This window comes from Pezoporus occidentalis, unplaced genomic scaffold (genome assembly GCF_034315485.1).
Source record: "Pezoporus occidentalis ecotype Australia unplaced genomic scaffold, CSIRO_AGI_Poc_V1 ctg240, whole genome shotgun sequence".
Taxonomy (NCBI): domain Eukaryota; kingdom Metazoa; phylum Chordata; class Aves; order Psittaciformes; family Psittacidae; genus Pezoporus; species Pezoporus occidentalis.
Genome location: NW_026914286.1, coordinates 787103 through 859191, shown reverse-complemented (window position 1 = coordinate 859191; position 72089 = coordinate 787103). Strand labels below are relative to the sequence as shown.

General features: G+C 38.0%; 1 protein-coding gene across 4 annotated transcripts; it reads right to left on the bottom strand.

Annotated features, from left to right (window-relative positions):
* Positions 1–32370: 32370 nt before the first annotated feature.
* On the bottom strand, positions 32371–60719 carry RASSF9 (Ras association domain family member 9). 4 transcript variants are annotated; one of them, XM_062622347.1, is made up of 2 exons: positions 60419–60719; positions 32371–35961 (listed from the first exon to the last, which is right to left on the bottom strand). In XM_062622347.1, exon 2 carries the CDS (start codon positions 35943–35945, stop codon positions 34686–34688), a length of 1260 nt encoding a protein of 419 aa, XP_062478331.1. In that variant the 5' UTR covers positions 35946–35961; positions 60419–60719; the 3' UTR covers positions 32371–34685. The 4 variants fall into 4 exon arrangements, with proteins under 4 accessions (XP_062478331.1, XP_062478330.1, XP_062478333.1 ...); XM_062622346.1 differs by having other exon boundaries at positions 60432–60717; XM_062622349.1 differs by lacking the exon at positions 60419–60719 and adding an exon at positions 55084–55107.
* Between the last annotated feature and the right edge of the window lie 11370 nt (positions 60720–72089).

Below are 72089 nucleotides of genomic sequence, written 5' to 3'. Positions count from 1 at the left end.
GAGGGAAGTCAAGCAGTGACATAATTGTCACTGTGTGGGAGCATTGCTCGGCTGGAGCTGAGCTATCAGCGAATAAAGCTTGGAGAGCTGCCAGTTAAAAGATCCTTCTCCTGCTGACTGCAGATCACACTGGCAGGGACAAGCAGGGCAGGATGACTGCAAGAGCAGGGAGCTGAATTACACAGCTTTATTCCTAAAATATAGCCTTTTTCCTTTCCAGAAAATCTGTCAGCTGGTGGTGAAGCAGGAATCATCGCTACAAGATGCCCAACAGACCTCCTGTTGGGTCAAAGAGTTAAGGATTTAGTAAAAGCTGTGGCCAGGGAGAAGCACTGGAAGATAGCCTGTCAAGTATTTTATCATCAAACTCAGAAAATTATGTTGAAACAGCAGTCCTAATGTTTAGCTTTTTCTGCCAAGACTCACATATTACAACAGGGTATGAGCACACGATTACATGATATTAGCAGCTATTCACTCAATATTAACAGGTATTTTCCTGGCAAAACCATGGATTCAGCTAGACATTGTGTTAACACAATGGGTAGGCTGGCTGGTTTGTAGTTTTCATGCAGATGGACTTCATCTTAAACTCAGGTTTCCTCAGGTCTTGGTTTGCCTGGAAGTGGCATGCAACCTCCTGACCCTGCTGGTGAGAGATTTTTCAAGGAGCAAAATACTGTTTTTTCTCCTAGTGTAGTTGTTTGAATAGTACTCAGCACAATGTTACAGATACTTGTCAGTGCCACAACCTTGGGGACCTAGCACATATTCCTTAGCAGTTTTGGCTCTCTTGTCTGACTGCATAACACTGGATGAATTTAAGTGATTTGTTATGAAATTTTTTTTCATATGGTATGCTTCACCAACCGTAGTAAAATCATCTATTATTTTTTCTCCTATGTACAATGCCACAGGAATGCTCTCCTGCCTAGCTAAATGTTGCATTTGCATAACTGCAGTTTGTAAATGAGGCCTCTTGAGGTTTTAACAAGGATATGAACTGAAAGTAGATATCATCACATTTTATCAGTAAAAACATATTTTGGGTAATAATTTCAGATGGATTAATTTCTTATAATAATTGGTACTTAGGTTAGAATCTTCATTTTTATACTTTTTTTACTTTCTTAGAAATCAACATGCTTATAAATAACACTGCAGCCCTATTGCATCTTCTGTGAAAAGTATGCTGTCTGAATTATTTCACTGATCTAAGACGATCTTCTGCTCTTTGTAAATTAAACACAAATTTGAAATAATTTTTATCACATCCCAGAGAGGAATTTGAACTGCTATTAAACTAATTGACTAAGCCTGAAAATCAGGCTTTTATGCAAAAGCTTTCTTTATTTTCACTGAAACTGATAAAAAAAAATAATTAAGAATTTAATAATTCTTTAAGACTTTTATATCATCTTTGCTTTAGGGATAATGTACTGACAATTAAAACCACGTTATATTAGATTATAAAATATAATGAAAATTAATGAGTCAAGAAAAAAGTAAATAGCATAATCTTTTAAATGTTTGTAAAGAAGTACTCTTTTCTGGTGGATTTTTTTTGCTAGAACTTGGGTACTTTCACAATGCTTTATTTTAAAGGGTAAAATGAAAGTTTCCATTCTCCTCACTGAAATAAAGAACCTAAGTGATTTTCAGGGTGCACATTGACAATTGCATTTATCTATGCAGGAGCCCTACATTAGCTAGTCACTTCCCCTAGCACTATTACAGAGTTGTATTTGTCCGTTAGCAGAGACATGCAAGTCCACTGTGGTCTGCAAGGCTTCATGGATTTGACACTTATATCTTAAAATATTTGACACCTCACTAAGCAAATGTTTCTAAAAGCTGACGCACAAAGGCATAGAGAGGTGGCAGGTCTGTTCTTCCCAGACTCAAAAATGGTTTTGGATGATTGCTGTTAATATCTCAAGCACTCCCATCTGCATATGTAGAGGAAAAGCTTGGATCTCCTAGAGACTTGCCCTATGAGTCTGATTTGTATATGGAATAGATGTGCTGATTGATTAAAGGCTAATCTCTGTGAAAACCTAAGAGTGAAAGGAACATGAGCAGGCAGAAGAACCACAGAAATGTCACCCCGAAAAAATGTCACCCTGAAAAAATGTCACCCCGAAAAAATGTCACCCCTGCAAAATTTACAGCAGAGGGTTGCATAAAATCAGTTTGAAAAAAAAGAACCGTTTTGTAACTGTTCAGCAAAAGCATACTTTAACATAATAATCAACGCAGTTTCTGTGACACAACCAATCTCCCTCATGCCTCAGTGGATGAAACTAAACCACAATCTTTAAGCATCTGACAGGCTCCAAGTTGCATTAATGATCATAAGACACTGCTGACGTGTGCTTTTCACATGCAAAGGAAAACTATTTATATGTTTTGAAACAAAATGAGGTGTATTAACCTGACTTACCATGCCCTACATAGCTAAATACAGTAATTTTGCACAGGCTGGTATCAATAAACTGCTGACTGCAAGCCTTGTGTGTCTGATCACAAACTGCTGTAACAAAAGCAGATGTCTCAGGGAGAGGAGAGTTATAAATACTTTTTTTTTTTTCTTAACAGAAAGCTTTGCAGAAAATCAGTTACAATAAAAACAACTACAAATATCGTTAGTCTTTGTTTCTACATTATTTCAGTCAAAGCAAGTCCTGAAGTACTAATCTACTTGCAGTGTTAAGGAAATTTTTTGTCTTCCAGGATACGAAGAAGATGCACCAAGTACTGTGAAAAGGTGGTTAGACTAGGACTAAAGGAAGATGAGTCACGTCAAAAGAGGATGTCTTCTGTGTTTACATTCTTGCCTCACAGTGACTTGGCTGAGGAACAAGGCCAAATCAGGCTGAGAAAGGGAAATGTAACATGTTCAGCTGTGCATACATGTCTTTCAATGGTAGCAACCACTGGGAGCTACCTTTACTGAAGAACCTTCTGAGAGACCAAACCGCCCTGTTCTGGGAATGGCCCTTCCTGCCAGGAAAGAGTGGTGGCCAGAACATGGTGGTTCTGGACCAGTGGAAATCACACTGAAGGTCCATCTGGAAAGAAGTGTATCTAGCAACTCTTTTGCTGCCTCTACAGATTCTGTGAGTGATTAGGGATGGAGTTCCCAATTCAAGATTGTTCTTTATGACTTGAAAACAGAAAGTGAGAATGTTGTGTTAGTGTAAATACATGTCTAGCTGTCCATTTGAGTTTGGTGTGCAAATAGGTTTGAGGTACAGCCAATACACACAGCAAACTTGTAAGAACAAGATCTGGCAGCATTCCCTTTCAACGTTCTTGGGCTCAGAGATGACACTGTAACCCCTATGTCCTCACAGTCAGTATGCTAAATGAAGGGACTGGAGTTTGAAAAAACAAAGTAATTTTTTAAATATTATTAGAGAATTCTGGTTAAAAATCTCATTTTTCTAGGAGTTCCCAAATTAGACTATCTCTAAAGTCAAGGCTAGCTAAGTCTTCTGTTTCCCTTTCACATTGAGAAAGTTCCTTGTTTTTATTGTGGAGGTGACAAATGGGCCTTTCTAACCTTTCACTTGAAGCAGGAATTTTAGACAAAGCTACGCCTCCTTCCACAAGGATTAAAAGTAAAGTTTTTGTCTTAAAATCAGTGATGTGAGGTTGAAAATCTAGTAAGGCTTGCAAACAAATGGCAAGTCCTAGGGGTTTCAAACTGTATAGAAGAAACATATGCTAATCAAGATATGCCACACATAGTTGAAACAGCATGATTCACAAGGGGACTTCATTAGCCCCAGAGCTGAGTAGTATTACAGCTCATGGGAGATCCAATAAATTAGGTGATTTAAAAAAATAAAATAAATTTGCATTTTCCTAGTTAATCCCCATGGGCTTCTAATAATTTTTTTTTTGTTCTTTTTTTCCCATAGCCACTTTGCTGTCACATGGACCATAGTTTGCCATCTAGGAAAAGAACAGTAGTACTTTCCATTCTGTCTAGAACAGACAGGAAGATCATTAATGCTGTGCAACAGCAGACTGAATATTTCCAGTAAAACAAACAGGCAAGTAGCTCATTATCCAAAGGGAAATAGACAGGTAGGGTCATAAAATGCATCTAAATGCAGCAGATTTACTGGAATAAACTTAGTTGTCAGTGTCTAGGTAATTTTCAATATCGTGCATTGATAAAATAAGGCATGACATCTCTGAACAATGATTAATGTAAAATATTAATATAAATTTTGTTCAGACTCCATTTTTAAAAGATAAATGATTGATAATTGAACTGCGATAGCTATTGTATTCCTGTTGACACATGATGACAGCTATGACTGACACTTTAAAATACAATTTTTGTTTTTTTTTTCTATATAAAAGGGTATTTTTAGAAAATGAAATTGCAATAGAAAGGAATAACAGCCAGAAAAATATTAGCATTGTGCCAGACTATGTACAACCTGTGAGTTTGGTCTTGAACAGAGAAGCCAAGGAGCAAAGGGGCTGCTGTCAATTTACAGGCTTTATTTAAATCCTAAATCAACCTCTATGACAGGAACAAATTCTGAGATACCAGAGCAAATTCACTCCTGGCAAAGTTTCAGAGAACAGCCTCGGGGCACCAGTGGTGATTCATTCCTGCACCTGAACTGTGAGTAAGGACACATGAAAGCTGATGAAGAATGGTTGGAAGTAGGGCAAAGCTGCTGTAGCTTCACTGTCAGTTCTGAAGTTGACTGACTGACTGCCCATAATCCATTTACCTCCCAGAGCTCATTAAGACCAAGATGGAGAATATTTTCAATTCCTAGCTTTCTCAAGAGCACCCATGCGCTGAGGCAGAGAGGATTTGATCTGAAGGCTCTTGGTGGTGTGAGAGGTTGGCTGGGCTTTGGGCCAGAATCACTCAGCACAGGAATGCTACATCTGAAGCCAGTCTGGCTTCTGGCAGTAAGAAATTATCATGTGTCCATGGACCATTAGTTTCATTAATCCAATCCTCCTTAGCACTAACTGAAGAATTCCTCTGTTTTGAGGCATTAAAGTAGCTTTTCTGTGTGTCTATTAGGGAATTAGCAAGGCCTTTCCATTTAACATAATTAGAAAGACCTACTGGAAATATTAGAAGTTTCCACATGGCTGTTTCTTCAAATGTATGTTAAAATAATTGTAAAACAGGACAGAAATCACCAACTTTGTTGATTTCTTTTTTGTTAAACTATTTTTTTTTTCCCCTAGCTGTATTATTTTCTTTATTATTGTTGTGTGATTGAAGATTTGTTTGGAAGATTTTGGATTACAATACTCTTGAAAAGTTGGCCCCATTAGCTGCAGATAACAGCAACTGCTGCCATGTTTACATGTACATTGAAATAAAGGATGGGGTTTCCTGTTTTAGATTATGTATCCAGCCTTTGTTAAACAAAGGAAGCTCCTTTCCCTGATATCTTACTTGAGATCTGATCAAAATATTTCAGGCAGTCTCTAAGATTGGACACAGCCTTACTGACAGTCATTTTTGGCAGATTTCTTCAGGGGCTCCTGGAAATGTTAGTCTTCAAGTAGTAACTGCAAAGGCTGCAGTGCTAAGGGCTCATGAGGATCCTTTCAGCTTTTTGCCTTTGTGCAGCTTCTCTGACCCCCATCAGCTTACAGCTCACATGGCCAGAAAGGAAAGCCAGAGCACACCAGGGTGTCTGCACCTAGGTAACTCTGTCCTGTAAAAATGGCCATGTATGCCAACTCTTCATTAATATTTATATATATATATATACGTGCTATATTTATACTACTTTTTCTAGAAGATGAAGTGTTGACTGTTTTTCTCCATATTAAAATCATAGAATCATAGAATAGTTAGGGTTGGAAAGGACCTTAAGATAATCTAGTTCCAACCCCCCCTGCCATGGGCAGGGACACCTCCCACTGAACCATGTCATCCAAGACTGTCCAACCTGGCCTTGAACACTGCCAAGGATGGAGCATTCACAACTTTGTTGGGCAATCCATTCCAGCGCCTCACCACCCTCACAGTAAACAGCTTCCTCCTTGTATCCAATCCAAAATTCCCCTGTTTAAGTTTTAACCCATTATCCTTTGTCCTACCACTATAGTCCCTAATGAAGAGTCCCTCCCCAGCATCCTTATAGGCCCCCGATTATCACAGTATCACAGTATGCTAGAGATTGGAAGGGACCTCGAAAGATCATCTAGTCCAATCCCCCTGCCGGAGCAGGAACACCTAGATAATGTTACACAGGAATGTGTCCAGGCGGGTTTTGAATGTCTCCAGGGAAGGAGACTCCACAACCTCCCTGGGCAGCCTGTTCCAGTGTTCCGTCACCCTCACCGAGAAGAAGTTTCTTCTCAAGTTTAAGTGGAACCTCTTGTGTTCCAGTTTGTACCCATTACCCCTTGTCCTATCATTGTTTGCCACTGAGTAGAGCCTGGCTCCATCCTCGTGACACTCACCCTTTATATATTTATAGACACTTATAAGGTCACCCCTCAGTCTCCTCTTCTCCAAACTATAGAGACCCAGCTCCCTCAGTCTTTCCTCATAAGGGAGATGCTCCACTCCCTTAATCATCTTTGTTGCCCTGCGCTGGACTCTCTCCAGCAGCTCCCTGTCCTTCTTGAACTGAGGGGCCCAGAACTGGACACAATATTCCAGATGGGGTCTCACCAGGGCAGAGTAGAGGGGAAGGAGGACCTCTCTCGACCTACTAACCACCCCCCTTCTAATACACCCCAGGATGCCATTGGCCTTCTTGGCCACAAGGGCACAGCGTTGGCTCATGGTCATCCTGTCGTCCACTAGGACCCCCAGGTCCCTCTCCCCTACACTGCTCTCTAACAGGTCGTTCCCCAACCTATACTGGAACCTGGGGTTGTTCCTGCCCAGATGCAGGACTCTACACTTTCCCTTGTTATATTTCATCAAGTTACTCCCTGCCCAACTCTCCAGCCTGTCCAGGTCTCGCTGGATGCCAGCACAGCCTTCTGGCGTGTCAGCCACTCCTCCCAGCTTAGTGCCATCAGCAAACTTGCTGATAGTACACTCAATTCCCTCATCTAAATCGTTGATGGATATATTAAATAATACCGGTCCCCGTACTGACCCTTGAGGCACTCCACTAGTTACAGGCCTCCAACTAGACTCAGCCCCATAGACTACAACTCTCTGGCTTCTCTCCTTCAGCCAGTTCGCAGTCCACCTCACTACCTAATCATCCAGTCCACACTTCCTCAATTTAGCTGTGAGGATGCTGTGGGAGACTGTGTCAAATGCTTTGCTGAAGTCAAGGTAGACCACATCCACCGCTCTGCCATCATCCATCTACCGTGTTATTTCCTCATAAAAGGCTATGAGATTGGTCAAACATGATTTCCCCCTGGTGAAGCCATGTTGACTGCCCCTCATAACCCTCTTATCCTTGATATGCCTTAAGATGGCACCAAGGATAAGGTGTTCCATCACTTTCCCAGGGATGGAGGTGAGGCTGACCGATCTATAGTTACCCGGGTCCTCCTTCTTGCCCTTTTTGAAGACTGGAGTGACATTTGCTTTCCTCCAGTCCTCAGGCACCTCTCCCATTTCCCAAGACTTGGTAAAGATGATGGCGAGTGGTCTAGCGATGACTTCCGCCAGTTCCCTCAGCACCCGCGGGTGCATCCCATCTGGACCCGTGGATTTATGGATGTCCAGATTGCTCAACTGATCTCTAACCCATTCCTCATCGACTAAGGCAAGTCGCTCCGTCGACCTGACTTCATCTAAGGTCTCAGGGGTACAGGGCTCTTCAGGACTGCCTGCAGCAGAGTAGACAGAGACAAAGAAGGCATTCAGTAACTCTGCCATCTCTGTATCTTCTGTCACCAGGGCACCCATCCCAGTCATCAGTGGGCCTACATTGCCTCTGGTGTTAGTTTTGTCTGCCATGTATTTGAAAAAGCTCTTTTTGCTGTCCTTGACCCTTCTCGCCAGGTTTAATTCTAAGGAGGCCTTAGTCCTCCTAGCTGTCTTCCTACATCCTCTAGCAGCAGCCTTATATTCCTCCCAAGTGGCCAGCCCCTCCTTCCATGACCTGTAAACAGACAGTACAGACAATAAGCAGATTGTACAGATTGTACAGACAATAAGCAGCTTGCAACCTAGCATTAGGAAAATGCATGTGCTACTTTCACTTTTTTATACAAGAATGTCAGAAGAAGGGCAAAACATAACTAGAGTGCTTTGAATATAATCTACTGACTTTCCAGGAATTTTTCCAGCTAACACAGCTCAAAACACTATTCTTAAAAAGGATTTTCTTTTTTCTTTCTGTTTTTATTACTGCTATCAGAACTTGATACTGCATATTTTAGGGTACTACAAAACTTCTACAACTCTCAAATAAGAAATACTGTGTACAAACGGCATAATTATTTATACCAAACCTCCCTGTTAAACAATTATACTTAACATCATTTTAACCCCACTGTTAAATAATGACATGTAAGGGGAATTTTAAAATACATATCAAGAAAAATAAGTGTTAGACTGTAGATGCATTTGGTCAATGATTGAAACAGCTATTGACCAATTTAAATCCATACTGCTATTTTCAGTTTTATTTGAAATAGTTAGAATTCACTTCATCTGGAAGTTCATTTTCATCCTGTCCATTTTCAATCCTGATTTCTATATCAGATTTTTCTTTGAGGTTTTCTTTTTTTTTACAGTTCTTTCTTTTCTGTTAGTATATTTACATTCACGACATTTTAATTTCATATATTCCATTCCTTTTCAACTCTTTCAGCTTCAGACATTGCACTGTAACAGCAGAATATGACACTAGCAAAATACTATGTATTTTGACATGCAACAAATAACTTGATTCAAACTAGCAGAGCTTTATTGTAAGCATTGTTTTTAAATGAAACAAGATAATCAGCAGTTTTTTGAGGGCTTTTTTGGTTTTGTGTGTTTGTTTGTTTGTTTGTTTGTTTTTTAATCTGACTTAGAATCATAGAATGGTTAGGGTTGGAAACAACCTTAAGATCATCTAGTTCCAACCCCTCTGCCATAGGCAGGGACACCTCACACTAAACCGTGTCGCACAAGGCTCTGTCCAACTTGGACTTGAACACTGCCAGGGATGGAGCATTTACCACTTCTTTGAGCATCCTGTTCCAGGCCTACCAGGTAAATGAGCTGCTACAGACAGCAATACAAGAACTCCACAGATAGAAAAGATCTCAGTCCCTAAGAACACATCTGTAAACTCTGCAACTTTTCTTAGTGAGAAATTTTAAATTTGCTTCTTCCTTGCCTTTGATTTACTGCCTATGGTATAATTTCAGCTCTTGTTTCTAGTTCGGTTGTTATGTATTTTTCAGTTTCTGTTACTCACATAACTGAAGGAAAAAGTTTTGGGGTTGTCTGAGTCTTTCTTTTTTCTTTTTTGTTTTTCCTGTGGTGTCTTTTTTCGCACCAGAAAGCACCTCCAGTAAGGAAAATGCTCAAACACATATTAAGATCTAAATGTGTACCAACTTCCCATAAAGAAAAATTATGCAGATATTTCTGTTCTATTAGAATAACAGTTATTTTAATGTTTTCAGCACTCATCTTTACATATGCCAGTACTATCTTATTAAAACTGGGAGCTCCCAGGCCATGATTTCTCTCAGCCTGCTTTTCACAGGTCTGCTTCTCTGACAAGTCTGCATGTGCCTTATTGTATATGGATGGCTATCAATCATAAAAATACTTGGAAATGTAGGAGATCTGTCCTATAGGCTTAACCTCCCAGAGGTGCTTGTACATATATTGAAAGTGAAGTCAGTTGGGTATGTAATCGTGAGTAGTTAACATGAACAGTATTTCAGGATCTAACTTCCATCGTTTTAAGGCCTTCAATATCTTTCAGGATCTGGGCTATGAATACTTGCAAATTTCTTGTTTCACTGCTGTCTTAAAAAGTCTCAGTTGCATGACTTTACTGTGAGATCAAGTTACCTGTCTTGCAAGCAATAAATACTCTGTTTTTAATAAGCTTTATTGAGCATAGTAATTTACTAGAGAATTTATAAGAGTTTTTCCCTTTTAAAAATTCTAACATTAAGTATGGTCTATGAGCTATCTCTATGTGTCATCCTGGACTTTTTTTTGCTTCTGGAGAAGTAAATTTCAGAACCCTGCTAATCTTCATTATATGCTAGAGCAGTCCTATAGGAACGTTTCAGGCCAAAGGGAAGATGTCTTTTCAATATCTATGACAGAATGTCTATTCTCTGCTTAATGGCATCATAATAAATGTCCTGTATTCTCTGCTTAATTGCACTTTAATAAATGTCCTGCAAATTAACAAGACACCAGCATGTGAGATACATTCCTATATATTTGCATATATTTGTGTTGCCGTGTTTTGAAATTAGTGATATTTCCTCATTGTTGTATAAATACATAACATTGTATAATATGCTATAATTAAGGATGTCCCATTTACAGTTGCCATGAGAATTAATTGTTTAGCTTTATCTGTTACTTGGACAGGCTTTTCATAGAAGGCACAATGTTTCCCCTATATGCTATACTACCATGAAGAGCACTATCTCTTTCCACTATGAATCACCTAATCAGAAGGCAGTGTTAGTCCTGCAACATCAAAGCATAAGAAAGGCAGGCCTCTTCCTATGGAGGAAAAGATACATGAAGAATCACGGCAATTCGAGAAGATCACAGTGGCTGGGAAAAAGCTTCAGGGCAAAAGAAATGAGTGGAAAGAGGACAGAAGATAAGCTTATAGAAATGAACTGGCATGGTTTGAGGGTTTGTGTTTTTTTTTTTAGCCATTCCATTTAATTCTATTACAGAAGCAAATGATGACTGAAAAATCTTCCCCAAGCTACTGTTGTCTAAACAGTGGTGGCACTGTTGGGAACAATATTGAAAGTGAGCACTTTTGAATTTCAATAAGGCCTTTACAAAGAGCAGAATAACAGCCCTGTACATTGTGCAACTTTGGACCAGACACCATATGAGGGGAGCTACTACACAGCTAGGAAAAGAAACAGAAGCCTATTACAGAACAAGAGAGCAACTGTTTGTGGGAATATGAAAGTACTGGCAATGAAAAACAGAAGAGAAAACAGTCCTTTAGAGAAGCAAAAAAGGAAATTTACATATATTAAAAAAATATGTGCAAATGTCAGAAATTAGCTGGTCAGTTTATAGAAGGTAAGTAATAATTTGATTTGTACCCTGATACCTGAGAAACTGGAACAAGAAAATGAATTAACAATTTGTCTAATATAATTAGGTCAAGTTAACCTGGAAACAATTTCATTTGGCAGAAAGAAGTAAACCAATATTGTATTGAGGAGAGGTTTAGAGAGGCTTGTGTTTTGATTAATGAGAAACTGAGACATTACAACAAAAAGCAAAAGCTTTGGACTCAGTTCTGGTTTTAATTACATCAATACGAAAAAGACTAACCTTGCTAATGGGTTTTCCAGTGTAAAAGTCAGATCACAAACAAGTCATTCAAATGTCAAGGCCTACCTGGCAGTCAGAAGTGAGTAGTAGAGCAAATTACTTATAATTTAGGCTACTCAGGAGAGACACTAATGTGGAACAGAAACTGAATTTCCTATCAGGAAAAAAAAAAAAAAAGAAGTTAGATATATTTATACTGTTTTCATGCCCACATAATTTATTTCTCATGGTGACCTTGATTATGGCATGTTAGCCTGCATATATCAAAAAATTATATCTAGGGTGTGATAGCAGCAAAAATTAAGAGCTTTCTGGTTTGTTTGGGTTTTCTTTAATTGGAAAGTTCTAAAACAGCCCAAAGTGATGTTGCTCACAGAATTATCTTCTAGGTAATACAGCACAAACTCTGTAGATAGTACAGCTGGAGATCACTGCATTAAAAAGGGGAAATTTTGACTGCTAGTGTCTGTGGCCTCTGAGTTACAGTTTAGGAAATAGGAGGTGTACAGAGGATTGTAGGGTTGAGGGATTGCTCCTCAGAAGAAGACTCTGCATATACATAATCCATGAGACCTACACAGGTCTGCCTGTGTTTTGAAGTATGAAGAGTCCATGTGTCACAACCTTACAACACTGCCACTGCCCTTTTTTTTTCTTTTTCCATATCATCAATTATTTTCTTTAAATTTGTTTTTTCTGTGAGGCCTTGCACCCTGGACATACTGCCAAAGGCTACAAGACTCTAACCTACTCTGTATGAGAATTTCAAAAGCATTGTAATCCATAGGAAAAACATGAAAGAATCTTTCATGTTATTTGGAATAACAAATGAAAACAAAGGCAAAAGATCACATTCCTCTCTCCCATGCTACTTTGAACACATGCTCAAAATACTTACAAACTGAAATGCTGCTACCCAATACAGCCACAACAAAGAACAGTACATTTTAAAGTGTAGTGGAAAGGCATTTAGAGTGTTATATGCAGAAACATCAGTATACAAGTTTTCTTCATTTTCCATGAGTTTGGAAGTACAGCATATGTAACTACATTATTCAGTGAGAAATTTCAAAGAGAAATTTCACACATTTCATTGGATATTTTCATAAAACGGAAGTGAAAGTAGTAAATGCAAATAATACATTCATATGTATAGTAACTAAAGGTACTTTCTCATTTTTAATTGCTTATGTTCCACAAAAGCACTTTAAGCAGGTACTTACTTGCTTTACTGTATTACACAGTTTTAACATTAATGGCTCCATTGGGACTTTTACCTTTGACTTCAAAGGGAGCCAGATTAGGATTTATACAGATTTGGCTAGTAGCACTGCTTATTATTAAAAACTTGCTTTTATGTTGTATAAAACTTTGCCAGACTTTAACCATTTAGGCTGGAATTCCATATGCTTCATGTCTGCCTTAGGCTGAATTCTTCTGGAAAACTCCAAACAATACAATTCAGGTCTTTTCAAGAGCTAGGACTGACTGAGCAAGAAGACTGGAACAGGGAAACGAATGTGAGTCGAGTTGAGAATGTCTGGAAGAGGAAACTTGAACTGCAGGAGGCAAAAGTAACCTAGGACTACAAGGAAAAGTTAAAAGACAGAATCAAGAAATATACATTAAAAAATACAAGCCTGAGGAGCTGGGAATAAAATATTATGGATAGAGCAATGTGACTGGCATAAGAAAACATGAGCAGGAAAGATGCAGAACTGGGAAACAGGTATTAGGTTAGAAAAGATGGAACATGAGAATGGGCTATAATGCTGAAGCAACTTGTGCTGTTGCAGCACCACCTTCTCTGGAGCTTGGAGCAGAGCCCTGAGCTCTGTAATCTCATTGTTCATTCTTTCTGTGGGCAAATAACCATAAAAGCCACTAGTGAAACTGCTCATTCTCCTCCAAGGCTTGTCCATGCAGAGGATAAAAATTTGTTAATTATTCCTTTGACTTCATTAGCTTTGATAAGCTTAAATCCTACCTTTTATTTCATTGGCTTAAATGAGGCATAGAAATATTACAACTCCAATCACCCATACAGGTGTCGATTCAAAACCACAACACAGAACTTCATTTTTCCCCTTTTCTTCTTCAAAAATATTTTACCTGTCTTCTGACTTACCTAATAAAACAGCATTATTTCACCTGTGAAATATCAGATTTAGAGACAGAGCTAGGAAATTGTCTGCTTGTGACCAAACAATTCATGCTGCTAACTAAACTTTTTCTGGTGAGGAATAGGAATGATACATTAAAGAGAGACCAACAACAAAACAAGAAAAAGACTGTTTTCAAACCAAATAGGAAACCTCAGGAAAATAATAGAGAGCTGAATTTTTTGGATCATAACCCAGATTATTTCTTGAAGTTCCTACCTGACACTGAAGAAAAATGTGTGTCTGATTCATTTGCTTCCAACTTGCATGTTATCTTCCCTATCACAGTGTTAGAGGGTCAGGTCAACTCCTCAGGAAGAAAAGAGGATGCTCCTTAGATCATGGACAAGGAAAAAGTTTCCCAGAGACGACAGAGAAGAGGAGACTAGAAAAAAAGGGAGCAACAGCAAGAAACTGGGAGCATGAACCACTATGAAGATCAAGGAACAGATATACATGCTTTTAAGACAATGGAAAGAGAAAATACCTAAGGATCAGCAGGGACTGTGTCAAGCCAGGACCCTTCTTCAGCGACACAGTGGATAAAGCAAATGTGGCTTTCTTATTTCTATTCTATTTCTATTTCTTTTTTCCTTTTCTTATTTTTTTTTTTAATATACATTGTAGCATCTAATCCTAAAGTAGCTAAAGATTTGATGGGGTTGCATTGAATTTTTTTCATTTGGTTAGGTTTGTGTTTTTTTTTTTCTTTAGAAACCCTGGGAGCCCACCATATGCAAAAGAACTAAGCAGTTGGTTGACAGATCAGATTCTGACATGATGATGAAACAAGCGTTTCAAGGGCAGCTACTGATTTTGCATTCCTTGACTCCTAAACAGACATAGATTCCATAGGAAGATTGATAGGCCTTGTTGACAAACAGTACCATCCCATGTTATCCCTGATCCCTGTGCTATTCATCACATGTGGTTGTAGTGCTGCAGCTGCATTTTCTCCTGCTCAAGCTGGAACACTCTTTCTAATAAGATTCCAATGTCTAATTAAGGGGCATCCTGAAGACTCATTGAAATCTAAATGAAATCAATAGAAGCTAGGACTGAACTCATACTTGTCATCAAGGCTGTACTTTAATGCCATGAGTCAAGTGCTAAAGAATTCTTGTTAAATATGTAATACTCATGGAAATGTTTAACCTTACGCTCCTTCTGCTTCAGCTTCCCCTCTTCTGAGAAATTTGTAAGTCTTTGTGAATTTTTTGTGTCTTTGAGTCCATGGATGCCTCCCACAATGAAATCCAGACAGGAATTAATGTTTTCTTGATGTCAGAATAGTGTTCAATGCATGGAGCAGAAGAACACGAAGGGAACAAAAGATAATAACACTTGAAACAGCAGTCCATTATGTGATAAGAACTTTTTCTGCACTGCATAAAGGATGGCTTCCTGAAAAACAGCATATGTTAATGTGATTGGTACCTGCATATTATAATACATGAAGTCAAAAGAAGTGAATTCTTCTTGTGAAAGAAAACTTGTGCTGACGTTTGACTGCTTAAAATCACAGTTAAATTATACAATTCTAAAGTATTCTTGGATAGTATATTTTAAAATTAAAGCTATGCCTCTGCAATCTCCATGAAGAAAAAACAAAAAATATGAAAAAAAAATAGGAAGCTATTTCAGTACCCCAAATGTTAATAATTGAAGAATTAATTCCATTATATGAGGGGCAATGTCACTTTAAAAGTTACAAATCTTTTTCTGTATACAGTAGTTGCATATCAACAAAGGCAAAAGGCAACTCCATATTTATTTTTGTTTTGATATAAATACCATAAATTGCTAAAAATATGCAAAATCATTTTAATTAAAAACAAAACAAAACAAAACAAAACAAAACAAAACAACACCCAAAAAATTTTCATATTTGAAATCCTGAAATCCTGGGTTTCCTTGCAGACAACTCTTTATTATTTTTCATAATCCCAGAAATAAAAAAAAAAAAAAAAAGAAGAGCTATTATTCTGTTTGCCATTAACCATGTTTCTGGATTAGAAGACAAAATTCTTCCAGAAAGAAGGCAGAGTTAAAACCTCTAGTCCCAGCAATAACTGTTACTGTGAATATTTTCATTCACTCACCTAAATGGGAACTGTTAGACAATAATGGACAGAGCATTATTCTAGGACTCAGTGATCTCATTAAAAAAATTGACTCTACCACTGGCTGGCTAAGTGATCTTAGCCAATTTCGTTTTCTTCTTCTGCTGTTTTACCTTGGAAATAATAATAGTAAAATATTTCATAAGATGTTGTAAGATCCCAGGATTAAAATTATTAGAAGAGCTTTTCTAAAAGGTGTTACTGAAATGGTCAGATGTAATTAAATTGCTGATGCATGTTATGTTAAAACTCAGTCATTCTCCTTTTACCTTTTTTCTTTTTTCTCATTCGTCCTCCCTAATGTACACCTACACATAATTTTTGCATGTCTGCAAACATGTTTATGAATACATCCCACACTTCTGAGAGTCAAATGGTTCCCTAGTACATATCTACAAAAGGAAGCTCTTGCTCTTAGCAGGCACTTGAACAATGTTTTTTTTCTGTTCAGCTAATATATGAGAGAAAGTTTTCAGAACATGTCCCCTGGAGTCACTGCTTAATAGACTCAGTCATGGTCACAGGTGGCAATGACTCTAACACTAGTAACTTTGTCTCTTGCTTTTGCTTTGAAAATGTTTCTAGATGTGATTCTATGGTGATAACAAAAGCCATGAGATTCTTTTATATTTGGAAGCAGTGACAGACCAAATGTCGTTTGTTGCCACAGCAGGAAACTCCTAACCGTGCCCCAGATGATGCATCATAAGACAGACAACTCTAAGTGAATCCTACATGCTATTCCTAACTCATACATGCAGCACATCATTTGCAGTGTGAAACTAAGCAGTTCTACAAATATCATAAAAAGGCTGTTGCACAACTTCTGCACATTTCGTAAAAACCCTGTCGCTTTTGCAAAATGACCATAAAAACTGAAAATTTTTGTGCAATGGCACCTTTGGCATGAGGAAGCTATGATATGCTCTAAAGCTAAGAGTTGGTCTATACTGTACTTAAACAGTAGTTAATGCACAGACTTCCTGAGGCCCGTGATCAGTTGTGGTGCAGGTATTAGACTCCATGCATACAGAAATGCCAGCTTGAGCTACAGAAAGAAACTAGAGTGATTCTTCCTCTGAACCAGAGGCACTGCCAGCCACATTACACAGAAGTCTCACAGTTTCTCAGGCTCTTGTGAGCTGAGGGAGTCTATTTTTAAAGAAATAAACCTATGTGCAAATTATTTATTCTCCCTTCAAAATCTATGTGCAACTTATTTATTCTCCCTTCATTTCCAGTATTCTAGCAGGAGAGTATGGTGGGGATTTCACTAATTTCACTATTGGCATCTTCCCTCACCTCTCCTTGTCATTTTTTCTTTGTGGTTCAAAATCCATTCCCAACAGAGGCATGCTCTGCTGAATGTCTGGGTTATAACTGATGCAGACTTTGTTAAAGAAACCTTTGCAAAGTTCCTTGTTATTAAACAATTTCCTTCTATGAGATGAGTATGTCTAAAAGGTGTAGCAACAGAAGAGGTTAGACAGACTTGAAAGAGTATTTTTTGGTATCTTGCCATTTTTACTTCTTTCACTTGTGAAAGTTTTTTTTCTTACAACTCTACATTGCCATAATTAGTTTTGAATTGTTTTTTAGGGACCACTTTTCTCTCTAGCACCTCCTCCCTTTAATTTATTTATAAAATACCTTATGCTCCTTAATTCTTTTGCCTGACAGCAATGGTTTACTATGTATGACTTCTCTGTCAATGTTTCTGCAAAATTTTACACTTCTAAGCCACACACAAATTTTCTGACATGTATAAAAAAAAAGTCTATGCAAATAAAAAGCACTCATTATTGAAGAAAAATAAAGGGAAAAAATTTACCAGAGTTTTCCATTTGTAGTAAAAAAATCCATACGATAGGTCTGCAAATGACACAAATTTTTAGATGTGAACGGCCACTCTCATTCTAAACTGGAAGAGCTTTGTTTTGCATCCTGCACAAACGTGTGATGCTTTCACACAGAATAACAGAGAAATTGCTTCTTGATGCTAGCAGCATCATATAGCATTCATCATGACTGCATTTGCTGTATCAGCCTTGAAATGGCTTTAAGATGCAGCATAATGTTTGCTGAAGATTCAGCCCTGCCTATTTGAGAACTAAGTGTAACAAGTTCCCTGCCAGCTATGTGACATCAGATCACTAATTCCATCTTGACAACCCTTGAGCAATTCTTCCTTTTTTTCAATGCCTCCTGACTTTCACAGGCCTCATGGTATGTTTTCCAAGTACATCTAGGCTTTGAGAGACTATCAAAGCAGCGATTCCAGTTCTTCTTGTCTGATCCCAAGAATATTGTATCATTTGCCAAGTTAGGTGAGGAAAGGTGTGTTTAACTTACTAGAGAGGAAAGTCATGCAATTCCATGTAAAATAGCTATTTATTTAAGGAAAAAATTGAGCCTGAATTGCAGATGTTCTTATGCTTTCACATGTAATTTGCTTCTCAGCATGGGTGTGTATATTCAGAGATCCACACATTTCTGTGGGAAAGCAGTCTGTTTTCAAATAACTTTAATACAAAGGTATCTGAAAAATTACTTTCTGGAGGCCACTATCAAAAAAGCATATTTGCACCAATAGTTATCAGCTTTGTTATGCAGTAAATTATCCAATTTCCATTACAACATATGGAGTGCAGCAATTAGATGATGTCTCATATAGGACCATATGAATTTTATTAGCTGATGCCTTTTCTGAAACTAAAGCTGAAGAACGCACAGGAGCATTTCTACTTAGTGTGATCTCACACCTTAAATGAGATCCTTCATCTTACTTTTGTCAATCAGGGTAAAATGCAATTTTACTGAATATCTCTTCTACTGAGCGGGCATTGCATTGAATTTTTTGTGTGCTAGAAACTGAACAATACATGAAGAGCTGTGGTTCAGTACACTGGCATAAACAGAAATTGCACACCAGGGGTTACTAAAACCTGCTGTCTCAATGAAGTTCTGAAAATAAAGATAGGTAGACTCTGCTAACACCTGCTTCTTGATTTCAAGGAAGTGATACTTTGATAGAAAAGCTTTTACTTTGCTTTGCTTCACTTTGCCTCTTTTAACTACAGGCTTTTTGCTTTCAGTGCACATATTAGAAATATCAGTAGAGAAGACCAAGAAAGTGAGATCAGATACTGACGCTAAATGAGTTCCAGTTAAATCACTACTAGTAAAATAATTTTCATAAAATGCTTTTCAAGCCATAAATGAGGAACACCATGTAAGACAGAATATTTTTGTTTAAAACATTGAGTGATTGATCCTTCTCAAGCCTAACTTGTATTACCCATAGTCCCATCAGTTATCTCAAAGCACAATTTTTGGGGGTGTTCAAATTTCACGTTTTTGTGAATGGAGGTTATCAAACATCCCAGATTTCTCTCATTATAACTTTTTAAAGTTTTTAACCATTTTTCTGCCATTTTTCTTAGTAGAGGTCAGTTTTCAGTTACTGTTCTTCTGAAATACACCTTAGATGCCTTTCCAGCCATGACAAGCTTGTGATGTCGAGATAGCTGGAAGGAAAGGGAGAAGGGATGGAAGAATGTTTTTCCTACAGTTTTCTGGGGTGGGGTCATCTGAAGGGCCCATTGCGTATAAACTTCTGGAAATATTATGAAAAAGATGGGAAAACCTCTTTTTCCCTTGCTGGCACAAAGTTTCTTTTTTCTATGTGAGCTTAAGTGAGCACATCAATAGTTTGTGATTTAAAAGGGTATATGTCAATACCAAGATCATGCCAATGCCAAGATCTGTGACACTGTGTTCTCATGTTTCTGACATTTTTTCCAAGTACATGTAATGTACCTCTTATTCCTTAATCTTGCAAACAGGTTCTGAAAATTTACGAAACTATGTAACTAGCAGTCCAAATCTAACATAATTACAGCATTTCTGTTTGCGTGCTTCATGATTTACAATGAATATATAAAGAAAAAAATGCAGAAGTCATCTTTGCAGCTATAGTTTTATAGGAATGGGTTAAAGAGTTTTGACTCAATTATGATAGAAAGTAGCCTAAACCAGCTAAGATTTTAACCCTGAGAAAAAAATCAAGAACAATTTTTAGAATTTTACCTCATATGTGCACATGCAGCAGAACTGTCCAAGCCTAAACTGAATTAATCAATGGAAAATTAAGAATTAAAGTTGAATTAATTTGGAAATTTAAAATTCATCCTAAAAGGAATGTGGCATATAACTAAAAGCTAAAGCAGAAAATAGAATTAATGCCTTTGGGCTATGGTATTTCCCTTCTCCATGTTTTGCACTGATCAGAAATTGCTTTCTCTCTTTATTTATGTCAGATTAGCCTCCCTTTGCATGCATCCATTCTCCCCATCTTTTCTTCTGTTGTCAGGTGTTGCACACAGAGTACTCCCACTCTTTGAGCACTGCGTAGTATCACAGTTTCTGAAAGAAGAAGTAGGAAGGGTTTACTATGTGACGGTTCTTTGTCAGTGTAGTTCCTTAGAGCGTTTCTGTTTCTTTTCTTTTTCAGTAAAGTGCATGATGAGACTGGGTGGTAGAAAATAGATAGAAAGGAAAGTTCCAGCATTAGTAGCATGATAGACCCATGCCTAATTCTGTTTATTCCCTGGCTCTGACAGAAACTTCACAACTTTGAGTGACTCAGTCATTCTGAGCCTTGTTTCTCACATGTAAGAACACACTATATCTTTGTTAGCTTAAACAATTACTGCACAGGCAGGTAAACCTCTACATGGCTTGACATAAGAGATGTACACTGTGAAGGTGTAGGCAGCACTTCTTTAAACTGTCAGAAGAGAAACCATTACTCAAAGTTTATTTTTTTCTGTGTATGAAATGTTCAGTTAGGCTGTGATTACAAACAAGTCTGGGAACAAAATAATTCCAGAACAAGATTTGCCCATTTTGGTAACACTGGTGCTCATTATGAGAAGAATATTTTAGATTAGTGTTTCAGCTCTTCTCTTTCCCTTCACCATTTTCTGAGAAGGTTATGTTTATGAGCAACTGTAAATTTTAAGGGTAGATTTTAAGACATAAGGATGATCTGATTTGATCTTTGCCTAACACAGTCCATAAAATTTCACCAAAAATTCTTGTAGTGGAACATACCATCTTCCTCCAAAATGTAAGTGAATTCTGTCAAGCCCAATAACTTGTGGTTTACCAGAGCATAAAAACATCCTGTATCAATTTAAGGAATCCTTGAGATGATGAATTTCCTTCTTCCTTGGCAAAGGATGATAACCATCACTGCAGAACAGTTGTTTCTTATTTTCATTTTGAACCAGAAACAAATACAGGGCTGCCATATGATACAGGTCAGTATGGCCCGAGATTTTGTCACACCCACAAGGGGCAAAATATTTTACTTTATATCTGTGCACATGTCCTTGACTCTGATAGACTTTTATAACTGTGTTTTAAGGGGTTTAGATTATGGTTGACTCCAGTTCAATCCTTACTTTACTTTTATCCTATTTCATGCTACATCACGCTTAAATTCATTCCTCTCTCAGGCCTCACAAAAGTTGTCCCAGGACACAAAAAAGAAAGACATGAATTATCTGGTATGTCATAGGATGTAACAGACTGTGGATTACATGATGATGGTGCTTTTTACCCATATAAAATTATGTGTTAGGAGAAAAACTATGGTAGCACAATTCAGTTGCGACACTCAGAATTATCTGCCTTGTGATCCAAGCATCTGCCAAGCATAAACTTACTGACTTCTGCATAAATCATGCTGGGATCTCAAGTACCAAATGCAACTGGTCATATCTAAGCCTGCCTGACTGCATCAGGCACATGAGATTGTGGAGTATGAGAGTGTCAGCATGGTGAATACCAGAAATATTAGTGTTTCAACAGGGAAACTTGAAATTGGAGGAAGATACATATAAATGCACAAGTCATAGCAAGTCCATTCCCAGCATATTTCCATACTCTTTTGATTAAAAAAAAACCACAAAAACCCCACAAAAAAAAACAAAACCAAAAACTAAAAAAAAAGGAACAAACCCTCAACCTTTCCCACAATGAAATCCTACAGTTTCCTTATGCTCTTTGTTGGTGATTTTCCATTGTCAGTATCAACTTATACTGTAATTAGCAAAATCATGTATTTGCTTTATAAATACATTTTTCTAAGTATTGATACAAAGCCTATCTCAATAATGTAGTAACTGCACTAACAGACACATCTAAAGTTTTGTGCACTGATTATGGGTCTAAAAGCTATTTTGTGAGAGTCATAGACTAAAAAGAAGGAAAAGTAAATGTTAATTAAAAAAGTACAGATACAAACTCTAAGATTATTGCTTAGTAACATAAAAGATTAGTTATATATTAGTGTATAAAAAATGCAGTATGTTTAAAAAAGAAGAAGGAAGTCATATATACTATATATGACTAGAATACTATAAACCAGTGAAAAACTAACTTTGAATCACATCAAACTGATTGCTGTTTTGTGGAAATACAAGGATATTAATCTACTTTTAGAAAACAGGTAAGAGTATTTTTTCCTTGGTTTATTCCACTGAATTTACTTATAGCATAAATTTGAGCTACTGTATCAGTCATTCAATATAAGCAGTGTAACATATTCTTAAGGAAAATTTAATGGAGTTTGTTTACAATATAGAGGAGATTCCAGTGATGGAGTCAAAGTAATTTCCCACATGCCAGAACGCTATTTTGATGGATGCTTCTCTTGCATACTTTTCTTAGATGCTAATCTGAGGTTCTGTTGTTATACAGTAAATTCAGGTGTGAACAATTTTTTTGAGGAAAATCTGATCTAAATCTACAGTTTTACCATCCCAAGAATTAAAAGACATTATCAAGACCTCCTGACCATAAATTTAGCTTACAGATCATAAATATCTGTTGGTTTTGAACTAGCTTCTTGTGTTTAAGCAAAAATTACATGTCAGTGACTTTTCAGGCAGTCTTCTGCAAAGCTAGAACAGGAAGTTTATCCCCTTCACTTCTCCTAGTGAAAGCAGAGTTCCACATAATCACAAGATTTGAGAAATCAGCTTACGAAATTACAGTTTATAAAGCATTCTCTTGCCATCTTCACCAAGATGCAATTGCAGAATACTTGTGTTACAGCAGAGACTGTGAGATGGCTCTGCTTCTACCCTGTAGTCACATATAAATAATTTCTCTTTCCTGAATCTCATGGTATTTTACAGCAATGAAACAGTTACACAAGCACAGGATGTGGCCTTTCTTTAAATGCCTGTTGCATAGCTCAAATATTGACTTAACTACAAACACTCTCATCCTGTAATTTTAGAAATCCAAATCAAATATATGAAATATGTCTTGGAAAAGAACAATGAAAGCAGCAAGAGTACGCAAGTGGGCAATCTGTACAGAAAGGAATAATACAATTTTAGTCTTTGTTCAACACGAGCTAAAATTTGCTTATAACATCCCACTTTTGCAAAAAAAAAGAAATGAAAAATGGCTAAATATCTGCTTAATACAATGTCCTTCCCAAAGAAAGGGAGGGTTCAAATTTACAGAACAAAAGTGTTTGCATAATAAAATAGCCATCCAGATGGCAAAAATATGCAATCCTGAAAATGGTAAATGTTAAGAGGAAGACTATGCCTCTTGGGGTCATCATCAGTAACAGTTTAAAAACAACTGTTCCAAGCTCTCAGCGTTAAACACATCAAAACAGTTTAGTGAACAGTAGCTAATCCATGTATTGCTAATCTATTATTCAAAAATGTGACTGTGCAGTATAGTCTTGGGTTTATGATTGAACTGGCCCTGTTTGACATGAAAATACCAGAAAAGAAATACCAGTTCAGATTTTATTTTTTTTAATAACTCCTCTCTTGTTAGAATTCAGTGCAAATCTAAATAATGTAGGAAATATTTTAATCAAGACAATCCTATTACATAAAAGCATCTTCTGATCCACTTAAACTTTTTCTTACATAAAGAAGAGCAAAAATGACGGCAATTTACTATACGCAAATTCTTAAGAGGATATTAAACTTGGTGAACTGGGATTTTAGCAGTAACCTCCTACCCCATGAAAGTATGCATATCTGTTTTATAGATATTTAAGCAAAGTAAAATATAAGTGGCACCTACAAAATCTGCAGTTTTAAACAAGTACATGTACTCAGAAATAAGAACTTCAAATACAGCTGATCTGAGCAAAAAGGAATGAACTTTAAAGAGTGTAATATTTGATGCTGAAAAAAAATAAATAAAATCTGAACTAACCAGTGAATAACGCAAAGAAGTGCAGATAGGAATATAATGGTAGTTGCATGGAGTTGCAAATACAGAAGGTAAATTATGGAGCTGAGTTAAATCAGAAGGGGAAAGAATAGTCAAATAAGTTTTACATTCACACAATTTGTGGCAACCTGCAGAAGAATTAAAATTAACATGAACACTGTTTATTTTTCTGTTACTGTGATCTAATACAAAAGGAGTCCACACTACTTCTAGGTCAAGAACAACAAAACTCTCTATATCAAAAGGTACTTCTCTATGCCTAGCAAAAACTATGAATACAGATAGTCAGGAGTTAACAGCTACTTCCTCATTAAAATAATTCTCTTTCTCCCTATAATCTGTAACAGATTTTCCAATGTAGTGTTCTCAGGAATGCACTTGCAAAGTGCTCAGATACTTTTCTGTCTTGTATAGTCCTCTAATGCTTTGCATTGTGGTTCCACATACATTTTTTTATGATAGCAAATAACTGCATGACTTTCTCCAAAATTAATATTATATGATCTATCCAGCCTTGATACTTTGTACAGTTAAATTGAACTTCTAGCTGACAGTGAACTTTTTGTACCATCTGGGCTTTTTACTTTATCTTAACTGGGCCCTAGCAAGATGATCTCTGCGTTATTCTTTACAAAATTATTCTTCTTTCCCAGAAATATTTATTATTTCCTGAAAAATGGATGTCAGTGAATGGATTAAATATAACAAGTTAAGTTTTCAAATATTCAGGTGAATTAAAATCTCAACCAACAGGCTAGTCAAGCCAAATCTGCCTATAGTCATTGCATAAGCAAAACCTTGCATTTGCATGCACAAAGATGACATTTTCATACCCGTATATGGGATTTCACTGACAAAGGTAGCATGGTCAAAAATTCTTAATGCAAATATTTTTTTAAATGGAACGATCATTCAGGTTTTAAATGAATCTTTGATGGAAAACCCCTCAAATTTCACATGAATAAGACACAAAATGGATATAAATTCTAGTCATATTTGATTTTTGAGATCTTTTTGATTTGTTTTTTTTTACACACAAAAAATTAATGTTGCATGAAATGTAAGCACTTACTTAATAACTCAGGAAAAGTGCCAAAACAGTAACTATATGTTCTGATTTGGGAATGTTTCCTGAATTAAACCTGAATTTTTGTAAAACATTATTAACAGCTTCCATTGAAATTAGTGACTGGACTCCAGTTAGACCTGATCTGTCGGAGATGCAAGGCAGCTACAAATCTGATTCCAGAAAATCAGTCTGTGGTCATCTGTCTGAAAAGCAATGTTTGATGTAAGGCATATTAACTAAATATTACAGTCTGTTAAGTATTAGAAATAAAAACCTGATGACTGTATTTCATATACCATCAGTCTGCTCTTTGGAAGACAATATGGACAATATGGACAGTGCAGTCATGGACAGTTTTGTTTAAGAAAGGATTATGAGATTTTGACATAATATAATATATTCTGAGTTGCTTGCTAAATTAAAAACAAAACAAAACAAAAAAACAACCAAAATCCAAAAAACTTCAGAATGAGAGTATTGTGTTTCACAAAATACTATATCAAAAAGACAATATAATACTAAAAATAACTATACTATTTGAAATATGTTTCAGGAAGAAAATAACAGTTTTAATACATAGAAAAATTATTGTATTATGGACACTAAAAATGTAGTTTGTTTCTTTTTAAGTGAGTTTCTGTTGTCAGATGGAGCCCTGAGAAAGACAGCAAACATGTTTATTTTCGGAAATTACAATATCCCAAATAACCTTGTTGTCTTTTAAATGATGTAGTAAAATACCCAGAAGGATAAACACCATGGCTTTATGAAAAGAAAAATATTATATGTGTAATCACTATGAGCATGATACTGTTGGAAGAGTCCTTTATATTCAGTTCAAGCTAACTAAACTGGTGAGACAGGAAGAGAATGTCTAAGGCAGGTTTAGAAAAATGCCCTTTGTATTAGCGCCTTCTGTTCTTAAGTGCATATTCCACCTGCGTTGTTAATGAAAATATTTATTATTACCAAAGAAATATTTTTCAAAACCAGTGCTTCATGAGATAAAAATGGAAAATAATGAACGATTGTTGTTTTAGGTTTGGTTTTTTTGTTTTTTTTAACAGAATGAACAGTCACCAGAATTTATCAAGGAATGCTCACATATTACTAAATATAATATGCATCATGTAGCAGTTTGACCATGCCTGGACACCAGGTGCCCACCAAAGCTGCTCTATCACTGCCCTCCTCAGCTGCATGGGGAGAGAACATATGAAAGGTACTGGGTTGGCACAAGGACATGGACAGAGATCACTCATCCATTACCATTATGGGCAAAACAGACTCGACTCAGGGAAATTAATGTAATGCATTACCAATCAAACCAATGTAGGGTAATAAGAAATAAAACAAAACCTTAAAACACCCTTTCCACACCTCTCTCTTCTTCCTAAGCTCAACCTCACTCCCTATTTCTCTACCTCTTTTGTGCAAGTGATACAGCATGATGGGGAATAGGGTCTATGTTCAGTTCATCACACATTGTCTCTGCCATTCCTTCCTCCTCAGGGGAGAACTTTCACACTCTTCCCCTGCTCCAGCATGGAGGGTCCCTCTCACAGGGGACAGTTCTCCACAAATTTCTCCAACTTGAGTCCTTCCGATGGGCTGAAGCTCTTCTTGTGGTCCCTTCCACAAGGTCACGAGTCCTGCCAGTAAACCTGCTCCAGCATGGGCTCCTCTCTCCATGGGGCCACAGGTCCTGTGAAAAGCCTGCTCCAGCACAGGCTGCCCACAGGGTCACAGCCTCCTTCAGGCATCCTCCTGCTCCAACATGAGGTCCTCCACAGGCTGCAAGTGGAGAACTGCTCCACCACAGACCAACATGTGCTGCAGGCGCACAGCCTGCCTTCACCATGGGCTGCACCACAGGCTGCGGGGGAATCTCTGCTCCAGCATCTGGAGCACCTTCTCCTTGTTCTTCACTGACCTTGGTAACTGCAGAGCTCTTACATCTCACTCTTCTCTCTGGGTTCAATTGCTCCCATGCAGCAACTTTTCCCCCTTCTTAACTATGTAATCTCCAAGGCTCTACCACTGTCACTGATGGGCTCAGCATTGGCCAGCAGTGGGTCTCCTCTTGCAGCGAGCTGGCATTGGCTCTATTGGACATGGGGGAAGCTTCCATCAGCTTCTCACAGAAGCCACCCCTGTAGCCCCCTCATCACCGACACCTAGCCACGCAAACCCAATACAATCACACAAAGGGTCATTCAAATTACTATTTGCTGGAAGTCAGAGACATCAGTACTTTGCTGAATTAGATGCATGGATCTAAATCTTTGACAAAAGGTTAACAACATTAGGCAATTAGAAATACAAATTATAATGATTTTGTACTAATAATTTTTTACATATATTTATGGCTTTACACAGTTGTAGATAAAAGAAACTAACAAATGATGATACTGGCAATGTAGAGAAAAGTAAAGCCTATCAATCTTAGCAGTCTAAAGCTGCAAGTTGAAGCTCTCTGTGTATTTCTGTTAGTATGATATAATCAAATAGCCTGCGTTAGCAATATGAATATACATACATATGGAGCACAAGTCATCTGGTGCAGCAATCCCTGAATGCACAATCTGAAGACAACTATACAATCCATAAGTCTGAAGTGATAAAAGTTCCTGGGGATTGCTAAATTTTGAAGGAAAAAAAAAAAAGAAAAACATTCTGTAATTACATTGTAATTTTTAAGGATATAAATGGATGTTAAATACTGTAAATCTATATGTAACCAAATAATAATTATGGTTTATATTTGAAAGAGTCATCAAGGAACTGAAGCAGGTAATTAAACTGACTCATCTGCTTTCATCAAATTTGTAAAAGTATATAATAAAGTCAGGCAGAAACATGAGATTGGGGTATACACTGTCTTCCCTGGAAATTGTTAGTTATATTGTTTATAAATATATATATGTGAGACTATATAACTATGAGGGATCCAAAGAACTTTGTATTAGGCAAGTCTATTCATTTCAGCACTGTAAGCCTGGGTGACAGTCACTGATGATGTCTGCCTAGATTCGTATTAGGGACTAACCTATCCCACCCAAGACTGTCATTATACAAGCTGACTTTGCCCCTACTTGCCATGATATTCCTTTCATAGAATCATAGAACAGTTGGGGTTGGAAAGAACCTTAAGAACATCAAGTACCAACCCCCCTGCCGTGGGCAGGGACACCTCACACTAAATCATCTCACCCAAGGCTCTGTCCAGCCTGGCCTTGAACACTGCCAGGGATGGAGCATTCACAACTTCCCTGGGCAACCTATTCCAGTGCCTCACCACCCTAACAGTAAAGAACTTCCTCCTTATATCCAATTCGAGCTTCCCCCATTTAAGTTTGAGCCCGTTAACCCTTGTCCTATCACTACAGTCCCTAATGAAGAATCCCTCCCCAGAATCCTTGTAAAGCTCCTTCAGATACTGGAAGGCTGCTATGAGGTCTCCATGCAGCCTTCTCTTCTCCAGGCTGAACAGCCCCAACTTCCTCAGCCTGTCTTCATACGGGAGGTGCTCCAGTCCCCTGATCATCCTCTGGACCTGCTCCAACAGTTCCATGTCCTTTTTATGTTGAAGACACCAGAACTGCACACAATACTGCGAGGTCTCATGAGAGCAGAGGAGCAGGATCACCTCCTTTGACCTCCTGGTCATGCTCTTCTTGATGCAGCCCAGGATACGGTTGGCTTTCTGGGCTGCAAGCGCACACTGCCGGCTCATGTTCTTTTTCTCATGGACCAACATTCCCAAGTCCTTCTCCACAGGGCTGCTCTGAATCTCTTCTCTGCCCAGCCTGTAGCTGTGCCTGGCATTGCTTTGACCCAGGTGTACGACCTTGCACTTGGCATGGTTAAACTTCATAAGGTTGTCATCAGCCCACCTCACAAGCATGTCAGGGTCCCTCTGGATGGCATTCCTTCCCTCCAGCCTATCAACCAAACCACACAGCTTGGTGTCATCAGGAAACTTGCTGAGGGCGCACTCAATCCCACTGTCCATGTCACCAACAAAGATGTTGAACAAGATCAGTCCCAACACCAGTCCCTGAGGGACACCACTCATTGCTGGTCTCCAGCTGGACATTGAGCCATTGACCACAACTCTTGTGTGCAGCCATCCAGTCAGTTCTTTATCCACTGAGTGGTCCATCCATCAAATTGATATCTCTCCAGTGTAGAGACAAGGAAGGATATCATGTGGAACAGTGTCAAACACTTTGCACAAGTCCAGGCAGAAGATGTCAACTGCTCTACCCCTGTCCATCAGTTCTGTAGCTCCACCATAGAATGCTACCAAACTGGTCAGTCAGGATTTCCCCTTAGTGAAGCCATGCTGGCTGTCACCAGCCACCTTGCTGTTTTTCATGTGCCTTAGCATGCCTTCCAGGAGAATCTGCTCCAAACTTTTGCAGGGCACAGAGGTGAGACTGACTGGTCTGTAATTCCCTGTGTCATCCATTTTCCCCTTCTTGAAAATGGGGGTTATATTACCCTTTTTCCTGTCATCAGGAACTTTCACTGTGGTGAACAAAGCAGGAACACTGCCACCAGAGTGGGCAAACCCGGCTTGATGCATCAGCCACAGCTGGTGCAGCAGTTCATGTGGCACCTCTTTGCAGGAGGGATACTCCACTGGCTGAGTGGAGAGTCCATGTAACCCAGTAACCAGACACCATTCTGTGACCGTCTGCACAGGTCAAAGCCGCTCACCACACCTGACCCTCAAGACAGAACTGTAGGCGCTTGTCTGAGAGCAAAGGCTGCAGCTCCAGCTGGCGGTCTGCAGGATCTACAGCAGCAATGGCCGATGCCTCCACCCAGAAGAAGATGCTGAAGGGAGAGGCTGCAGCGCAGACCTCAGGGTGAAGGAAGTGCCCAGACCTTTCTCCTGGGGCAGGGACAGGCAACAGACCTGCTGTGGACTTACTATCTTAACTGGGTCCTCCCTGTGGAGGACCTCCCTCATGTGGAGGACCTCCTGAAGCAAGCAGGCTGAGCTGCAGCAGGTGGTGAGAAGGCCGAGTTAACATCAGGGAACCTGAGTTAGACACACGTTTCCAAGCGGAGTCTGCAGTGGACCCACAGCACATAGCCAAACAGTCAAAAACTTCCCCAGCAGCAAACACAGAAGGGATGGGAGGCAGTAATGCAGAAGAATTGAAGCTTTCAACAGCAAGGACCTGTAGTTTAAGAGACTTCCCCCAAAGCTTGAGGTGCCCTTGCAGAATCTCTTTGCCAATCTACAGACTGAAGAGGAAAGATCCACCATATCAGGAGGTACGCTGGAGCTGAGTAAGGCAACCTGATCTGCTCTCCATGTAACAACCAACACAACTAAGAAAAGGCAATTGGCAGTAGTAGTAGGTTACTCTCTTCTGAGAGGTACAAAGGTGCCCATTTGCCAACCTGACATGCTTCTTTGAGAGGTGTGCTGCTCATCAGGGGCTTGCATCAGGGATGTCACCAAGAGATTACCAAGCCTTGTACAGTTGGCTATTATTTGCTGCTGCTGTTTCATGTGGGCACCAGTGACACAGCCAGGAGCAGTCTGAGGAGTATCAACAAGGATTACAGAGCCCTGGGAGCAGCCATAATGGACACTGGAGTGCAGGTGTTTTTTTTCACCAATCCTTCCAGTCAAAGAGAAGCGGTTTGAAAGGGACAGCTGGATCTGGCAATTCAACAAATGGTTACAGGACTGGTGCCACAGCCATAGGTTCATCTACTTAGACCATGGGATTCACGCTGAGAAACCTGGTCTACTTTTCTACCAGGAGGCCTGTGTGGAATGAGCTCCTGGACAACCTCCAGCATAAAACTGAAACCTACAGAAGACGGAAGCAAGGACATGGAGAAATAGGGAGAAATTTTCTGAGCATTCAGGGATCAGGTTAGGAAAGCAGGTTGAGAAGGTGATTCTCCCTCTATACTCAGTGTGAGACCCCACCTGGAATACTGCATTCAGCTCTGAGGCCTTCCACATATGAAGGACAAGGACCTGCTGGAGTCCAGAGGAGGGCCATGAAGATGATCAGAGGACTGGAGCACCTCTCCTATGAAGACAGGCTTAGAACGTTGGGGTTGTTTAGCCTGGGGAAGAGAAGGTGGTGAGTGGACATTATAGCAGCTTCCAGTACCTAAAGGGGGTACAAGAAATATGTAGAGGGACTTGTTATAAGGAGATGTAGTGACAGGAGAAGGGGTAATGGCTTTAAGCTGAAAGAAGGTAGATTTCAATTAGATATAAGGAAGAAGTGAGTCACTATACTAGAATAGAGTCACTATAAGTGAACTATTCTGTGATTATATGAAATGTGTCTTTCTACAAAAAAAAAAAAACAACACCTAAACCCAAAACTTCTACAGACGAGTGTAATGGATTGAATTTCCTTTCATTTTACTTTGACATTTCACATTTCCTTTCCCCGAGTTGAATTTTTGTCTGCTCTTACAAAGGACTTTTCTGATCTTCCTCTTTGTCAGTAGAATCCATAGAAAAATACATAAAATAAGACAAAAATGTGAAGATGGAAAGGGACTGGCTTAAGGGAATGACAGGAAATAAGGCAAAGTGTGCATTTTCACAGAGAAAAAGAGAAACCCAAAACCAAACAAAACACAGATATTTAAGGCAAAAGAAGAATGGTTAAATAAGGAGCATAAATCATGAATCATAGAATCGTTAGGGTTGGAAAGGACCTTAAGATCATCTAGTTCCAACCCCCCTGCCGTGGGCAGGGACACCTTACGCTAAATCATACCACCCAAGGCCTCGTCCAACCTGGCCTTGAACACTGCCAGGGATGGAGCATTCACAACCTCCCTGGGCAACCTATTCCAGTGCCTCACCACCCTAACAGGAAAGAATTTCCTTCTTATATCCAACCTAAACTTCCCTTGTTTAAGTTTTAACCCCTTACCCCTTGTCCTATCACTACAGTCTCTAATGAAGAGTCCCTCTCCAGCACCCCTATAGGCCCCCTTCAGATACTGGAAGGCTGTTATGAGGTCTCCACGCAGCCCTCTCTTCTCCAGGCATAAATGTTCGTAAAGTACGCTTTTAGCATCCTAAAAGCAGGTCAAACATGTATATGAAAAGTGTAGAGGCAGATAAACAACAAAGAGTGCATAGTCTTCAATCATCTTGCACATTCCTCTAAATTCTAAAAAAAAAAAAAAAAAATCAAGTTCATTGAGATATTGAAGTATAAGCTTCAAACATACACTCCAAAACTCTGGATTTTTAATATTATTTTATTTTTTAAGACATACTCTCTTTTTAAGAAATACTCTCTAGTTTTCCTATTTTCTTCTTAAAACACAGGAATACTCTTAAGATCTACATGTTGCAGGGGATGTACAATCAGCCACATAGTGTGGATAAAGATCAGTTATGAGAACCAGTACAAGTTCCTATGAGTGAAATAAATTTGATAGAGTATGCGTAAAGTTTCCCCATGTGTCTTGTACTAGCCTGTAAAGCTGTGAATATTATTGTTTGAATTCTTTATCCTCTAAGTATTTATACAAAAAAAATGAGTCATTAGAAGTAACTGTTAACTAAATTCAAAAGAACTCAGAATACATTAGTCTACTCTCAACATACAGAGCTCTGTGCTTACCACTTGTCAGAGTGATACCACAAAGTTCAAGAGATGCTGAGCTGTGTTAATAAATTATTACAAAGGTAAGGTAATATATTTGATACATGTGTCTCCATAAGGAGCTGATAAGTCTAAATATGACATATTATTATTGAAGTATTCAAATAGCATTGTATGACAAAAACAAACCACAAAATATATTAAGGCAATTAACACATTTTCCTGGAACAAAAACTATTTATAATAAACAGGATTTAAAAAAAAAAACCACAAAAATTGCCTTTTTAGAAAAGGCCTTCTTTTTTCCTTTGCATCAAATATGTGTTAATCAGCAGTCCTAGAACTTTGATCATTTTAGAAAACAAATTATTGACAGACATTTAAGAGAAAAGTAAGACAGAAAGGGAAAGCAGTGTATTTTACATGTATACTTTCTAGGTATTGTCCATTTATTTACTTTGTAGGCTTTTAATTACAGATTCTGTTTGAATTTTAATAAAGCTAAACCTTATTTAGAAACATTGTAAATATTCCTCCATTCAATTCATTATAAAAAGTACTAAACAGATTGATCTGCAAAATATAAACATGGCCACTCAGAAATTGCTTGTACTCTTAGCATAGTCTCTAGCTCAGAGTTAGAAATCCTGTTCACTAACTGAGAACACCTGTTAATACACCTTAAATTTGGATTAACAGCAACATGCTGGAGAAAGATTTGAGATCAACTACTACATCCTAAGTGAACTACAAAGTTGTAAAATTCTCATGTTTTGCATTCCTTCCTTATTCTCCTGGGTGGGGAAGGGTGGGAAGGGGACGACACACCAATATTTAATTAGCTATATAAAGTGGATCAGCTTTAGCTGCATCCTGAAGTCCTCACCAAGGAAGTAGGATTTACAGGTCCATATTCCTGTTTCAAAAAGCAGGACTTGACCTGTAAGCAGGATCTGACAACCTACCTGTTATGTGAAAATGGTGACTACCTGGCTATTGGGAAACAGTGTCTAGCCAGAGCCAAAAATGTCTGGTTGCTGCCTGTCCCTTCTGTTATGCTTTATTTGGTAGTCATGATCTGGGGAGACCTAAGACACTGAATCCAACTGGTGAGATAGGCAAGAGAAAGCCTTACTGAAAATGCCCCTGGGGTTAGGTGTGAGGTTGGGTTTTGAGCGTCTTGCACAAGCAGGATGTAGGCAGTTCTGACATGCCCGCTGGCAGGAACTATGTGGACTTAAGCATCACTGGGGCAACTACAGGGTAACAGCAGATAAGTAGGAGTTTTAAGTATCTTAGGAGCAGTTAAATGCTGCTGAAAGAGAATGGAAATTAAAAACTTGTGTATAATTTTTTAAAATGGGACTTAAATGTTATTGAAAATATCATCCTGGTAACTCAAAACTGAATTTAAATATACAGCATAAATGCATTATTTTTGTCCTACAATATCCTAATAATTATTTTTTAACAGATTACATGTTCAATTATGTATTCCTTTACAGCAGCTTCATAGCAGGAAACTCCAGCTGAATAAAGCTAATGGAACAGAGCAGAAAATCAAGCTCTTTATCTGGTTTGATCTAATCTCTAATTCACATTCCTAAAAAGTTAGAGAGATGCAGAAGTGGACACAAAGATTACGGATATGTCCAGACTTTTGTTCCAATCCAGTCAGAATGCTGCTGTTTCACTGAGTATTGACATTACAAGGGCTGAACAGTCTGGCCTGATTTAGCAAAGCCAACAGTCTTGCACCTATTAGCAGTCAACCCAAGAGACTGCCCATGCATTTTAGCACAAGTATACTATTAAGGCACATAAATAGGCACGTATACTTTGCTAAAGCAGTGCATTAACATTTTGAAGGAGAGAACTTTCAAGACAAGGTTTATTAATTCTTATAAATATTGTCCAAAATATGACTTTTCATAAATGTGTGACTGTTTTCAACTATGTTGACAACAGTACCATGTCCCCTGAAGTTATTTCAGAGTCCTGACTGTGTGTAGAGCTGATTCCGGTGTCAGAGTCTGTATCATTTATGTCCAGATTAGTCACTCTATGAACAACGTCAGGAACAGCAATTCTGTTACTGGACATGACACTACCCTTGGATGGTTCTTCATTTGATGGAACCCTAGTTTCAATGTTGTCTTTAACATGTAGTAAATTAAATTCTTCTGTAAGAAGTTCATATTCTTTTTCCTTCTTTTGAAGTAGCGAGTCCCTGTATGTAAGTTCTTTCTGAATGCAGCTCAGGTATGAGTTGATTCTTAGACCATCTCTCATACTTTTTTCCAGCTCACATTTTACACTTTCCAAATTTGTGTTTTCCAGTTCACCATTAGCAGCTCCTCCTGTGCGAACATCATCTCCATTTTTTTCTGTGCATATACCGTGTACCTCTCTTTCAATTTCAGCACACAGCTTCTCTATTAATTGTTTGTGATGTTTCAGTCTCTCTTCAACCTGTAAAATACCCTCACTTTTGCTCAAGTAGTCATGCATCTCTTTTTGATCATCTGGGCTACTCCCTTGGTGCTCAGCCTCACCTGGACTGATCATTAAATAGGAGTCCTGCACGTAATTTTCTCCATCATTGGCTACACGATCTAGATGGAATTTTGCTTCACATTTTTCAATTTCCATATCTAGTTCCTTCATTCTAAGGACTTGTTGATGAATAGTATGGTCTTGGGAAATGATCAGATGAATCAGTGTCTCCATATTATCTCTCTCTTGCTGAACACTGTCCTGTTTAAGCTTGGCCAGTTTCCGGAAGGTCTTCCTCACAATTTTCTTTTGCTTGTCTATTGGCAACATCTTCATGTAATTTGCTGGACTGAGCTCCCACTGTTTTTCTACATTTTGTACTACCTTAGCTTCAGCTGTCTTCCACAATGGAAATGAAAGGAAAGCATCTGACTTCACCAACACAAAATGCAAATTAGACTGCTCTTCCCCCCAGGCCTTCCAAAGTCTCAGGATCTTTGTCAAGGGAGGAAGTACTCGCTCTGAGCCTCTCCATTTTTCGACAATACAGTAATCACTCGGTTTTCCAAAAAGGACCTTTTTCTCTCCAAATGTTGCCTGATGTTCCTCAAGCAGTGCTTGAATCACTTCTGCGCAAGTTGTGCGCTTTGTAAGGCCACATACGATCTTCTCTTCCTGGCAAACCCAAACCACAATTTCTCTTTCATTTGAAGCCATGTCCCTGTTGGGAGACCTGGAAAACAAGAAAAGACCAAATATAAATTATATGTCAACAGTTCAGACTGTGCAAATAATAACTGTAATTCTGATGTGACTACCACATTGAAAAATTCCAGTATTACTGTACAAGACAATATACTTGTTTAAATTACATGAAGAAGTATTTCTGGATTAACTAACACTTCAGCTACTGCTTTATTATTATTATTAGTCCAGCTGAATGGGAACCTCACACAAAATGTCTTTTATCAAGTTTAGGTTTTGCATGCTTCTTATAAGTGTGTATTAACAGCAAGTGATAAAATTTGGCAATCTGGATTACTTTCTAGACTGTTCCTTGAATAACATAACTTTCAGATCTGCATATCTGTTTTCATCACACAGACATTGTGCAAACATTTGCAGGCTCTTAATATCACTGACGCTTCTGAAAGGAAGAATCATGCCTTTAAATATGCACTGAACATAGATGGACTAAGAGAAGATGATTGAACACCACCTAAGATAAACAAACTTAATGACAGGATAAATCTAAAGCTCTTTTGACACACATGCACCCACACAAGCATAAACACCATTGTTTTCCACTGTGATTTTTCACTAATAAGTCTGAAAAAATTTGTTGCTTTTCCTGAAGAACCAAAAAGCCTGAACTGCAGTGAGCTGTGAGGGAATACCAGCTGTTAAAAAATACATATATAGGTACATACTTTATAAGCTTTGTAATGATACAGAAATTCCACAAAATGTTAAAAAATAAATATCCAGTTAAAGTGCTATTAACCTGACATTAGCAGCAGCTGGTACTTCTTTATACATTCAGATATCTAACTTCTGGTGTCTAAGACCCTATTATGACTAATGTAGCTGTCTAATTAACACAAGCAGTGGAGCCTAAAGTGCAATTCAGCTGACCAAATGTCAGTTAACTCTTAAGTTTGTCCACTGGACTGCCATGGGCGTACAATGGCAGAGTGGCCTTGTGGAACCTGTCCAAGATATTCCTGTCCTCTAGCCTCCACATGCATAGTTTACTGCTTGCCCAAACCTGCTGATTTACCTCTTTCCTAAAATGACAAAATAGTAAATTCCTTGAGGAAAAATGCATTTTTCTCCTGAATTTCTGGTGTCACTTCCAATTCATTTGAATGAATAAGATTTAACTCAGCCTGACAGAGAAAGCTAGAGAATGAAAATAAGAATTCAGAAAAATATTCAAAGGGCTCAATACTATTTGCTTCTAGGACTACTTGTTTTCAGTACCTTTCTAGTCTTCTGAGAAGCAGTAAGAATTTTTACTTTACTTAATTAGGGTTATGCCCTATGATTATTAAAGCAATCCAACTTGTTTCTTTTCCTTAATTATTACACAACATGACAGACACACTGCAAACCAGTAAATTGAACTATGATTGACTCAGCTCTAGGTGCCACTCTGACAAGGAGTCAATAATAGTCAGGAGACAGGAGACTGCAAATGAATACTAATAAAATCTACAGAAGTGAGTTTATTAGTATCATCACACAGTAGAGCTCTGTCCAGCTACATTGCTCCGGGTCTTGGAACATTCCTCTGTAAAATCTGTGATTTGTTAGATTACTTTAAGTAATGACATCATTTTTCCACTTCAATGGCTCCTTCTTACAGTCCAGCATTTTACAATTTTTTTTTTAACTTATGTTCATAAGGTTGATAATGTTTTCATAGACTACTTCTCAAAATAGTAAAGCTTAAGCCACAGATATAGAAAATGGCACAATGGCACAAAGATGATGTCAGATTAAATAACATTCCAGTATCTGAAGGGGGCCTACAAGGATGCTGGAGAGGGACTCTTCACTAGGGACTGTAGTGGTAGGACAAAGGGTAATGGGTTAAAACTTAAACAAGGGAAGTTTAAATTGGATATAAGGAAGAAGTTCTTTACTGTTAGGGTGGTGAGGCACTAGAATGGGTTGCCCAGGGAGGTTGTGAATGCTCCATCCCTGGCAGTGTTCAAGACCAGGTTGGACAGAGCCTTGTGTGGCATGGTTTAGTGTGAGGTGCCCCTGCCCATGGCAGGGGGGTTGGAACTAGATGATCTTAAGGTCCTTTCCAACCCAAACTATTCTATGATTCTATGAGTCTAAGATTACTATTAAGTATGTCACATGCTAAAAGGTCAGTATCTGTAACTGGTTTTATGTTTACAGAATACAGGATGCTATAGAAATATTTTTTTCTGTTGATAGATTGGTAGTTAAATGAAACTTACATAGACAACTGCAGCACAAGTCAGCTATAACTGTAAAATAAATCAGTATTTTACAGCACAGAGATAAAAAGCAAAGCCAGATAAGCTACAGACTTGGGTTCCATGTTAAGCATAATAAAATTAACCGGTAATAAAATTATTTACAAATAAATTTGCATAATAAAATTTGCATAATAAAGTATGCAAAACAAATTATCAAAAGTACAGTGTCTCAAACCATGTTCAGTAGTGAACCATAAGTAACTGACCTAGAAACAAAAATTTATTACCAGTCACTGAATTTCAAGTTATAAAAGTACAGACAAAAAAAAAACAAAAAAAGAAAAGGCATAAAAACATAGTAAATAGTGGATCAGGACTTTGAAGCAGTAAATTCAGAGTGTGTCTTTCCTGAGGGTTTTTTTTTTTTTTTTGTAATCAATAAATATGCTTCAGGGAATGAATGTTATCTCAGTATTTTAGCATTCTTCCAAGAGTCTTACGCAATTTGGTTGCACACTGAAACCCTTCCAATTTTTTTCTCATTCCTGTTTCTGCTTGATTGTCATATTTTCTCCCAGTCAATACTTTCAGTGAGTAACATTATGTGGGTTAAGAAGAACCTTACTGGCTCTTTCCCTCTTGGCTCCTGCAAAGCTTTCTTATGAAGCCAGTTTCTCCCTTTAAATCTTCAGATAAATCTGAAAACCTCTAGATACTCCGTAGTATTAGTGTACTGATAAATACTTTTGCTATACCCATCTTTTTACATGGAATTCCCATAGACTTCAGCAGGAATTAAGCAAGCCTCTGATGGAAATACACTGTTTATCGTAAAAGAATCTCCACAGGATTTCCACAAACAACATGGATATAAAATAACATTTTAGAATTACTGTTTCAATATTCTGTCATGGTTTGTCACTCCCCGCTATTTCTTCAGTTACAATGCACCTGCCTACCCATACTTTACATTGAGCTTTTTGGGGAAGGATTCTTCTTTACTTTGTCTACAGTGAATGTGACATACTGAAATCTATAACTAGTAGTGCACTAACATGTGCACATGCAGGTACGCAAAGAAATTAAGTAGCTTATGCATGAAAGTATATAATATATTTATAAATACATATATATGAATAGCTTATGTAACATACAATTTGTACTTATACTGTCACCTTTTACTGAAAAGGAGAAAAAACCCCAAGGAATTATGAACATCACTGTAATTCTTGGATCAAAGCGGAACTGTAAAGTGCAAAATCTCTCATTATTTTTTTATGTGTTTGCTGCAACACGTATTGATTTTTATTCACTAGCCTCATTAAATTTTTGATCTTTCTTTTTAATAAAAAAGCATTAGCAGGTCATTTATAAACTTACAATGCCATGGAATTCTAATGCCTTCAAAAAAAGAAAATCTAAAGTGTCCTTTATCATCTTCCACTAAAAAATGGTAAACTGATGTGGCCTGCCACAGACCTCTTTCTTAAGTAAAATTCATTGTATTATTCTTTAATCATAGTTAATTCAGATAGTAACAAACAAAAATAAATCTTCAGCGTCTCAGTCACAGCATAACAACTATTAGAGATTTGCTTTCAAGATACAAGAAGATGTTAATACTAGGAAATGTATTTCATTACGCTGTGCTTTCCTCATAGAAGTGGAGAGCAGATTCTGCATGTACAAAGTGGAATTCCTTTCACTTAGGCACCTTAAAGTTACAATTTCAGTACATATTCATCATCAGTTTCTCTTTAGAGGTGAGTGGACCTCCAAGAACAAAGTCACCACAGCCTAAACCATCTATTATCATTGGGATGAATCCTCAAATGAATCTGTTTATTTATTTCATTAACTACAAGGTACCTATGTGGCCACTTTCCACTAAGTAGCTCATTTTCATGTAGCTAAATACAGGTGACACTAATCCAATCAGATTCTTATTTATTGTCAGAGAGAAATGTGATGAAAATGGTTCAGACAGAATAAGATCTCCTAAAGATAGCTAAATGTGGGACCTACACATTCTTTCTTCACAGTTTAGTTTCGATAGCGACTATTCCATTTGCTGTTCAATTTACTACTACCATTTATATGGAAATCCATTAAGTAATTTCAGTACTAAGGAAGATGTGATGCGATGCAGTATGTAACTCCTCGTTTTGAATAAATGCTGGTCAGTGATAGCAATTCTTTTCCTTTTTTTTTTTTTTTTTGAGATGCAATACTGGAAATTACTATATTCAGCATTGAGATTTGCTTTTTGGATGGTTATTTTAACAAAGAGGCAGGCTTCTCATCTTTCTCATTCCTTGGCCTTCACATCCTACAGTTTTATAAAGGAAGCAAAAGAACTATCATATTTAAATAACCTATCAATTAATGAGTCTGTAATAGCTAAAGTTTGTTTCCAGCTTAAATGTCTGGCTTTCATGTAAAATAGTTTCAGCAGCAACTTCTTCAAAAACTAGCTACGTAACTTCTTAATTTTTTTTTTTTTTTTCTGTTGCTGTAAGCAGGCTTTAAAGCTTCCAATTCTGGCTTACATTCTTCTTTTTGAATCAATCACTGAAATGTTCTACTTTTCCACCTATGATTTTAAAGCCTTGCAAAAAGATACAATTTTATCAAGTGCCACTTGTTGCTCAGGAACAGATGGGAATTTAAGCTTAAGAGAATCAAAGGTACATTTCCAGTCTTGTTTGTTTGTTTGCTTATTTTGATTGTTGGCTTCATGCCTTCTACTCTTTGCTTCTCTTAATGATAACCCAAAAAAACATTCTAATCATGTTAGAGACCTCACACAAAGTCTTCATTAAGGCAGCACAAACTGATTGTTGCATGTCAGATACACACTTTGTTAATTTATTATTCAGGCCTAGGGGAAGAAAGGTAATACATTCCAGCAACACACAGACAAAACAAAAACATGTACTTATGCTGCACAAATTCAAAATATGAGCTACCTTAGATGCTGGAAGTGGTACTTTTGATTTTCATTAACTTTAAGGGATGTCCAGCACAAAACCACACATCATAAATGTAAATCTTTGACTTTCTGGAAAACTTTATTTCTGAAAACGCTATATATAGTTTTACAATAAATAATGCCAATCAAATACAAGAATCCCCCTACTTCATGTCTAGAAGATGCTCATTTTTTGCTTACTAATTTCAGCAAACATTCTGTTGGGACTAGATTATGTACACACCATACATTTAGCAACTTAATACAGAGTTTCTAAAATATCGTTGACACTAAAAGAATATTTTTTCTTTGCTGAGAAAAAAAAAAAAAAGGCTAAAACTCTTCTCTCCCTTTACTGTAACAAAGTCTTTGTAGACTTTCACAGAAATGTAATTCCTCTCTCAACATTATCACATTTCTTGATCACTCTCCTCCCTTGATCACACTCCTACTACCCCCAAGAAAAAAATGAAACCGAGCATTCAACTGAAAGATTTTGTGTTAGGAAAGGGATTCAAAACTTGAGATTTCATTGAAATTATAGGGAATAAGGAAACTGTAGGAGAAAAAAAAATGGCACACAAATCAATACATGAATCCTTTGCTTGAAAATGTATACAACGGCTAACAATTTATAAATTTGCCATCAAAGAGTTCATGCTAGAAAGCCATTTGTGTGAAATACCTTAGTCATTTTTTCCACCAATTTACTGGGGAAATAATGTTTTAGAATCTTAATTTTCAGAGATGGAAAAGATTGTACTTATTATGCACAAATTACTGTTAATCAGATACCATAATGCTGTATCTGTTACCATAGATGCTTGTGGATTGGAATATTCTCGTACTTCTTAGTATAATAATGTCACCATTTTTCCTTTCATCATTGCATATGCAAGTAGCACATAACCATAGAATCATAGAATAGTTAGGGTTTGAAAGGACCTTAAGATCACTAAGTTCCAGCCACCCTGTCGTGGGCAGGGACACCTCACACTAAATTATGCCACCCAAGGCTCTATCCAACCTGGCCTTGAACATGGCCAGGGATGGAGGGTTCACAACTTCCCTGGGCAGCCCATTCCAGTGCCTCACCACCCTCACAGTAAAGAACTTCTTCCTTATATCCAATCTAAAATCTAAAAATAAATACATCTAAAATAATCTGTAATTAATTATTATGTCAGAAGGATTCTTTCTGGTATTATGCTAGCACATAACTAATTTAGTCCATTTCACTGCAGAAAATGAATAAACTTTTATACTCTTAAAAGATCTCTTTTGTATAAATATAGCATAAACCCTCTCAGTAGCACATTTGAACATAACAGTCTAATCTGCAGCAAATTAGATGATAATTGACAGGCTGCCACGAATGGGGTCCTTGGTTGACAAGAGCTCTTGTTGCTGTTGTCCTGACCTCTCCAGAGGAAGACCAAAGCTCTTCTAAACTTCTAAGAAACAAACATCTACACTGTGTCAATATACCACCCAGAACAATTCACTTCAATGAAAACCAGAAGAGGCTAGTGATGAACAGGCCAAAAAAAAGGCTTCAAGAGACAAGCCTCCTGCTGCCTACTGCATCTTTTCAGTGAAGTCCTTGCCTACAGCTTCAGTGCCTTCCTGAAGTACATTAAGAAACATGAAACTTTCAGGCAGACATAGGCAAGGTTGTGCCATCTGTGCCTCTCAGCAGGTTCTCCCTTCTTTCTCAAGCTGTATACTCCTAGTTCCTCACCAAGACATTCAGTGCTTCATCTCCTACCTGGCATACCACACAGCAGGGAACAATTTCCGAGCCGAGCACGTTCAGTTGCTGAGCCACTTGATCTCTTTGGAAAACTTTATGACACAATGGCATGAAACATCCTGGGGAAACAAAAGAGATCTGCCACAAAAACATTTAATAATCTGGTGTTTTCAAGGACATGGTCTTTAAGCACGCTGCAGGGGCAGGTAAATCTGCCCCCTTGGATTTTAACAAGTGTGTATTTGTGCTATGGTCTTCTCTTTGTTCTGCACCCAGAAATGTTTCTTCTATGTACAAGGGCTCAGAGAACGCATGCCAGTTTTAAGCACTTGCTAATAACCTTATTATTGCTGTGTCTCAGAACCAAGCCATACCTAGTTAGCAAAGAAATCTTATGGTTTTTAATTATATTTACTTGCTGGAAATAAGGAGAGGCTGATATTACAGGGATACTTATTTGACATAACCTGTATTTATAGCACAGGACGTGCTACATGTCATTTGAGAGCGTCTTGCCATTTACATGTCAGGCTACATAAGAGCTAATTAGTTTATCAGTCACCACATTCCATTTAGAAATCATAATGTAAGATTGCTTTTATTATTTTTTAAAATCTCAGCATGTTTTATATATAGATATTTAAAATAAAAGCATATATGAGACTGGATAAACATTCTGAAAGAAAAGATCAAACCATGTTTTTGCTTTTGGCTCTGTGGGATTTTTATCTGTGCAATTTGCACAGTACCATGTATTGCAGCCCTAGCTTGGAAAAGACTCTAACTTAATTTGATCCAAACAGATTTTTGACAGTAAATTTAAATATTAAAGATATAAAGAATAGTCAGTCCATATGAAAGCTAAGGTCAGAAGTATTTCAACCTTTCAGGCACAAATGGATCTTATTGAAAGTTCATGCTAACTTTATTCAGACTATCCACATTTAATCCACCTTTTTCTCAATTTTCTGTCATCTTCTGCAAAGTCACTCAGAAAGCAATAAAGGCCAAATCTTAGTATGTCTCCTGCGTAAGTAGATTACACGCTTCTGAGTTTTCTCAGGGCAGCAATGAGGAATTATCTACTCTCTCATGACGCAGTGAAGGTGGAATTACTCAAAAGCCATGGGGATTCAATATATTCAATATAATCAATATATTCAAAAATAACTACATTCCCATTCCCCTATCCCTAGAAAACAGTATTAATGAAGGCACATTTAATGTACATACCATGTAGGACATAAAATTCACACATGATGTGTCAGAAACTCGTTCTTCCCTTCTGCATCAGACAACAGCCAGGAGAACATCTAGCTAAAAAAAGTACCATAGCAAGGCAGGACTGGTACTTTGACTATAGCAAGAATAAAACCCTTCAGTATAAAAAAAAAAATAAGAGTAACCCCAATATTGCAGCATGACATGAAAAGAACACCACAGAACTTGTGAAAACAAAATAATTCTTTCAAAAGAAATAACTGATTTCTCTCTACCATCTGTTTCTGTACCCATTCAATGTTACTCTATGATAAAGCTTCCTCCTTTACAGAAATGTACGTTGGTATTTATTTAAAATAAAATTAGGCATCTAGATATTTATGTGACCTTTTTTAAAAAATACAGATATACACAGTATTTTAGATGTTCTAATTGAAACATTTCATATCTTTGATACAAGAAAACAATTTAAACAAAGGCTATTATATGATTCTATTTTAACTAGCTAGGTACAAGACATATCTCCTAACATAAGTTTAAATTAATTTTTTAATTCCTTTTTAAATGCATAAATTTTTTACTGAGCAAGATTGCCATACTGTCAGGAAGCCTTTATGGAACATTTTAATTAGCAACAGCTGTTGAAAATTATGTTCTATATTAATTATCATTTGTGCACTTAAAACTGTAACTAGCTCTGTAAACCCTTCTGCAGAGGAATACCATCACCTCAGTTAGGTACTGTGCAAAATTTCGTATGTTAGAATTTGGCAATGATCTATGGTTGAAATTTCTGTTCATCCAATCATTTTAGAGCATGATAGTGCTCTAAGACAAATTTCTGTTAAATTATTCTTAATTGGAGTGGGGTATTACCATTGTATCATAGAATAAATAACATGAAAGGTATGACATACTTAAAAAAAAAATCTCTAAGATAATTATTTTATTGCAATTAAGTAATTGGCAGAGTTCTTGCTGACTTGAAATGTCACACTTTCGTAAAAATCCCACTGGAAATCATGTGCTTCTTTCTAATAACTGTACTGCTCTGACACAGGTGCTTGAACTGGGACCAATAGTTAAGAAAAATAAAAAGGGAAAAAAAGCCTGACAGTACTTAGAGCAGATTTAAAAGAAATAAAAGCAGCCAACATGTAGAATCAGCAAGTACTGGCAGAAATAATTGTCATCTGATAAGTAGATAGCAAAATTTGTACTATGTAGAAGATAAGAATTTGAACTAACTCAATGTTGTACTAACAGAAAGAAAGAAATAAAAGACATTGTAAGAAGAATTATAAACCTTGCTCACCAGATAAAAGCGATAGTTATGGTGGATTATCTTGAACACCTCTCTGGCCACCCATTTAATACTGACATGACATTCTCAGTGGCTGATACTGTGTTGCAAAATCTCATTTGCAAAGTCCGAATGCAGATTTTCAGCAGAAGTCATCAAAAGGCCACTAACTCCTCTCCTTCACTTATTAGCTCTACCCTGTATCATATTTATGCTCCCAAACAACCTACAGGCAAGTGCAAACACTGAAGCCTCCATTTAGATGAGGACTGCATGTGCCCCTGCCCTTTTCTCCTGTCTTGCCTCTTTCCCTAAGGGTTCACATTCTCTATAAACTACATCTACGCTTTAAATCTGCCTTACTGTCAGACAATCATTTCTCCACTGTATATTCAAAGTCATAATGTTGGTAAGCAGATACTAGTCAAAAAATGTCTGGAATTGCAGTGAGTAACCTCAGCAGGTGTGCTGTGTACACAAAACAATGTGACAGGTAACATGTTCACTGTATCAGGTCTCTATTTCTGGTGCCCTGACACAGTGGAGATTTGAGAATAAGAGTGAGCTAGCTGCCCACCAAATATTTTCACAAGATGAGCAACAATAACAATTTGCTTTACTGGGAAAACATGCTTTGATGGGTATATTGCAACTGCTACTGAGGAAACAGCTGTGATACAGGAGTGAAAGACCCAGGAAAACCTCCAGAGCCAAAATAAACACTGACGTATTCAGTGGCAATAACTATTTAGACCATGATGGGAGGTACAGGAAGGTGGGTATTTTCAAATTCCTGTGTTAGGAAGCAACATGCAAACTTTAGGAATATCAATATAGCAAAAGCTGCATGTTGACTGTGGGCAGCAGGCAGCTCTTGCTACTTGGAAAAATGAAGATACCAGTGGTAGTTTTTATTTATCACATGAATTTGGGTACATTGCAAAAACACAATTTTCTATATTTTTGTGTGTAAATACCTATGCATATTTAAGCACCAGTTATATTACCCAAACTTTACGGGGCTCCTATTAATAATTTACAGAACATCTCTAAAATTCCATCATTTTCAATAATAGAGGAAGCAGAATCATTTATAGCTCATTTACAACATAGGCTTTTAAACAATAGTTAGAACTGCTATTAGAGCTAATAGAAATTTGGTTTATCTAACTTCTCCCATTAGAATTTTTATAACTGCATTTTAGAAACACCCTGGTTGTTCGTGACCTTTTAAGATCAAGGAACTGAGGGGAATTCCAAGAGTTGAAAGCAGGATTTTTGTTGTTGCTGTTGCTGCATGAAATTCAGTTCAGCTTTTGTTGAAAAGCAAACATATACTATTTCCCTCCTCTGGGTTTGTTGACATATTGCTCAATGAAAAAATAGACACAAAGCATTCTGAGGTTGGGGCTGGACTGCCAAAACACGAACAAAGCATACTTTACTTAGACCAGTGACAATAAGATAGGCTGAATAACGAAGCAAGATACAAACAAGGAAATAGTAAGATTTTGTGCCACTTTTCCAATACTCCTTGGGAAAAAGGAGTCTGGGATGGTTACTTTCTTATGAATCCTTACACATAGTGCATGGCTCAAACAATTCAGTGTACCTCTTCTCTACTCCTGGTGGCTCCATGTGAGGGAGGTGTTAACCTCATTCCCAATGACAGAAAAGAAAGTCCAGATAAGACTTGGTTTCTTTTCATGAATCCTCAAGCTGCTTTGCTCAGAGAAGCATCCCTTCCTTATACTCTTTTCCTGATGGCTACCTACTGTAACTATTTATGTAGCTGCTCTCACAGCACCCTGCAGTGAATTTCAGAGTTTGGACACATTATTTCATGATTCAGAAAAGGAACATTGTAGGAGCAGTATTTTTATCTTCTGTTTTTTAAACACCCCAATGCTCACCAGACCCATCCAAAAATACGTAAGATTATCTACAAAATTACTACCGTAACTAGGTGATTATCCTGAATACATTTCGTTTACTGCTAATTCTAGTATTATAGGTTATCGATTTTATGATTTAAAACATAATGAAGAAATTTAGGCATTCCCTTCCTCTTGTTTGTGCCAGCTCTGCTAGTTTATCCAGAGGGTTTCAAGCTTGATAAAATGGCAGCAATATAACCAAGAAAACAAAAATGAAAATAAAATTGTTTATTGAGCAGTGAGTAGTGCTCCCTGAGTTGGGTTCTACAGTTTTGAGTAAGAACAGTACCAGCGCAAAAGAAATGGCAGAATGGCCAGGAGCCTGGAAAGGGAGCTTAGGACTACTTTCAGTGCAACAACAAGCCTTTAGATCTCTTCAGCCAGCTCACCAAGCATCACCTTTTCTTAACTTCTTTACCTCTAATGATTTTTCAAAATAGCTTCTTTTCTATATCATAAATCCTAGTTTGAGTATCACTTTACAGTTTGCCAGGAGTGAGAAAGGCTGGGGGGGCTTTCATTTTCTTCTCTATTTATTGCAATAAATTTTACAGAAAGTGAACCACCCCACTTTGAAATCATACTGTATGATCTTCCCCATTTAATTTGCCTTCATTAAATTATATTGAAGATGTCCCCTCAAAATGGCTTCTATCAAGACCTCATTTACAGCCCTTTCTTAAAAAAAAAAAATAAAATTTCTCCCTCAAATTTTCTAAAAGATAATTCAGTGACAAATGTGTTCCATTACTTGCAGTATTTGAAGAGCTGAAAGGAAAAGATGATGAGATGATGAAGTGGACTCTTAAACAATTTTCATACTAAGGAGCTAAATTGAGTACTAGACACATAATTATGCTAACAAGAGGAATGGACATAAATTTTAAAAAAAGAAATCCAAAGCATTTTAGTGTCCATTGACAATGTGAGAGATTTGTGCAGCTTATGCTTTTATGCTCTCAAGTAATTTTCAAAAATTGCTTATCAATGCATGCTTCAATATGAAGTTAGTCAGACACAAGCTGATAGCGTCTCTGAAATACCACCACATCCTCTCTGAAGAAGCTACGGAACAAATGAAATAAATTGTTAACTTTACTGACTGTGCTTTACACTAGCAATGGATATGTTAAAAAAGGCACAGGAGCTTGCAAAACTAGTTCTAGCCAGCTGAGCAATACAGGTACGGAAGGCAAGAAGGAAGGAATTGCTGTCTGGAAGCAAGGTTAATGTTGGATCATAAAGACCAAGAGTAATGGGAAATTCACTGGAGTAATGCAAAGAAGAAAGTGTAGTATAGTGTATCTCTATACAGAGAATGGCATCCAGTAGAATACACACACAATTTTTAGCTGTGAGAAGATGAAGGAAGCTGTCTGCAGAGGAAAGACATTCCATGACTCAAATAAAAAGTCATGTGAACATTAAAATATTTAAATGGTCATGACTTAAGCCTCCAAACTCTTCTAGAACAGAGATAACGAGTACAAAATGAGTTTCCAGCTAGGGTCACCTGAAAAGGCTCTTAGCCATGTCAGTTGTCCATCACTAGAGCTGAGCTGCTAGTCTGATCTCCAAACCGCAAGTCATGATGAATGAGACTATAAAAGTAAGTACCTTGTTAAACCATCTAAAATAACCCACGTGAATGTGATTGAACAGTTTAAAAAGAAATCATTCAAAAGGTTGATGCAGCTGAAAGGACCATAATCTCTGGCGAAAGATTTGTGATGAAGAGTGGTAGCACAAGTGAGCCAAAACCCTGCAGTGGGCATAGCTGACACCAAACAAGGCCAGGTGTCTGTGACCAAAGAACAAGGCAGGCCCAAAAAACAGTGGGGACAGTTTTGGAAGACACATCTATGGCAGGATGGTGATGATGCCAAAAGGGCTGCGACACCAGAAAGACACTGCAAACTACTTGTTGCCTTTAGTTCACAGAAAGTCAGACTGAGTCAACATTCAAATTAATGCCATGGTTTTTTTACTTCACATATCCAAATGTGGGTATCCTTTCAACATATAAGCAATTCAGATGACTTCATACTCAAGGAGGATAAAAAGGCAGTTTACTTCTAACAAGATACTTCATAGGCTGAATGGATACCACAGTGACAGCTGAAGGAAGACATTTTTCCTTCTGCCATGCAAACAACTGTGATGTTTGGAAAAATATACATATTTAGCATTCTTCTGTGACATGTTCACATTCTGTTTTTCACTTCTGACTTTTAAAGTACCCTTGTATGTACCCAGTGTTGTAAAATGTAGAAGCATATATATGTATATATATATATAAATATGCAGTCTATGGAAGGGGCTATTTCTGCACATACTGTTTCTATATACTATGATTTGGGGGGGTTCTTGCTTGCACAAAGTACAATATATTTTATTGTACTTCACATGTAGATGATACAGGTTAGATCTATAATAAGGTATGTGACAGTGTATCTTATGTGCTATACAAACACATTATATGATCACACAACACAAACTGTCACATATTCATTTACACACTAAATATATGCCTACCATACACAAATGCTTCAGCAGAAAGAAATATGCTTAAGTTGCAGTCAATTACTCAAAGATTTCAAGCACTGGTGTTAAAGCATTCTATGCTACTTGGTTCAATAAAAAATAATTTCATTCAGTGTATCCAAAGCAAGGTGTGCTCTCTGTATTACACTGGACCTCTGCCTCACTTGAATGTGTACATGAGGCAATAGGCAGTTTTGCCAGAGCCACAGAAGATGCTGAGGTATTGTAGATACTAAGTGTTGCAATTTTCAGGTGTCCTCCCCGTTGCCCTCTTGGACACCTAAACTTCCACATAAAGCATTATGGAAGAGTTCAGCTCCTAATGACAGGATTTGCTGATATCAGCAAGTTCAGCAGGAAATGACATAAATTATTGAGAAACATGAACAAAAAGGCAAGACTTAGGTACTGTTAAGACTACATTCAGATGTTCACTGCGTAAAAAATACAATATTAAATTAGAACAGCTATCAAAAACTGGATCCTCTTCTCCCACTGAGGACTTCAGCATGAATCCTTAACTTTTTCTGGATTACTGTAACTCATACAAGCCAGCACAAAATGGAATAGCTACAACAGGAAATATCAAGAGGATTTTAGTTTAAAATAACTTGACAAGACATACTCAGGATGCCAGTGTGGGCATCTCACAGGGGCGTTCTGGCCACCAGAGCACCTAGCTGCACTTTGTGTGCTGTTGCACATGCTCTGAAGAGGGCTATTAGATGGGATCTCATTCAGCTGAAAAAGCTGAAAGACTGTCTTTTTCTTAATTTTGGTAAAGTGTGAGGGATACACATGACTGCAAGATTTTCAGGACCATTTAGTACACACTGGGAATATGGGTGGCTTGGGAGTGCTGCCAGTAAAAATGTTACTTCCTCAGCTTTTAATCATACTTTTGTGAATGTCAGGAGTTTTTAAAGCTTGTATTAGGTGACTACAATGACATTTAGGTACCAAAGTCTCCTTCATAAAGCTAGTCCTTATTACTTAGATTTGTTCAGTGTGTGTCCATTTTTCATCTCCCCTACATATGGTATTACCTTTTATACCCATTACCCATCGCTTTAATTTAATCTTCTGCTGCGTGCCTTTTACCACCAGATATTCTATTGCTTCAGAAGCTGACACATTACTGAATTTATCTCCACACACACTCTTGTAGGGAGAGAACTCCCTTTCACAAACCAAAGCTCAGAAAGATTTGGGCCAAAACTATCCACTTGTTTAAATTCCCATTCCAGCTAACTAAATTGATACCTATAGAGATGTCCAAAGCAGGACATCCATAAACTTCCTTTGGTCAGTCGTAGTGCAAAACAGATTACTGGACACTGAATTAGCAAATGAAGAACACGCAGTGAGTAACCACTTTTGTAAACTGCGGTTTATGTGACTTGCCCAACATCACATAGGAATTTTGTGGCAGGGCAGGGAAGACATCCATGCTATTAAGATGAGTCTCCCTTAATCATACATTATCCAGCTGTAATTCAGCTCTCCACTGTTCCCTTTTTAGTTTCTGAAATGAATGGTACAAAAGATGTTTAATTAGGTGCTCTACAAAGTCTGAGCATGCTCCATGAAGATCTTCCCTTTGAAAGTGATTGGGGTGGAGCACATGTCATTTACCTTAAGCTATTTAAAATGCAGATGTGTAGTCAAAGATAATTTTCTGACCTTCCTCTGTAATCAAGTGGCATAAGATAGGCACCTCCAAAAGGGTGACTAATCCCATACTGAAAGCCTGTCTAAGACTGAATGAATTGCCCTCTGGAAGTGTTTAGATGTATCCATTAACTACAAAGAGTACCCAGATGACTAGATACCTGTATTTTCAATGGCTCAAATTGAGTAAGATGAAGCTTGACTTCTGTGTACCTGAATCTTCTGAATAGTATGGGTGGCAGTAAGAGCAAGTACTGTGAACATCCACAACTGCAGTTCCAAAAATAACCCAGATCTTTTGTCTGACACCTGTAGTGAATTTCATGGCTAAACAAACATGATTAGCTACCTACCTAGACCTTAAAGTATCAGAAGGCTGGGAAAGTGCAATAAAGTCAATACAAATACTAAATTATTGTCAGAAATCGGGATTTGTACAGCTTTTCAGTAAAACAGGATATTAAGAACAGAGTGGCCCTGAGAGATAGAGATAATAACCAAGTCAAACAGTATACTTAGTACCTCACAATCAGTACAGAGAAATGTCCAAGTGAAGCAAAAGTTCAGAACACCAATTTACCAATTATGAAGCCAACAGAAACAAGATCAGCTGAAAATCGGCATATTATCCCTCTTTGATTAATGAACAGAATCTGCTAACTTTCTGTGCCAAATAAGGCATACTTTGTGCCATAAAAACAGTGCCCCAATCATTGCTCTGAAAAATTCTGTAGTTTAAAAGTGCTTTCACAGTGGAAAAAACCCTCTGTAGAAATAATCCTTTTGAATTTGGAGGAGGCTGGGGAAAGCAAAGTCAGGTGTTCCACATGGATGAAGGAATCTATTAACACAGAGCAAATTGCAGGTTTAAGACCAAAGGACAGACTCTCTTAAAAATTAGTAGTCTTCACTCGACTACATTATTCCACTGAGGTTACACATCCTTACATGTTAAAGTAAGGTAAACATATATATATACCTAACCAAAACAAAACTTAGCCTAATAGATTATTACATTTTTATAAACCTGGTTTTGTCCCAAACATGAGAATGCTATGTTTTTGCATGTTTATTTTGTTTTGTTAATTGTGTATTATTAAAAGGAGAACAAAATAAATATTTGTGCTTTTCAACACAGCTGATCATATTTTTCACTATAATGGGAAATACATAACTCAGAATTCTGTACCATAATGACTGAGAACAGATGGGGTGGAGAATAAGGAAAACAACTTAATCACAGTGAGAGTTTTGACCCTCAAAATAGATTAATTATATTTATGTGTTTCATTCACAGCAAATATCTACCCTCTGGTATAATATATATATATATATATATTCCTCCTATCATTACTCTGCAGCTGAATGTGGAAAAGCAAGCAAACAAACAAACCAAAAAATACTGATTTAAAAGATAAAGACCAACCCAGGAAAACAGATTTTTTTTATCACCTCTGAGATTACAACATAAGAAATAAACTGGTAGCCTGGTTTCTTCTAATGCTAATGCTCAAAAAAAATATGTCTAGCAAGCATCTAAGCTACAAATGAAATGCTTCAACTTGGCAAAGGCAAACCTGTACTCAGGCAGACAGGAGTGAGAGTGAAATGGGAAAAAGCCGGAGAAAAAGAAACATATTTTAAAATAGATTGCATCTGAAAGGCATGCCCAACTTGCACTGGAAAATTTTCTTTCAAGTTTAGTGTCTTTTATTCCTCTCCACAAAACATCAAGACTTAACTTCAAAGCATTCAAAATATAATTACATGACAACTTTACTGTCATCATCAGTGTAAACCTTCCTTACTGATTTTTGGTTTCAAAAGTTAACTTCCCTTATGCTTACTTCACAAAACCACCTCAAAATATGGTAAGATACACAACTTTTTTTTTCTTTCCCTTTCTGTGAGGTTATCAGCCTTCTCACAAGCTGTTTTTAACATCATGAAAAATTTTAGACCATTTAAAATTACTCAGTGAATCATGTGACATCAAACCTAAACAATCCACAGCATATTATCATTTTCCTGCACTGCAGCCAACTCTAGTGGACTGTACAAAAACTAGAAACAAGGAACTCCCAGATTTTACTTACACCTCTCTCACTCACTGGCTTTCATACTCTACACTTCTACAGACTCTACACTGTTTAGTCATGCCTTACTTATTTTCCTGAGGCATGTAAATATTATCACCCAAATTACAGCTAAGGAAAACTAACTATGCTTATCGGTTGTCTGAGGTCAGAAACAAGTCGGTATCATTATCACTATTACAACACGTGCACCTTAAGCGCATTTGTGGATAGGTCAAGACAGGAAAAGGCAACTAGTGGCTCATTCTGGTGTCTATTTGAGGCAAGTTCCAGAAAGGTGTTCAAAAAAGTTTTCTTTTGGACAAGGCTGCTCAAAAAATGCAGCTTCTAAAAATCACTAATTAGCTCTTGATTTTTATATTTATGTGTTACACATAAGCATGAGAAATAATTCATGAAAATGTCTCATTCTTATTACAAGAATTTTGCAGGTCCATGGAAAAATTACAGCCATGGACGATAAAATGACATCACCAGAATTTGCATTAAAAATGTACTGCTATCAGTTCTAATTTTTTTCTAATGGGAGACATAGGCATGCAATAGCTGCTGAAGAAAAAAAGACCAGATGCAAAGGGATCTCGTAGAAACTTTCAGATAATTCTGCATGACATTTGTTTGTAATACACTGTCTTACCTACCTGAAAATTACACTAAACTACAGTACCTACATTCTGTAGAGGATGTTTCTGACCTTTGCTACACAAATAAATTTAGTAATTTATTTTCCCCTCTAATTCCATTTGGTTGGTCACTCTTTCTGTTCACCCTGAAACCATTTGACTCTTATCTGTTGTGTCCTCTGTAATACTTGGGGAATTGCTGGCACAGTAACACTGCAGAAAACAAAAATTCGCCATCTTGAGAGTTATCATAAGACATCTAAGAAACAACAGAAGTGACAATAACAGCTCAGTTACCTATGCACACAACTGGGTACCAACATGTCCAAGCTTCTAGGCTTCTCTTAGTGTGTCGTCTCAAACAAAAACTTTATCTTGCATCATCCTTTCTGTCACCATTAATACGGATTTATCTACATACTGAATACAGAAGTCAGGTGAATTAATTAAGGCTTATACAGCATGGATGATGTTATTGCTTGCAAATAAAGATGTTTAGGACTATAACTTCAAATTTTCATTATTCATTATATAAAATAAAAAAGATTTTCTGAGCATAGGTCAATCAGGAGGCATTGCTCTGTGATTATCACTGACTTTTATTAAATTCTTATTTTTTTATGACTTTACTAAAGTTATTAGAATTTAAAAAAAAAAAAAACACATCTGAAAACTTACAGCTCTCTACTGAAATCATTACAGATTTAACAATGTCTGAGCCTTTTCTCTGCATGTAAAATGCTAATTATTCATCAGTAAAATAGGTATTCATGACTGACCAGCAAGATTTTCCCTTTGCATCACTATAAACATGCTTCTGTGTCTGAAATATATCTTCTCAGCCTGACTCTACACTGCATTAGTGTTTCAGATTAGCTTCAACTTAACTAAGTAATGCTCTTTCCTTAGATGGTGTAGTATTACACACATCTATTACTCATTTTATTTACTTCTTTGGAATGAAATTGCTGTCTGCCCTCCTGGAACAGTAGATAATTAACTCTTTAGAAATAAGGTTAGTGTTTTGCTAGACGAAAAGCTCTTCCTGGAAGTGAACAAATATATACAAAGATTATAAGAAAATGTATGCAACCATTTTGACCCCTGAGACAAAACTAACAAGCCAGACCAGAAAATAAATTGTAGTGTATGAACTCTGGCTCAAAAGGAACAACTTCTTTGATAGTTCACTAATATACCTCACACTCAAGGAAAAAATATGGAGAAGAATGTGTTCCACCATTTCCAAAAAGGCACCATCTTTCAAATCTAAAAGTTTGACTCGGCACCACTGATTCTAAGTAAGCTTTTAGCTACCCCCTCCAACATACATACCAAATGCCTGGTAGTCTTGAATCAAAAAGCACCTTTATAGCTTCATACAGACTTTTATCCAGGTATGCTCATTCCACAGGAGAAGTATTAGACATCTCATACGATCCCATGAGACTTACAGTGTAGGTCATACACAGTTCATTCAGATAAGCAGCTGATCTCCAAGAGCTTTGCAGTCAAAACCTAAATGCTCAGCATTTTCAGTTTTGCTTCACCAAGGCTTAAAATGTACAGCAGTACTCAACCGTAAAGCAGTAGAGATGTTCAGAGTGACACTCAAATCACTGTGCTAACTAGGTGTGATGAGAAATTACTGGCAAGAGGGAGGGAGGAGGGGAGGGAACATGATAATGCAAGGTCAGTATCAGATAGATGAAGTCTCTAATCTAATTCACTACCCTGCACTGTAATATAAAAACTTAGAGAATTGAATGTTTTTCTCACTGGGGAGGGGCCTCTGCCAGGACAGGAAAAACTCCCTCTATACCTCTGTATCTGTACATATGAATGGATATTATATGGTCTTTCTACCATATAATATCCAATTCTGGTTCAGTTCTGCCACTGAACCAGAAATGAGTTGATTCAAGAGAGGCAGAATAAAGAGTAGGCAAAGTAAATCTTTGCCTCCTATACAGAAACACTACGCTAACTGCTGTGGCAATGACGATTTGTCAGTAAAAGGTGGGGAAAAAAAAGACCACCAAAACAAACAATCAAACAAACAAACAAACAACAAACAACAAACAAAAAAGTAACAAAACCCACATACAACCAGAAAGGAAAAGCAAAAGCAATAAATACATTTTAATAATAACAGATTTGTAACACAATTATTTCATCATCAAACAGTACCTTGGGTTCAGAAGTGTTGTATGTCAACAGAGCATACAAATGATTATGGTAAACTTAGGACCAGCATGAATTACATGGGTAAAAACTGTTTCTCAAGCTATCTGCATCTAATAGGACAACCCTACAGCATCAAGGACAACACCTATCTAAAGAAGACAGATTATTGAATTATTGGAATCCTCTCCCTTTCATTTTTCTACTTCTCTGGCTATCACTTGTATGGAACAGTACAGCTTTTACAAATTCAGGTAAGGTTAACGTGAAAAATCCAAGGACATGTCCTCAATGGAAAAAACAGCTTGCTTGGTGTGATATCACTGGGCAGGTATGACAATGGTGAATCTAGATATCCTTGAGATGATGGGTAACCTTTAAAGTATTTAAATGAACCTAAAGACTCATTCTCAGAAGTAACCAAATCTAGCACCCAAGAGCAAAGAAATCCTAATTTTACAGAAAAATCAATGGGGTATAAATTCCTGTTCTACTTAGCAACCAGGAAAATTGTGCACAATGTGAAACCCTGATGCACAAACAGTGCAAGTATAAATGCTTTGTATTTGTTTCTCATGTATGGATAGGGAGCTGTTCTGTCTCTGTGCAGTGCAATGTGTTAGATCAATACTAGACCATATCTGCAAAGAACTCAGTGCTACTTAACTAACCTTGGGCTGAACATTTCCTCACATCACCACACTTCCAAAGTGTGATGTGAGCTGATCATTCCTCTCTTCCAAAAACCAAGCAGAATAAATCACCTTGAGTTTATTAATGTTATGGAGGCTTACTCCTGCAGGAAACTGTCCTTTTTCCTTTATTGCCTTAGAAGGTACAGCCTGTCCCTGCATGAGCATATTTGGATTTGTAGGTGGGTGGGGCATGGCCTTGCTACTTTTGGGTGTATTGTTCTCCAAGGGACACATTAACAAGCACACACACGCTCTGGGGACTGATTATTTCTGGTTGTTGTAGGAGCTCAAAGAATAGCTCTCAAAGAAGGTATCTGTCATTCCCTTTCTGACCAAGAAAAATAGGTTGAGACCACGTTCCTAGTGGCTTCCCTTCTGAAATCAAATCAGGGCTTACAATGTTACAAGGTTACCTAGGCCTTGTGCTATCTCTCTGCATGAGGAAGATTTCAGCAACCCAGGAGAGTAACACCGACCAAAGATTTTTCAAATACTAGAAACAGTGCAGCATAGGTTTTGTCTTTCTGGTGTTTAATTTCAGCTTCTTTCTCTAAAGGCTAGTGGAATCACAGCTACATCATCTACCACTTGCTCAAGTATCTCATACACACTGGTGCACTTAAGAGTAATATCTTCATTTAAACTCTTAGATCTTAGAGGTAAAGACTGACATTTTATTATCTGGATATGAAGAGTCTACCGCAAAACAGGGTTCTGATCTGAAACCTCCGGCAATGCTGCAAGAGAAACATTAATTACACAGGTGTCATCTAGTTATCTGAGCAAATGACTATAACGCCTTCAACAACCTTTGCTGCCTTGACTTAACTTTATGTCCTCCTCCAATAAACAGATTTTATCCCTCATTTGCTTATAACTCACAGGAGTTAAATTTGCATGTACCAAATAGTAATTTAAAATTTTCAGTGAAAACCAAAAAACCTGAGTTTCTCCAAAAAGATGGACAAGTGCTAGACCTAATAAACAAAACAGCAGACTAAAGACATATGTATATCCCTTTTTGGTTCCTTGCAACCAGTAAGTAAACTAACAGAAGGTAATGAGCCAGAAATTCTGATTCTCCAACTACTGCTCTAAACACAGCCAAGGATTTTAAACTTACTTGAATTCCTTTTCAAGGTTTCAAATAAGTTCACAAAGATAAAATTATAATGAAAAAAAAGAGCTCTTGCATAGCTCTCCAGTCCTATTACAAGACCCTTTAACTAACTACATAAGCAAAGTTTAATTCTTAAAATTCAGTATCGAGCTAATATTAAATACACAAAAAATTAAATATTTGAATAGATAATAACGCATCTTATGAATTATGTAGTTTGCATTGTTCTTGACCCTCTACACCCCCGATTCTGGAGTCACAAGCATTTCAGGCCCTTGTTACAGCCACACCACCTCTCCCCTCTGCCATTAGAGGTATTAATATATTTTTTGGGGGATGGGGGGAGACAGGTGGGGGAGGAGCGTGAAATGAGAAGAAAGTGCTAGATGTTCACAGTAATGGTTCCTTTGTTATTTTAATTTTTATTGCCCATTTAAAGCTTTGGATTATGACATTTCTCCTGAGGAAAAAATGTCACATCAGCAAACACAGTGAGATTGATGCAATTACTATGAAGATATTTTACACGTCCAAAAGAGAAACAGTTTCACTGTTGAACAAAGTGCAACTCTGCTTTGTGAGTTAACACAGTTATTCATGTAACTGACAGCAGTAGCAAAATCTCTATTTTAATACTAATAAATGTATGCCTCTATGTAAAAGTAATTTTATGTAAAAGTTCATGTCCACCTTTCCAGATCTTCTAAACATCAAATGGCCATGAGAAGTACATCAAAGCTTTCCTGACACATTAACAAAACAGTTTAATCAGTAACCTACATTAAAACTTCTTAAATAGTACCGTTTTTTAAACCTTGACTGAACATAAATCAGTCCTTCTGATTTGTATTCCATATAGTATGTTAATATTTTCATAACATCCACCACCACCACCACCCCCCCCCCCCCCCCCCCGAATAACTTCCAGCATATCTAATGGGAAAATCAAAAGCCAAACCTGAAAAAAAAACCAGGACATTTTTACAAGACCTTTTAGGGTCAAATTATATTCCCTCTGGAAAACATTTTCTATTGCATACCCTTAAATACGAACTAAATTCCAGTGGAGAGCACCAGTCAAAGTGGGGAAGAGATTATGAGCGATTTCTGAGTTTCTCTCTGAACCAAAATCTCAGGGACCATCAGTTAAACCTAAGCTAGGTGGGTATGGCTTTGTAAATTCCACAGGGTCCAAGCAAATTTACCTCACTCCAAGAACATTTACTCTTAAAACATCTCGTGCCATCCTAGCACTTAAAATGATTACATAACCCCTTTTCTTCTTTTTCCAGTCGCTGTGCGTGGCATGTGAAAGCAAACACGGCAAGTCCCCATAAAGTAACTTCGCAGGAGCCAACCCACGGACCACAGCGGTCACCCCGACTATTTTCCTAGGCAAAAACCCGTAGGCAGGCAAGTCCAGCTCACACTTAAAGCTAACCAAAACAAAAAGCACCCCCCCAGCCCACGCCTGAAGACCATGCTCTCCTACCTCCCAGGCTGACAGCCAGCGGACGAACTAAGGGGCTGATCCTAAAGGGTTGCAGGCTGCGGCTCTCCCTCCCAGGGAACTGTGGGGGGGAGGGGAAGGGGACAGCGAGGGGCCCGGAGCTCTGCCCGCGGGGGCCCTCCCGAGAGAAACCGGGGAAGCTTTTCTGCAGGGCGAATGAGGGGCTTCAGGTGACCCCCGGCTACCCACACTTGCCGCCACAGGCAGGACCCGCAGAGCGGCGGCGCGGGCCTTATCTCCCAGCCCCGGCCGAGCCTCACTCACCTGGTTACAAGGGGGCTTCCAGTGATCGTATTGGTTTAGACTGGGGAGGTTGAAAGTCAGGAAAAGCTACCGTCCCCTTACTGAAAATACTGCCCAGGATTCAAAAGAGCCAGAGAGAAGAGGGAAGAGACAGGTCCAGGGAGGGAGTAGGAGGGGGGGGAGCGTCTCTTGCCCCCCTAGACGCCGACCCCACTCACAGGTGAGCCCCGAAGTTACAGGTCCCGGGAGTGGCGTGGGTCCGGAGAAACACATGCTCCCCTCACCCCCCCCCCCACACACACAAAAAAGAAAAGTTTAAAAAGAAATCCATCCCACACCACCCTTCCTTTTCCTCCACGTACCCACACACTTTACCTGTTTTTATGACGGGCTTTTAATAAATTCCTTCCAAAGGGAGCCATGATCCCGGCGGCAGAAGCATAACATCAACGATCCCCAAACAATTCGAGGGTGTTCCCTTCTCCCCTACTTTTTTTTTTTTTTCCCTGAGCGCCTTCCAGCTTCTTAATAGTCAGTGAGCGTAGCGATGAGCTGGAAGTTGTGCAATTTACTGCTAACTTTGAACTCCGGCTTGTTGCTGCTGCTGCACCTTTGGAGTCCTGCCCAGCTGCAAACTCGAAGGAGGCGTTTAGGAGCAGGAAAAAGAAGGGGGGGGGAGGGATACGCACTTGCTCCTGTGATGTGAAGTTATGCACAGAACTTGCTAAACTTTCAGCCTCGTCACCCTCAGGGCACCAGCCAACAAATGGGAAAGAAGGAGGTTTTGCTCCGGTGGGGAACTCGGTAAAAAACACACAACAAAAGGACTGAAAACTTTCCCCGGGAGGCTCCAGCCACTTCAGGTCAAGTCGTTCAGCTCAACATCAGCGTTAATGAAGGGCAAGCTACAGTTGTCGCACCAGTTCTTAATTCACAATAACCTGCCTTTTCAGTACGTCTTTACAAGGTGTTGGGACAAGTAATGGGAAGATGAAAGGAAAAAGTCAGACCGCTGTGGTCCCTCTACCCTCCCTGGGTTTTTAAGTAAACGAGCTATTTGCATGAAAAGCCTTCCAGACTAAAAGCACCTCAGAAAAGCTTATAAGCGTGGCCTAGCAGAGAGGGAGCGAGGCAGCAACGCGAAAAGCGCAGTTCGTGCTGTAATGTTGCAGGACTTTTTTGTTATTAAGTTGGCTTCGCCAGAAGGGAAATGAACGCACACTACAGTTCCTGTTCACTGCAACCCCCTGGGAACAAAAGATTTGGAGTAAAGCTTCCGAAAGGAAAACTTTTTGATGGAAGAAAGTCGTGTCGTGTGTCCCCCCCCCCCTTTTTTTTTTCCCCTTCTTTCTTTTTAAATCCTCCGTCCTCCAGTGTGGAGAGGAGCAGGGGAAAACGAAGCCATGGTACCCCAAAGGCTGATTGATTCCAGTGGTTGAAGGTCCCGGGGTCGGCAGGTGGGTGGGAAGTTCCCAGTTCTAGTCCACCCTATCCCTCTACTTTTTGCAGTTAATACAACAGGTACATGTTAGATGTAAATCATTCCCCCACTCCCGCCGCCTTGTTTCTCAGATATTACAGGGCAAATTATTTATGTGGCCGCCCAAAGGTGCAGCACAATAGGGAACTGTTTTATTAACCAAAGGGGGTGGTTAAACAGGAACCTATCAGAGTAAGGGCTTATCTGAAAAAAGGCTTTTTCTCTTCCTAAAATTCCCCTTTCCTCCCTCAGTCAAGATAGTCACAGCAGCCTGAAGAAAACAAAGCAAAGGCCCATTCCATGGTTTACCTATTACTAACTGCTCTGGGAAGACCCAACATATTTTCAGTTCAGTCCCACGCCTCTAAATTCCCTGAGTCGTAACTACAAAGAGAGGGACCGGAGCCTCTTAACAAGCCTTGTTTGGGTAATCATCCAAACAACACAAAAATAGGGAAGCTGAAGAGAAACAACTTTCAGATTTCTTATCCTGCTGACAGGGTGGATTTTACGTAGTCTGATTCTGGCATTATAAACATAAAACCAAGCAGATTAAATCCACAGAAGTCTTTTCTTTTGCGTTGAATCAGGTTATATATGCCACAGAATAGTTTTTCTTTATATCTAAAGGACTGGTAAAATTTTTTGGTCCCTAGGAGTTGTTCAAGGTATGTTTGGCATAAAAATCAAATCAGTGTAGAATTTCCTAGAATAATTAGTATTCAAATAACTATTTTTATTGACAGAGGTAAAATGGAATAGCTTTATCTACAGAATAATATTAAGTTTTCATTATGAAAGTAAAGGGATCTTGAAAATATTTGTAGCTGGTTTTATTACTTCTGAATAGTCATCTCACAATTTTATTTTATTTAAATATTAAAATGCCATGCAAATTGTTCCTCTTCTACTAGCACATGCAAAATCATTTTCAATCAAAGATAGGTAATATGGGAAACAGGTCCTTCTGCACAAGTAAGTCAAAATGCTGGCTACATTCATGTAGCTAGTCAAAGAATTGTAGGAAAGACTCCAGCAGACATTTTCCCCAGAGCTGAAGAAGAGAAGAAGGCTTTTAGTCTATGTACTTTCACAATTAGGCTAACCAAAGCCAGGAAGAAAGTAACCGGATGCATGATAAAGTCTTACAGATTAACAAAAGAGAGACTCTTAAGAATGAGGAACATTGCTCTTTGCTAAAAACAAGACCAAAGGACATTTTGTATATCCTAAATTATTGAATAGAGGCTGTTTCAGTTGGTACTCACCTAATCTTCAGAACCCAAACAAAATTATCATAAGGGGCAAAAAGATTTACAGAGTTTATTCATACATAAAAACAAACAAAAAACACAATAAAAAAAGACAAAAGCCCACAGATAATTCTCTCAGTAATAGAAGAGACATGAATTTCCATTCCAAACAGTCTCTAAATAGAGTAGGAATAGTAGCAGAAGATTTCAGAGGGACAGGTTAATTTTGTAGGCAGTGTTGACACAACAGTTCAGTTTGCTTGCCCTTAAACTTCCAAAGTGCCTCAAATTATCTGTATCTGTATGTACACGTCCTCAGTTTTCTTTAAACTCCAGCTCTGATCTTCCAGTAATATTGGGCCAACATTCCAGACCGGGGCCCTGGCACTTCCCAGCATGCCATGCATGGATGTAAAAAGCAACCACTGCTCATGTTCTGAGGGTGGTCACTTTCTAATTATGCTTTCTTCATGCAAAAATATAGAGGGCAAATAGCTGGTAACATGGCATTTTTCATATGTGATCTGATAAGCTCAGCCAAATTGTTCAAATTGTTCTCTGACACCGTATCTTCCCCCTAGGAGGAGTAATGAATGAATGGAAGATAGCTTTATTTGCAGGACTTAGTTTTTGAAAATATTGAATAAAATACATATGTACCGAAGTAGAGCTCATCAGAAAAAATGTGTCAACGATTCACTCTAGTATTTAAAGGAGAAAGAAATAGAATTATAAACGCCAGAGTATAACCTGCCACCTGGGTAAGCTTACTGAACAATAAATCTGGACTGAAACCCTGCGTGCTTAATCAGAAGGCTTAAAGTTAATAAACTGAAATGTTTCATTTTCCATCTTCCAAAGCAGCTCATGCTGGGTGTTGTATACATCTCTTTGGCAAAAATACTGGAGCATAGTAATGCTTTAAACCCCAGCTTTAATCATATCAGTCTATGGGTATAGTTTGAAATTCACTTCTTACATGCAACAGAGAGTGTGCTACTGCTCTCTCCTTTCCTTTCTTACCTGCCACGTGGTTCCAGTGCCTACCTTGCTAAGTCTCTGGGATCCCATCTGATTTCCTGGTAAGCTGATGTAATTCATTCAAATTCCAACCCGGCAACAAAAGTTTGTTACTTCTGTTTTGGGCTGATTGATGAGGTGACTTGGCTTACCTCCGAATCAGACAAGATCAGTCAGACTGTGATTTCCAGAGCTGGTGCAAGGTAGGAGTTGAACTATAAGCAGAGCTAAGAGAATGAAAGAGCAGAAGCGAAGTGAAAGGAGAACTTGGAATTTGTCTGTGTGGTAGGGCAGCTTGGGAGCTCAGTGAGACCTATTCTAAGAGTGGGTTTACATGAAATTATTTCATCTTATCTAATAGCTTGCTGTCCTTAAAGATGGGGAGGTGTCATTCCTCTCCCACAGACTCCTGAGCCTTTCCTTGTGCCAGGTCTGGTTGTGCTCACATAATTCAACTTTTTAAACAGGTGGAAAATGGACCTGACACAGGAAAGTAAATAAGCAGCTTTTTGTTAGGCTAACTAGTTAAATTGGCTTACTGAGGTGTCAGACAATTGGCAGGACCGTGGCATGTGTGGAGAAACAGGACCATGTGGCCAAGAATGTGGGCAGAGAGATGTGGAAGGAAGATGTCTCATCTGAGCAGCCCTAAGCAGCCAGATTGGTTCAGCCACATTGTGTAACCTCATTCTGGCAGTAGTAAAAGATAACTTAGGAACAGGAAAATTTGCCCATTTTTTTGCTCTTGATTACTGTGCATAGGTTGCTTCTGATACCTTGGCTCCCTCATTTGAAAGCATTATAAGTATTTATGTTTGCTTTAAGTGCAGCCAAGTATATGGATGCAAACACTAGTCTAGATGGTCCAATAGAGTAAAAGGGAAAGGTCAGTGCTGGGATTATAATGATTAAAAAGCAAGAAACTGGGTGGTCCATCATCAGTGTGGATTTGTGCTGCTCAATTTACTCAAGAAGATTTACAGAAGGGACTCAGAAGACTAGTAGCTGTTGATAATCTGGAAGTGAAGGTTGCTCATGAATGCAGAGTAATATCCCTGAGCATAAAATATAAACAAACCTTTAACTGTCACATCTCAGTAAATGTAATTTAATTGGAGCAGTTCAAGCGAGGCCTTAGGTCAGTGTTCTGTACTGGTAAAATCGAAACCAAAACCGACCAACCAACCAACCAACCAAACAAGCAAAAAAACAGAGTTAACAATTAATGAGAAAAGAATACAGAATGAAGTGGAAAAGCTCATTATGCCATTGTAAACTTCATTCTGAGCCTAAATTTTGAATACCCCAGGTAGCCCATCTGAAAAAGGATATGGCAGGGGAAGAGGGTATAGAAGGGAGAGTAAATGACAGCAAGATAGAGTTAATATACATAATGAGTTAATAAGAGGAGAAATTAAGTAGATAAGACACTTGAACCTGCAGAAAAGTGAGTATCTGATTATTATGAGTTCTACAATAATCTGTATCATGGAGAAAATAAATCGGAAACAGTTACTTCTCACAGTGTAAGTACAAGGGCCTGCTGAAAGAAATAATCAGACAGCAAAGTTAAAATAAACACACACAAAAAGATTGTACTTGTAAGTAAATGACACAACTGCCCTCTGACTGCAGATGTCAGGAAGAACAAAAGTGGCCAATAAAGGTCACAAAAATCACTGGGTTCTTCATTTTTTATCACATCAGTCCAGGTGTTTCTCAAACCTCTTTTTCTTTTTCCCTTACTTCCTCTATATCTCGCTAGCTACTGGTATAGCCTGAAGTACAGTAAACCTCACAGGTTACTTTTGACTTGCAAATTGGGTCCAGATGTAGCATCACCTCAGCTGTTGTGACCTCCGTAGAGGAGTTCCATGTAAAGATTTTCCTGCACTTTAATACAGCACTAAACAAAACAGGCAGCTTGTCCTCCTGTAAGTAGGATTTTATTCAGCATTGCAAATACAGAACTATTTGCAAATGTTTTTGTATTCTACAAGCCCCAAGTACTCCTAAGCATAGGCAAAGAGCAGCTCCCCAGATGTGGAGTCATATTCTTTGTCTGCACATGACTGTTCCAGTCAGGACATTTTTAATCCACCTCTGTATCTTTTTCTCTCCTTGCTTTCATTAGAGACGATATCCTGTGACTGCATTTACCATTTTCTCAGTTTCCAACACTCTCCTCCCTTATGTGTTCCCACTCTTTCCATAATGTTGTAAATGCTTGTCAGTTAGGTACTTGAACAGTCTGCAATAAAGAAGTTGAAGCAAATTAAGTGAGCATCAAGGTTTATGAAAGAACATCCTTCTGTTGCAGAGTCTATTAAATATAATGGTCCAAATTAGCTTTCAGCTCTCAAAATCCTTGAATTCATGATTATCTGGAGACAAAAAGACTACCTCACATTTACTCCTCTGCTTGTGTCTTTTCTTCATCTCTCTAGCAGACCCTTTTTCTTCATTATGCAATTTTGATTAAAATATGTTAAGAAACATGAACTAAATTCTTAGCTGCTACAGATTAGCACAATAATCATGGAAATGGCACAGGATTAAATGATCTATTATCATCCTTAAAAAAAAATCCTCTTGTGAAACAATTTTATTATTTTTCATAACAGTTTTTGCAGCATGCTGCAGTAATGGTTATATTCTTTGGTGTGCCTGACTTAGTAACAGCTCTGACTATTGTGCCATCTCAGTCCGAGAGAGCAGTTTAGATGAACTTCTGTATCCCAAAGTACTATACCTAAATCACCAATAACTGGTGTAGAGGATTTATTTCAAAACTTAAAACTGATCTGAGCATACCCCTAGGAGCCCTAGCTCAAACTGCATCCTTGCGTGAAAGACACACTGGAAACACACCAGGTACACCAAAGAAACATCTATTACTGGAAGGATTTAGAAGTTGAAATGACACAAACCCCCCCCACTGTCTTACTTAAAAATATGACAAAAAAAAACTTTCCTGATACAAATACAATATAGGGCTCTAAACATCTTTAATAAAATAGATCTTTTATTGCTTTATCAATAATATATATTAGTAATATATTTTATAATAATATAATACTGTAATATACTAATATATATTAATATATTTTAATAAAATATATGGTTTATTGCTATATATATAGCATTTTTTTCTTTCAAAAGACATATGCTAGATTTGCATAATATCACTTACTCCTATGCTCTGAAAAAAGATTCTTGCTATTATGCTGCCTACATCCAAGGCTAAGCAATGACAGTCCTTGCAGCACTCAATAAGAAAAGATGAGCATAAGATCTGTAGATAAGCAATTGATAATATTATCTTCAATGATTTGAAGGATTTTAAGCACATAGAAAGCAAAGAGATACAGGAAGAACCTATGGAAATATTCTCAGAACAGTCCCCCTGCCTTTAAACCTCCATTAATGATGATATGGTCTGCACTCCACTATGTGATTAATAAAGGGAATATTAATTGTACACCTTTTGGTCTGCAATGATAAGGTCCCATTTATTTAATATTTCACAGGTTTCTGAGGTTTACATTTAGTTAAGACTGTCCCAAGATCTTGGTTCACACAGTAGGAAAAGAAACAGTTTCAGACCACAAACTGGAAAATTACATTATTTTTCCTCCTGTTCCTACTCAAATTCTGATCATGTAAGCTTTAAGAAGGCGAAGGACCATGTATCCACCACACAGCCTCCGAGATAATGAATATTCATGCCATATATGTCGAGTTTACCTCTTTTTCTGAATGCTGTATTTAAAACTGCTTCTTAATGGAGTGATGCATTTTCACTGAAACTGTTGACATGCTCATGGCAAGGTTTGATTCCTCAAATACACACATATAAAGAGGTAATATTTTATTTTTCTTGTGGCTGTATTTCAGAAGTCTCTTGTTCAACTGAGCTGGATCAACTGGCTCATTCTTTAGTCTTGTTACATTATTTTATATTTCAAAAGAAGAACTATGTTTTTAAGTAATTTAAGTAGATTTTACAGTATTTAGAAGAACTGACCTTTGCAACTGAAAATTATTTTCAGAAAGAATCAAGCCTCTGAGTGTGCTCCTGTCTGCTGAATGAGAACATCTTAGAGGCAAACATATGAAAGAAATGCCCCCTGGAGGTGTGCACTGCTGCAGTCATTACAGAAGGAGTTCTAATATTCTTTAATGTTAGTCCCTGAGATCCTGTCAGTACCTGCACCCATTAAGCCTATCACTTTTCAACTTTACACCAAAATCGTAGATATTGTTTTCCTGATGTATGCTTCCAGCATGCCTGTTCTCGTCTTCCTGCGCAGAGAGATCTTCTCCAGATGTCTGCTTACATGTGGGCCAGACACACATTAAGATACAAGCCCTCACCCCTTGCTAAATTCCAGCCATGCATGAAAAGTACTCAAACCCTACTACGTAAATGACAGAATAACTCCATCCCTGGAGCCTATTTGCATGAAGGACAGAAACAAATGCTTACACCCCTCCACCACCATCTCATCTCATCCAGGGGAACATGGAAGCTATCACAAATAATTACACAGTGGCAGAACACTGCTGTTTCATAATCTTATACTGGCACACTGCCAGCTCATGAATTGCTTTTGAAGGAAATCAGGACATCATGAAGAATAAGAAATCTAATACACAACATATGAAAAATCTGGGTTGAAACAGCTTCTAAATCTTTCTCTCACTCAATTTCTTATAAAAAAAAAATAAAATCAGAAGGGTAGGAATCGGCATATGATGTAATACCTGGAGACAATTAAATTCACATTTCTGTGTGCTTTTTTGAAGCTTTTGCATTGCAGCCAGTGGGAGTTTTTCTGATCAAGGCCTTCTTACACAAATGAACAATTGGAAATGTGTTAGGAAAGACCAATCTCTGGGATATCACAAGTGTTTTGTCTCCCTTAGATGAAAAAACCCGACTCAAAACTCTTGAGACTGTTCAGTAATTCATATCCAAAAGAACTGCTTCCTTTCATCCTAGCTGGGAAGCAGATTTATTGCACAGAATATTAACTTAAGAATAAACCTGGTGTTAACTTCAGAATAAAGCAATTCAAATCGGACCAATTTAAAACACAGAAATGAAAGAAAAAAAATAAAAAGGTAAAACTGCATTGAGCTTACTATCAAGATGGGGCAGAATATTTTTTATTGTATTTTCTAGTGTTTTTGTCTATTTCAAATGTAATAATACAATCAAAACGATGTGAGTCCTTCAGAAATCTAAGACACATTTGCTCTATCACAGATTTGGCATTCGTTCCAAAAAAAGAACATAGGTCTCTAATGAAAGGTTTGGGAGGATTTTACATGCCTGAATGTTTCTGGCAGAGGTGCCAGTGATGGCATTCCAGACCAGCTAGTATCAGGATGATTTTCAAAGGGCAGAAAGCCATGTGGGATACATGCTTGCATCTGACAGACCAAAAAGAAGCAGCAGGATGAGCCAGTTTACATAGCAGATATACATATGTCAAGATTCACATCTTCCCCTGAAGATGTTATCTTGTATTGCACTGGGGTATAGTTCCTCACAAAGGAGACTTGCCTCCTTGTAAACAATTGTTCCTGTGAAACTATTTCATGCCTCTTTTTTTTCCCAACTAATTTGATTATTATTTCAGCAAGAAAGTTACCAGAGGTCTGGGCACTTGAACTCTAGAGAATAAAAGGAATGTGCTCCACTGGTTTCTTCTCCATCCTAAACTGCTAGCATCCTAATTCCTGAAGCAATATAAAGGAAATATAGTTCTCTAATAAAAAGGAATAGAGGCCTTCGTTTATCATTGCCTCAGTCCAAATCCACAAAGTTGTTTAGACAACTAACTCCTGCTGATTTTAACATATAAGGATAGGCTTACTGTGTAAGCTGTGACTGGCTGTGAAGACCTTACTGAAAAAAGATCTAGTTGGCTGGGTGCACAAATCTATGACTGGTACTGGTATATAGCCAGCTGACTGGTGTACAGCCAGCTGACTGGTGTACAGTCAGCTTCATAACCACAAATGGTATGATATGGCAAGAAACTGCTGCCATTGAATTGTATACACAAAAGCACAGGTTCAGCACTACAAATATGATTGACATCTAGCAGCAGTGTGCAGTGGCTAGGGGGAGATGAAATGGTTGTTATGTGTGGCAGAGAAGTGTCCGTGTCCTATTCTCTCCTTCATAGTGAAAATTACTGTTAGAAACACATCTTGAATTTGGTCCTGGTGCAAGGGCTGTAGACTATATTATGATGGTGCTGGTGTTTGCACTCTGTAAGCATTTCAAAACACAACTGCAAGACACAAATTCCACAAAAAGAAAGTGTGCAGGATCACTGATCAAAGGCTGATGAAGTCAGCAATCTGAATTACCTTCTATAAACAGATGTGTAAAAAATAGCCAACTCCTTATCTCTAATGTTTATGTTTCTGAGAAACTTTGTAGTTGCTTAGTGTTGTCCTGTGTTCTCTACTAAGTATACTTGGCACTGGTGAAGCTACATTTTGAATACTGTGTTTATTTTTGGGCCCCTTACTACAAGAAAGTCAGTTAGGTGCTGTAGTGTGTCCAAAGAGCAACAAAGCTGGTGAAGGACCTAGAGCACAAGTTTTATGACGTGCAGTTGAGGGAACTGGTATTGTTTAGCCTGGAGAAGAAGAAGTTCAAGGCGAGACCTTATTGCTCTCTACAACTACCTGAAAGGAGGTTGGATTGAGGTGGGGGTTGGTCTCTTCTCCCACATAACAAGTGATAGGCCTCAAGTTGCATCAGGGAAGGTTTAGACTGGATATTGGGAAAAATGTCTTCACTGAAAGGATTTTCCAGCACTGGAACAAGCTGTCCAGGGAAGTGGTTGAGTCACCATCCCTGGAGGTTTTAAAAAGATGTGTAGATGTGGCTCTTAAGGACAAGTGGCAGACCTAGCAATGCTAGGTTTATGGTTGGATGCAATGATCTTAAAGTTGTTTTCCAACCTAAACAATTATATGGTTCTATGATTCTAGTAAGAGCTGAATATCTGAGAACACTGAAAGAGAGTTAATCAAATGCATCTGCTACTTGAACTGAATTGCTGGTCTGTGGTGCTCATCCTTCTTCTATGGCTTGAGATTGTAGAGAATAGGAACTACATATACTTGCTTTGCCTTTGTATGCCTGCCATAGATAACATGGTTTTGCTAAGTTTTTTAACTCCTGCACACCTCCTAATACCCTTTAGCTCTTTAGGGATGCTATCTAACAATATTCTTTTTGCATTAAGATCTCAGCTGGTTGTTTGCACAGCAGAGGGACCTTGTCTGTGTAGACGTTTTCCCTTAAGGCATATTTGTTGAAATAGAGGCAGAGAGGTTCACTTCCAGTGTTTTATCTTGCTTATGAAGATATGGCCTTAAGGAGAGAGACCATTGCAGCTATGTCTAGGCAAAACTGTCCTTTACTTGTTAGCCCTGACACTTGCTAGCCCTAACAGTGACTATCAAGCTGTCTTGACAGTTACCAGTGAACAGAGCTGAAGCATTTTGTACATCCAGGAGAAACTGAGGACAATGAGGAACAAAAGAGGAAGAAATTGAAGTTTCTTTTGCTGTAAATATTTATTCCTGATTTTCAAAATTTTCAGTTTTACCCAAATCAACAATGTGAAATGTTACAAGGCACCACCAGGTAAATGTAATGCTTTTCAAACCTACCTGTGGTCTTTGACTGCTAGTATTTTGAGTTGATGCCCAAAGTATTCCACAGGTATCTCACTAAAATCAAGAGCTGCAATCCAGGCGTTACTGTTTAAATCAACAATTCATGTTCCTCAGTGTGGGTACACGAAACTTGCAGATACAGACAAGCTTAAGTTTTAGCATTTGAGTCATGCTACTCATTTTCTTAAAATCAGGCATGTATGGAGGTGTTTGCAGGATTGGGGCTACATCATCAAGTGATTAGAAAACAGTCCCCTCTGGGTCTCAATTAAACATGACTCCAGTAGCACAAATCAATGCACCAGGGGGGTGGTTTGAAGCTGAGATCATGTCTACAGCACAAGGTATGGCTGACATCACCGTGTTAATCTGGGGTGTGAGTGCTCTGTGCTCGCTGAATCTAACTGCAGTGGTAACATCACTATTGTTCTCTTGTCGGTCTAACTTATTTCTGTTGGGAGGAAGAGGGGGGAGAGAGAGGGGAGTGAGTAAACCGAGGCTTATTGCCATTGTGATATGGATGGTGACCACAGACGTGGAACTACTGTCATGACACCTGTTCAGGAG

What these genes read in the sequence shown, in the direction of transcription:
- RASSF9 (XM_062622346.1), bottom strand. Translation starts at nt 60,478, where the DNA reads ATGGCTCCCTTTGGAAGGAATTTATTAAAAGCCCGTCATAAAAACAG. An exon ending in AAAGCCCGTCATAAAAACAG is followed by an intron (nt 35,962 to 60,431) that starts GTAAAGTGTGTG and finishes CTTGTTTTCCAG; the next exon opens with GTCTCCCAACAGGGACATGG.